The sequence below is a fragment of the Talpa europaea genome (genome assembly GCF_964194135.1).
Source record: "Talpa europaea genome assembly, chromosome: 1".
Taxonomy (NCBI): domain Eukaryota; kingdom Metazoa; phylum Chordata; class Mammalia; order Eulipotyphla; family Talpidae; genus Talpa; species Talpa europaea.
Window position 1 is genome coordinate 153295797 of NC_140073.1, and position 71680 is coordinate 153367476.

Consider the following 71680-nt stretch of genomic DNA (forward strand, 5'->3'; position numbering starts at 1 on the left):
TGTTATTTCTTTAAAAACTGCTCTTTACCCTGCCAGCAGTTAGCAGCGCTCTGGGCCTGTTCATTTCCTGCCTTCTCCGTGGTCACTCCGGAGCCTTTCCTGAATTGTAAGCTTTTCTGTGTTTTCAGCTATGTGCACACGTTAGTGTAAAATATTTAACAAACCTAGACATAAGAAACAAACATATCTCTAATGCAGAAACTTTAAACTTTTGGGAGTTTTTTGTTTGTTTCTCTTTGGTTTTACTTCCAAAAAGTTGACACCTCTGGGCGAGGATGGGTGACTCTGAGAACATGCGTGAAAGGAGTCAGAGACTCTGCATGAGTGCTTTCCATAAAGAACCATGTACTCTTCTGTAGTAAGTGTACTTTATTTTAAAATCAGTAAACCATGAAAGAATATATGGTGAGGGGTGGGAGAGAGGGCAGGGGGAGAAGCGGGGGACGCGCGAGCTTGTGGGTGGATGTGCTCGGACCCCGCTGACCAGCGCCTACTTCAGGTCCGGCTGCCAGTCACACACTGTTTCCGTTTCACGCTGCGGTCTTCCCCGTGTGTCCGCAGCATCTAGGCTGCCTGAACTCTAACTGAGGGCAGCGTCATGCCTCCTCTTTGCTCACAGAAGCGCCTTGTGCGTGCGTTCTCTTCGGCAGCGATACCTGCAGTATGACTTGAAAACTTCCCTTTGCCCTGGAACGTCACTTCTTCCTCCGCTGCAGCAGAGCTGAAAATATCTCCGTTGCATAGCACCCTGGCACTTCCTGCAAAATACCGTTCAACATTCCCACCCTCACCCAGCTTGGACTTGTAGCATCACGATTATTTGCAGAGCACTAGGCAAGATGATGTTTTCAGAGATTTAGTGTGTGAATCCACTATGTTTATAGAGAAGCCAACCTGTATTGCACCCTCCCTCGAAAAAAGGGGGCCAAAAAAGAAAAAGAGTATTGAAAAAAGTGATCCCATCCAATCAGCGAGAGAATATAACAACTCTCTTGTCATGGGAAGGATGATAAGAAGTAAATGTATGTGCCATTGCGTTTTGAGACCCTGGGGTTGGAACATTCCCCTTTGGTTAGATAAGCTGTATGGTTTTAATTAGATGCCAAAAAAAGGTTTACATGCTGACAGAAGGTGAGCTGGATAGGTGACGCTTGGGTATGGAGATTGGTCAGAACAGATCACTCGGTGCATATCGAGAAATAACACCTGTTCACTCATTGGAACATCTCAAATGTCAGAGAAAAAGCATTCAAACACTTCCTTCAAATGAAGTTTTAAGCCAAGTACAAAAGAGGTCATGTGGTGCTGTACAGTGGAGAGTCTCTGTGTTGATATAGGGGCAGGGCTGGGGTGGGGAGTGGGGCTGAGGTGTCTGAAACCCACCACTCCCTACTTTGGTGGCACTGGTGCCAGAGACAGTCACACACAGGAGTTTGGAGTCTTCCTGTATTAGAAAGTCTCATCTCAGTGAGCTGTCAGGTGCTTCTCTGAAGTGTTGTCTTCTAGGGTCTTATGGGCAGCTGGTAGTGCCTGTGAGTATAACTTGCTTCAGTTTAGTTAGTGAAAGAAATTGTGACTTCTTGCATGTCTTCAAGTCCCTTCCATTGTTTGTCTTGCTGACTTTTTTTTTTTATGATGACTTCTTAGAATAGTTGATGTCCATCTTTTATCTTTTTTTAAAAAGATTTATTTGTTTATGCATACAAGAGCTGGGGTACAGGCCAGAGATGAGGGAGGGTGAGAGGATTCACCAGAGACAGACCGGGAACAGAACAGGCAGATTGACCAAAGTACACTGCTGAGGGGAGCAGTGGGCGAGACAGGAGAGGTCTGCTGCACCATGTGGGTTGCTCCCTGGCCGACTGGAGATCGAACTCGTGCTGTCAAACTTGTGCTTCAGAGGCTGCAGATTGCTTCATAGTGCTGTGCTTAACCCCTTGCGCCACCAGGGAGGCCTGATGTCCTCCTTTTATATGATGTAATGTAGTTTGTGTATTGGAAGTGTTTTCTACTACCCACAAAAAAAAAGAATTTTGCCCCCAAAGGAAAAAAGCTAAGAACTTCCAGAAGTTTATTACCCCCAATGTTTCATCTAGTGAGTTCTTTCATAGGCGATAGGAAACGGCCATATCCACATAGAAACAGTACACACTAAAACTTGTTTAAGGGAGTCGAGGTTCTGGTGGCCAAGACTCCCTCTAAGGGTCTCTTGAGTTCTCTTGGGATCCTGTGGCTGACTGAAGGTGAGGATGGGTGTGCCAAGGAAGTGAGGCCATATTCAGTGCGACACTCTGGGGTGCTTCCCTCCTAAGTGGCATGAACCCTGGGAAAGGACCATCTGGAGAGGCCGACACAGCGGGCTTGCAGCCAGGACCGAACTTGCCTCACTGTTTGCCTTGGCTTCCTCAGCTGTAAAATAGACATATCCATTGACACGGAGGTGGAGGTGGTAATCCAGGACTCTGGGTCAAGTAGACCTGGGCTTGTTTAACCACCTGGTACCTCGAGGCAGTTTCATAACTCGCTGAGCCTCCCTGCGCAGGGGAGCACTCGTGGCCCCAGGGAAGTGCTGGGAAAGGCCCCTGGTGGCTCAGGGCTTAGCATCGCGTCTGGCAGTCCTCCAGCCCCGTGTCATCAGCACCACTGTGCTCCTCCTCCGTCGGGTGGTAGGGAGAGCAGGTGGAATAAAAGGTGTTTTGAAAAGTACAAAGTATTCTCTAATTCTAAGAAATTGCTGCTCTGATTTCTCACATAGATACATGGGTGGGTTTCCCAGTTCTTGCTGATTTTGAAAGTCACGTGCAGTGACTTTCCAAACACAGGTTTTCTTCAGAGTAGGGTGTTATAAGTATGTCTTCTGTTGGCCTCACTTTTTCTCACTTGTGCCTTGTGCTGTGTCCCCAGGTAAAGCAGGCAGAACGTAGCGAGGCGTCTGTCGCTGCCGCCATGCCGTTCCCTTTTGGGAAGTCTCACAAATCTCCAGCAGACATTGTGAAGAACCTGAAGGAGAGCATGGCCGTTCTGGAAAAACAAGACATTTCTGACAAAAAAGCAGAAAAGGTATTTTTTGGGGGCTTTATTGTATATTTTTAATCTTTTGATGAGGAGCAATTGTAAGACATATTATGAACTGATTTTAAGAAATCAATAAATTCAAGTTGGGTTTATTTGGGGCTTTAAAAACATGGTCCTAAAGGGACCTTTGCAGCTGCTTGAACACAACATCTCCTGTACTGCCATAGAATACATATTTCTGACTTTTTTCTTAGTTTTTCATTTGAGATTTTCAAGTTACATTTTGTTGCTGAAGCGGTTTCTCTGATTTGTTGAGATCGGTGTTTGTATCAGCATTCTTCCTGGGGAGACACCTCTTCTGGTTTTCTGTGTTCCCTGTACCCGTGATGAGTATTTCCCTTCCAGTCACCACAGTCCAAAATCTGCCTTGGGTCCCAAGTTTATCTCCCTCATCTTCTCCAAAACATGTCGTCATTCACCAAATAGCATGAACTCTCACTTCCTAAAGGGCTTGTGAATCGATCCTGACTTCTGTCTCTATTTGACAAAGATCCTCGTGACCTTTTTATAGACATTAGCAGTGCTTTTTCCAAAATACCACCCCTGGTTTAACCCTTCAGTGCAGACTACTCGAGTGGCACAGAGGCCTGCACAGCTGGCCTCTGCATCTCCAGGTGGATTTTTATCCCCTTCCCTTACTCTGGATGCACCAGCGCGCTCAGCCTACCTCTGGGCATGGAGTCCGCTGTACAATTTTTAATGCCTTTTTCTTGTTCTCCACTCTCCATTTCTGCCTCAGCCCCCATTCATCTTTCATAATCCACATTTCTTTTTCCTTGATGCCCAGAATACTCCCTCCCCTGTCTCACTCTTGCCACATAAACAAATCTTCACTGGCCACCTCCTTTGGAAGTGCCAGGACTGCCTCCGTCTTCAGCCCGATTCTCTTGTGTTCTGTTTTTGTCTTCCTTGCCATGAGAGACCCCTTTGTCACTTCTGGCCGGCCTGTGTAGCCCATATCATCTGACACCATGCTGTTGAGTGGATGAGCATTTGATTGGAATGAAAATTGCCACTTCATCTTTTATTTTAGCAGGTTGTTTTCTGTCTTGGGCTGAAGGTTAGCTTTCTGTCTTTTTAAGTCTAAGACTGATTTACCTGTATTCTCATGAGGGAAAGAAGTTCACACTCATGGGATTAAGATTCGTAATTACAGACTATTGAACTAGTACCCATTTCTGACATTGGAATTAATCTGCAATTAGTAAAATTTTCTATAATTCAATTTCACTGTAAATCTTGCATAAAAGTTCCAATTTATTGGATGCCTCTAATAAGAGATGTAGATAAATGTTAATACAATTAAACTTTTTTTTTCTTCTATGTCTGGCTTGACAGAAACAGCTGCATTCTCACTTGTGTCTGTGTTCTGTGTGCTAGCGTGTTATTTTGGTTGAAGTGTCTATAAAGCCTATGTGACCTCATGGAGGTGTGTACTGGACTGGAATGGCATCTAATGAGTAGAGGCCAGAGATGCTGCTAAACATGGGACAGCTCCCCAAGCAAATAATAATCTGGTACTAATGTCAGTAAGACCAAAGTTGAGAATTGCTCTAAACCTCGGCATTAATAGGCCTTCTACTATTAGGATAAACAAAGCAAAGAAGCATAATTGTTTTCTGAAAAACAGATTTCATTTCAAAAGAAGGGAAACAATTCTGAAGAGCTATCCGTGCAAATTTCTTTTTCTGAATTGATTAAAAAATATAAAAATTTCTGATTTACTTGCCAAGGTAGAAAGGGAAATAGCAAATGATGCAAATGGTAAGAGGAAACTAAGACCTGAAAACATGGAAAGATGAAAACCTAATTACTGAGTTAAAACCATGAAAAACAACTTTGACGGTGTACCTAATAATTAAAATTTGAAGGTAGCCCCATTAAAACCTCAGTGCTTGCGTGATTTGTTGCATAGCATTGTCCTGGAAAGTCTAGCTGATGCATTTAGAAATAAAATATATAACTACTGCATATACAGAGGAAAGATTTCTGTTGAGATATTCACATCTTCTCAAAACACAACAAAATCAATGCAAAAACAAATAGCTGAAAGAATACAAAATTCATAGCTTTCCTCAATACTAATCATAACTGCCTAGAAATTGTAATTTTTCAAAAAGCATTACATATATAGTAGCAACATAAAAAATTCAAGATGTGGGCCTCCCTGGTGGCTCAAGGGGTTAAGTCTCAGCACTGTGAAGCTATCTGCAGCATGATTTTGATCCCCGGGCAGGGAGCGTTATAACCTACATGGGGCAGCAGACCTCTCCTGTCTCACCTGCTGCTCCCTTCAGCAGTGTATTTCAGTCTATCTGCCTGTTCTGCTCCCCACTCTCTCTCTGGTGAATCATCTTCCCCTTCCACCCCCCCTCACCTCTGGCCTACACCCCAGTTCTTGTATGCATAAATAAATAAAATAAATCTTTTTTTAAAAATTAAGATGTCTGGGAATACTTTAATCAGTATGGAGAACGTATATGAAGAAAACTGTAAAACTGAAATAAAAATACTTGGTCTATGTTAATTGAATGGGGTATGGATAAGATGCCATTTCTTCTCCAATTAATTTTTAAGCTTGAAGCAATTCCATTCCGCTTAAGCAGGCCGTTTGTACAGATGAAGCAGGATCATTTTGTACCTTGACAAAGAGTGATTCTGAAGTTCTAGAAGAATATGTAAAATAGCTCCAAGAATATCTAAAAATTCCAAATCGGGGTGGAATTTAGGAATCTAAATCCAACTTTGTGTTGAAGCAGAACATACTTCCCACATCTACACATAGTCCTCCAGCCATGTGTAGTGGACCTCCTCTTCCTTGATTAGGCCAGAAGACTTGGTGACTCCTGTCACAGTCCCCAAATCCAGTTCATCAGCAGATCTGCCCACTTTACCAGATTTTTAACAGAAAATTAGAAACCAGAATCTAGCCACTTCTCCCCCATTTTTAAAATATCCCTGGTTTGAGCTACCAGTGTCTCTGCTCTGAATTACTGCAGTGTCCTTCTAACTGGTTTCCATTGCTTCCCAACGGCCACAGTGATTCTTTCAAAATGAATCAAAAGGCAAAAAAGGAGATTTTTACTCCCCTCAGAGTAAAAGTCAAAATCCTTACAAGAGCTGAATTAAGTTCTGCAGGCCAAATCCTGCCTGGTTCTATTTTTGTAAGATCTGTGAACTGAGAATGACGTTTACTTTTTTAAAGGGTTGACTTAAAAAGTAAGGAAGAATATGCAACTATCTGCCCTTTAATAGAAAAGTTGATCTCATTCTTGCCCATGATCTTGGTCTTCTCTTCTGGTTCTCCCCTCCATTGGCTTCCTTTCTTCAGACATTCCAGTCACTCTCCTGCCTTTAGACCCTTACATTTAGCTGTTCCCTCTTTATGGAATGTTCTTCTCCCCAGCTCTCTGCTGGCTTACTCCCTTATACTCACATCACTTTTCACCCAACGTCCTATTTGAAATACACCCCTGCCTTCTGGCATTTCTATCCCCCATCAACCCTGTCTTGTTCTGTCTCATATAGCACTTAACTTCTTTAATATATTTAGTGATGTGTTTATGATTTATTGCCCTTGTTAGAATATAAGCCTCCCAAAGATAGAGTGAAATAACTATGTGTATTTATTGAAAATGGACCACTTAACAGAGTTAACATGAAATGCTGTCACCATGTCATACTTCTGGAATCTTTGCTTTCTACTGATGAGGATAAAATAGATATCGCTGAGCATATTGTAGCAATGTACACTGAGTTTGTGACTTGGATGTGGGTGCACTAGCCAGGTATCTTCTGAATAGCAAGTGGTGGCTCACATGTGGTATCACATTCCTCTTCGGTGCTACCAGCCACTGAAATAGGGAAATAAATGACTTCTCAAGAGGTGTACCCTATTGCTCCTAGTATTCCCCATGTAGTTCTGTGCTCATTAATTATTTTCTCCTGTAGTTCAAGAGATGTGATTGGATGAATAATTATACCCAGTGAATCTGATGAGTGAATCACTGTTTGCTTCTAGGCAAGTGTCCAATGATTTGCAGGATACTGTCCTTCTAAGCTGTTTATTTTTTTAAAAATTTATTTATTTTTGCATACAAGAACTGGGGTATACACCAGAGGTGCGGGGGGGGGGGGGTGTGAGAGGATTCACCAGAGACAGAATGGGGAGCAGAACAGGCAGACTGACTGAAATACACTGCTGAGGGGAGCAGCGGGTAAGACAAGAGAGGTCTGCTGTTCCTTGTGGGTAGCTCCTCAGCTGGGGATCCAACTCTTGCTGCAGTTGCTGCAGATAGCTTCATACTGCTGAGACTTAACCCCTGCATCACCAAGGAGGCCCTGTTTGATATTTATTGTCATTGATTTATATGAGGAGAATTAGCAGACTTCATTAACAGAGTCTGTGAATGTGAGAAGTTGGGGAATAGCAAACTTGTTGAATGACTGAATCAGGCGCCAAAAGAAGGGTCATTTAATGGAATAATTGGAGGAGAGATGGAGGGGGAGGACATGACCTTAACTGTTAAAACATGGTATGAATAAAAGTATAGTTCTGTATTAGTATTTAAGAAAAGAGACTAGATGCCAACAAAGAAAATAAAACTGGATCACTAAAAATAGTTGATTAAACCAAAAGAGGGCATAAGGAGAAGAAAGGGGGATTAAAGAACAGGTCAATAGGACAAATGGGAAACAAATGGCAAGATGGTAGACTCCAGTGTGCCATGTCAGTAAGCACATTAATGGTCTGAACACCCCGATTGAAATGTGGAGATTTTCAAATTGAATGTCCTAACTATATGTGCCTATAAAAATTGTACTTTGAAGATAATGACACAATTAAGTTAAAAGTAAAAGGATGGGAGGGCCTCCCTGGTAGCGCAGGGGTTAAAGTCTTAGCGCTGTCAAAACTATCGCCAGCTACTGTGGCATGAGTTCAATCCCCAGTCAGGGAGCTGACCCACATGGCACAGCAGACCACTCCTGTCTCACCCACTGCTCCCCTCAGCAGTGGATTTCAGTTGATCCTCCTATTCTACTCCCTACTCTGTCTCTGGTGAATCCTCTCCCCCGCCACCCCTCACCTCTGCCCTACACCCCAGTTCTTGTATGCATAAATATATAAAATTAATCTTAAAAAAAAAAAGTAAAATGATGGGAAAAGATACACTGTGTTAACACTTGTCAAAAAATTGGGGCTCTCCTACTATAATAGATAGAAAATGATTTCAGAGCGAATATTATCAGAGATAAAATTATTTCATTATAAAATAGGGATCAATTAATCCAAGAGATCTAATAACAGCTTTAAGTAAAGCAAAAGCTGTAAAAAGAAATTGTTAATCCACAATTATAGTTGGAAATTTCAGTAACCCACTATTAATAACTGATAGAGCAAGTAGGCAGAAAGTCAGTCAGAATTTTCTAGACCAAAATGATACTGTCTACCAATTTGACCTGATTGACATTTAGAGTACTTTACCCAACAACAGCAGAACATTCCTACCCCTTTGAAGTACACATGGAATATTTTTAGTAAATGTAGACCATATTCTAAAAGAAAAAATTTATATATTATGTTCTGTTTAGTGACTAGAAAGGAATTAAATTGAACATCAATACCAGAGCCTTGGAAATACTCCAAGAATATTTAGAAACTAAATGTCATATTTCTAAATTATAAAGTATTTAAATACAATAAAGATGAAAATACCTGGGCCTCTGGTGGTAGAGAGGGTATGATAACATGCTTTTTTTAGAGGTGTGACCCTGTACCCCTAAAATATATACAGTGTTGTAAACCAACATTACCTCAGTAAACAGAATGAAACAGTTTATTAGAATTAGTGAGCTGTTACTGAAATACTACTTGAAATTTTTATAGCATTAAATGCATAAGGCAGGAGAATTCAGCTTCTGTTTGAAGAAACTAGAAAAAGCACAAAACACAAAGTAGCAAGAGAAAGGAAATACATACAAATCAAATCATAAATCACTGAAAGAAAAAACTATAAAATAAAAAATTAGTTCTTTAAGAAGATGAATAAAATTGATAAACTCTAGCTAAGGTTGATAAGAGAAAATTAGAGATGTAAATTATCAATATCTGGAATGAAGTTAGCATCATTATAGATTCTACAGGCACTGTAAGGAAATATTATGGAAAACTTTGTCCAAAAACTCAACAACTTAGATATCAGCAAATTCCTTGAAAGAAACTGCCCAAGCTCACTTAACATGTAAATAACCCTAACTGCCCTATACCTCTTAAAATAATTCAATTTGTAGTATTAACTCTCCTTCAGAGATCTAGGCACAAAATAGAAGGGCTTAATTTACCTTATTGCAAAATTATAAAGCTACAGTTATTACAACAGTGTGTTCAACATAAAGATAGACAAAGAGACCCATGGAACAGAATAGAAAATCTAGAAATCTATACATTTCTGGACAATTTTGACAAAGGTGCTATTGCAGATTCAGTGGAGAAGGGATAGTCATTTCAACAATTGGTGCTAAAATAATTTGATAGCCACATATGCCCACATTCCCCAAAAACTGTTGGCTCCATGCTTCATGACATATATAAAAAATGAACTAAATATAAAGCCTAAGATTATAAAGTTTCTAGAAGAAAACAGGAGAAAGTCTTTAGGATCTTGGGCTAGGCAAAAAATTCTTATACATGTCATGAACAACCTACTCTATAAAAGAAAAATTGGATAAATTGGAATTCATCAAAATTAAAATCCTCTGTTCTTTAAAAGACACTGTTTATAAATAGAGTGGAAAAAAAGCTACAGGCTGAAAGAAAATTTTGTCAAAGCGTATATCTGATAAAAGATTGCATCCAGAACATATTAAGAACTTTCAAAACAAGAATTAGCAAACTTCACCAAGTGAGACATACAGACTTCAGATAAGCATTTGAAAAAATGTAATCATTAATCATAAGGGAATTAAAGGGTCAAAGCCCAGGATGCAATACCACTGTATATCTACTTGAATGGACACAATTAAAAATGTGGACTGAACGGAATGTTGGTGATGAGGCAGAGCAAGTAGAAACGGCTGGTGGGAACATGCAATGATGTAACCACTTTGGGAGACACTTTGACAGTTTCTTAAAAAGCTAAACTCATATCTAGTTATTTTACTTCTAAGTGTCAACCTGTGAGAAAGAAATGCATCCAGATAAAGACTTTCACATAATTGTTCATAGCAGGTTTATTTGTGTAAAACAGGAAATAACTCACGCACATAGATAAACCAGTACCTCCATAGAATGGAATACTACTCGTTAAAAAAAGAATGAACTCTAGGGGCTAATATCTAAGATCTCAAATAACCAATACAACTCAACAAAAAGAAAACAACCCAACCAAAAATGGGCAGAAGAGCTAAACAGACACTTCTGCAAAGAAGATATACAGATAGTCAGTAGGCACATGAAAAAAAAGTTCGACGTTCAGCATCACTGTTCATGGTAATGTAGACTGGTCAATCCCCTATGGAGGGTCCTCAGATTAAAAATATCTACCATATGATGCAGCAATTCCACTCCTGTGTATCTACCCAAAGAATGCAAGAAGGGATGTCTGCGCTTCTATATTCATTGCAGCACTGTTTATAATAGCCAAGTAATGGAAACTAGCTATGTGCCCAGCAACAGAGAGGTGGATTAAGAAGATGTATATATACACAATGGAACACTCAGCTGTTTGAAAGAAAGATGGACTCTTGCCATTTTGACAACATGGATGAAACTGCTGAAGGGTATTATTTAAAGTGAAGTAAGTCAGGAGAAAACTGGATGATTTCATTCATGTAGACTGTAGAGAAAGAAAGGAACAGACAAAACTAAGCGAAAACAAACCCTAGAAATATGACTGCATAATTGAGACGGCTAGAGGGCAGGGTGGATGAAGGTGAGCATAATGACAGGAGGGACCCAGTGGACTATGGCAGAGGATTTTGGGTGATTTGGTGGTGGATGTGGTGTGGTGCTATATACCTGAGGAGGTATGGGCCTGTTCCCTAAATCATATACAGTAAACCAGTATTACAACAGTTGTTTTTTCATTAAGAAAGATGAATTAGGGCCTCCCATGGTGGCGCAGCTGCCCACAGCCTCTGCAGTACCGGTTCGATCCCTGGCCGCTGGCGAGGGTCCCACATGGCGCGCAGACCTTGCCTGCCGTGCCCGCTGCTCCCCTCAGCAGTGTATTTCGTCAGTCTGCCCATTCTGTTCCCCGCTCTGGCGCCGGTGAATTCTCTCACCCTCCCATGCTTCTGACTGTACCCAGTGCTTGTATAAATAAATAAATCTTTTAAAAAAATAAAAAAAAGATGAATTAAAAAATCATGAACTGCTATCCACAACAACGTGAATAAGTCTCAAAATATATTGAGTGGAAGAAGCGGGACTCTGAAGAGTATATAATGTGTGATTCCATTTATACGAAGCTCTAGAAATGAAACATTCCTAATGACAGCAAGCAAATCACTGGTTGTTGATTAAATTGTGGGGGGTTGAATTGGAGGGTTAGAGTGGGGTTGGTGAGGTGAAACGACTACGAGGGAAGTAGGAGTCTCGTGATGGAAATGTTCACTGTCTTGGTGGTTTCACGGATGTGTACACAAGCACAGACTCCTTAAGTTGGACACTTTCTGTGTGCTTTGTTGTATGTCAGTTATGACTTAATAAGAAAAGACTTTCCATTACCAACTGAGTTGGAGGTTATGTAGAAACCACATATATACACCTGGAGAATAAATCATGTAATAAAACACCCAGAGAGATTATTAAAAGCTTAGGTTACAATAATTGAAGTGCGCTGTTTAAATTTAAAGTAATTGTCATCTACTCTGGTTCGACAAGTCCACACCTGAAATGTAGGGAATTAAGGGGATGACCAGACTTGCACAGAAATTCAGAACTGCCATGGAGAAAACTGCCAGTTGAATGTACTAGCTGTGTGAGGTAGAGAAAGGCTAAAATTTGAGCAGTGTGACTTTGTAGGATGGAGCGAAGCCCTAGCTAGAGGCCTTAGCAAAGTGTTTTAGGGACTCTTCTCTGAGTAAAGGGAACATTTCAGACAGTGACAGGAGATAGGATTAAGACCTACGAGTGGAAGAAAAAAGTCGCATTTCATCTTGATATTAGGAAAAATGACAGGTGAAATCGGGATGGTCAGAGGGTGGTTAAGTTGCCTGTCTCTGCATTGGCATGGGCTAGGCAACCACATAGGCACTGCCAGAGGAATTCGAGCTCTGCAAGGTTGATGCATCCTTGTTTTGGTACAACCTTACTTGGTGAGGTAACTTAGAGACAGGCCTCCATTTCATTTTGGGGTAGAATAGATTCCTGTTAAGATTCTCATGATCCCCATGAAGAAAGCTGTTGTGTTGTAAGTTGTTGGAGGACACCCCACATAGTGAGCAGAAGGGCCTTGACCCGTAGGAAAACCTCCGAGTGACAAGACTTGGTGTTGAGAGCCTGGAAAGTGACCTGCGTGGAGTCAGGCTTCTACATCTCCACAGTCTGAGAATAACAAAATGGAGAGACCCTGCGCAGTGAGTAGAAGGGCCTTGACCCGAGTCCCTAAGGCATGTGAAAACACATGCGTCTCGGAGGAAAACCTCTGGGTGACAGGACTTGGTGTTGAGAGCCTGGAAGGGGCCTGCGTACATCTCCACAGTTTGAGAACAACAAAAATAATGAGCGAACTTCCCAGGCTCTGGCTAGGGGGCGATAAGATTATGTGTGTGAGAACTAACCACCTGGTACCCTACTGTCTGAGGTAAATGGATAATAGTAAGAAAATAGACTAATCACTCATGCATGTTATCATTATGTGGTATGCTTTGATGTTACACCTGCTGCAATTAAAATAGTATATAATGAGCACTAAGACATAAAGAATTACTGCATGCTGGACATGACAGTCCCCATGTCTGATTTCCCTCACCGTCGTGCCCCAGGTCTCGGACTCACTAGAAGTCCACAGTAAGTAACCCATTACACAGAGTCAGAGGTGGGATTTACTGTAGCTCTGCCAAACCCAGGGTAAAATTGTGTATGTTTCTGCTTTACTTCTTACATCCATGGGCATTTTCTCTTTCATTTCTTATGATATTGTAGAGAAAATAATACACATCTGAGTGTTTATTCCTTTATTTATACCTCATTGATATTTTTACTTGTTTTATGTGGTATAGTTACCATATTAAGACTTGGGTAAAATTCAGATATGTTAGCCCCTTAGGAATTGTGCCACCAGCCCTTTGAAAAAAAAATTTGTAGAAAACTACTTTCCTCCTACCTTTAGAAAAAATGATTTATCACACCATCCTTTTTTTTTTTAGGTAATTGGGGCACCTGGGATGGAGTGGGGTCGGGTGGAATTGGTTCTTTCGTGGCTAACAGTCACTCACCCCTTGCGTACAATATGAAGAAGGTACGGCCACCCTCCCTCAGCTTGTTCTTGACTCCCTTCATCGCTGTGAATGCATGTGTTCACAGAGTTGAATAGCGATATTCACTCATTTCATGAGAGGAATAAGTCTGCAACATATTTAAGAGGGGAGGGAGCAGCCTTTTCATAGCATAGCCATTCCACAGTGACTCGTGGTTACTAAACTTGTTCAGCGTAATCTTTGACACCAGAAGGTTATTAATAGGTTTTTCTTAGTCCATGATCTTTCAGTTTTGACTGCTCAGACATTTTCGGTAGCAGAGGGCATGTCTTTGTAGGATTTTAATTTAATATAGGAGTGAACATGATAGTGGAATTGGTCTCATCATCAAATATTGGCACCAACAATATTTCTCTGTGCTTTTAGATTCCATCTCACATCCTTTATCTTCAGATTCTTTGATTTAAGGACTTCCTTTTTTCAGTGAGGTCATTTAATAGATCCATTTTTGAGAGCAAACTTTTATTTAAGGCAATAAATATGGATTGGTATGCATTTAGAGGACTCTTGTTTGAGGGGATTGTTTTGTTAAAAGAGTGGGTCTAAAGAAACCCAAGAAAATATCAGACAAAAAAGGAACTATCTGGGCTCTTTGGGACATTTCTCAATAATAATTAGTTACATGTAAATTATAACAATCTCTAGCTAATGATAAAAAGAACAAGAAAATCCTGCTTAATCATTTCAAAATTAGTTCTGAATTATGCCTCCTGGTAATTGTGCACAGTAGTTGGAAGGACAGTCTTTTGGAAACAAAGACAACAAAAGTAACTACTGTCATTAACTCTTGTCAACTTTGGTGAGAGATTCTCAACTTGATTGTATCCACAGACATTTTAGTGCCCTCCTATATGTGGGCTGGTAGGCACATGGGTCACATTTTATACCTGTATTAAGTTTATAACCTAGTAAAGGAAATAGGTACATAAATAATGTGGAGAGAGACTAGAGGGTATAATGGAATTTGTGGAAACCAAGAGGATAAAGCAGTCAATACCTCTGTCAGAGGTGCAGAGGCAGCATTAGCTTTAAAGTGACATTTGAGCTGATTTGTAAGGAGTTCGGCAGGCAAAGAATGAGGGGGAATGGAATGTGCTGCAGCTGAAAGTATGGCGTGTTCAGACAACAGTGACAAGTTCAAGGTAACTTTATTAGCAGAGATAGAAGGGAATGGTAGGAGGTGATACTATAGATGTAGATTGTAGATGATTGAAAAGGATCTTATATACTAACTTTATACTGAGGAAGCTCAAGTTGTCTTGTTTTGCTTTGTTTTAAATATTTATTTTTAAACAATTACGAATTCTTAGGAAGTTGTAAAAACATCTGTAGGGAGAGCCCATATTTCTCCTACTGGGTAACATGTAACTATGGACGATATGAAGGCCAGGAAATTGACACTGATACAGTCTAAAGGCCTTATTCACATTTCACCAGTTTTTCGGGGTGTGTGTGTGTGTGTATGTATACGTACGTATGTATGTATGTACGTACATGTACGTGTGTAGTGTGTACAGTTATGTCACATGTGTAGCTGTGGCTGTGTGGCTTTTTTATCCAACACCACAATCAAGATACAGAATTGCTCCTTTTCCACAAGGCCCCCTCTTGATATTCCTTCATAGTCACCCCCTTTTCCTCTCCCTGAATCCCTAACCCTTGCTGGCAACCACTAATTTATTTTCCAAACCCATAATTTTGTTATTTCAAGAATGTTTTAAAAATAAAGTCATATAGTATGTAACCCTTTGAGATAGACTTTCTTTCACTCCATTTAGTTCCCTTGGAGTCTAGGAGAGTAATTGAATCAATAATGTCCTTTTGACTGCTGAGTAGTATTCTGAACCCCAGTGTGTTTAACCATTTACTAGTTATAGGACATCTGTGCTGTTTCTAGTTTGGGGCTATTAACAAATGAAGCTACCATGAACATTTTTGTGTGTCAGTGCTCAAGAGTGTGATACCAAGGCCAAGTGGAGAGTGCCTGTTGCATTTTATAAGAAACCCCCAAACTCTTCCAGAGTTCCTATGCCATTTTGCATTTCGGTTAGCGAGTGCATGCCCAGTTCCAGGTGTATTGGGAAGACAGACATGATGGCAGAGGATGAACTTTGTACAAAAACTCTGGTAGCAAGGAGACCGGAAGGGTAAGGAGGAGAAGCATGATTCTAGACTAGACTTCTGAGGGAGAATTGAGAGGATTTATTTGCTGGTCAGCTGCAGTTCATTCCAGGTTCACATATCCTGTGACCTGTCTTCTACCCATCAGCTATTTTCCAGGGCTTAAGTCAATAAAGTGTGCCCTACACCTGCCCATTTCTTATTTCTCTAAAGAAAGTTTTATTAGACACAGCCACAGCCGCCATCCATCTACGTGTGGACTGTGGTGGCTTTGCTGCGGCAGAACTGAGTAGTTGTGACAGAAACCGTATGACCTAAAAAACACTACTTATCTGGAGAAATTGATAGATGCTTCTAATGAGCTAGATCTTAGCAGGGATCTCATTTTGGTTAGAAATTGGAGGGGCTGGGGCAAGGAGCGAGCGAGCGAGCGTGCGTGCGCGCGTGTGTGCGTGTGTGTGTGTGTGCGTGTGTGTGTGTGTGTGTGTGTGTGTGTTTTGCTATTCATGTTCCACATCTGTGCAGAGGAGACTGGTGAAACAGCTAGGCTTCACTTTCAGGGGCTCTTTCTCCCTTTATCTGTTTTTTCACTTTTATGTTATCTTAATTTGGATATTAGGATTCTACAAAAGACTTCTATTTTGAAAAATGGTGGCAAACAGGAGGAGTTGGGAGTAAGATACGGCTCCAAAGTGCTTAAAAACCACTGATTTAAATAACATCTGACGTTTTTCAACACGTAAGATGCTGTGACATACATCTGAAGAGGTGTGAGTGACCTGTACCTCTGAATCCCCTAATCCCATGCAGTGCTGTAAAAACAATACTACCTCAATTTAACATTTGAAATAAAAAAATCTTTCTTAAGACACCATGATACCATACTGCGGCAACTGCACTTCAAACATAATTCAGTCAACTCAGAATTAATTTTCCCTGCCCCAGAATTGGCCTCCCTGACTGGCTTGAGAATGCTCCTTGTTAGCCCTGGCTCAAAACCTGAAAGTCATCAGTCTTTCTCTTCAGCAGCTGTTTGCCGAAGCCCTATTCGTTTGAAATCGCAGGGCGGGGGAAGGGTGGAGTGGGGTGGGATGTGAGGAGACTGAAAGCCGTGACTGCTCCCTCTTTGTCTCTTCATGAGCGCTCCACCCTGTAAGTGGTGTGGGCTGTGCGCGAGATGATGCTTCCTTAAGTCTAGTCGTTTTAATTGATTTCTGTGTATCTGTATGAAGCAGTGTGTTCTGACATCTGTTCATTCCAAAAATTGGAAAAATACAACAAAGGAAAAAAATGAAGCTCATCGTAATTCACTACCATATGAGATGACTGCTAGTGATTAGCCTAATGGAATATGTTCTCATTCATATTCTAGGGCTCTCGCTGTGGGGCAAGTAAGTAAATGAGCTTGGAGTCATGCTATTCTGTGGCTTAGGCTTATTTTTAAATTTAATGTTACCATCAAGCCTGTCAATCTAGGCCCACGTTATTTCCAGTTTGCCATGGTTTTCCATTTTACAGGATGCGCCATAATTTAACCAGTTCAGTGGAATACCTTTTATTTTGAACTCTTTGCCATTGTAATTAACACTACGTGAACATACATTTTTGTGTAGTTGACTCCCTGAAGGTAAATTCCTAGAAGTATAATTGGTGCTTCAGAGGGATTTACCTTTTCAGTCTTAATAATCTCCCAACTGAGCTACTTCGGGGAGGGGATTACACCTTTGAGACATTATGTGAAATTACCCTACAATAAAGTAGCACCAATTTATTTTTCTACTGTAAGTGTATCATCTAAAAGCTTCCCTCTGATAGAAGGGGGAAAAACTTTAAAATAACTGTAAGATTGTTGTTATTATAAAGTAGAATATCTTTTTGAGGCTATTTACCTATTTTAATTTGATTTTTCCACTACTAGTGTATCTATTAATAGAAGTCTTTTGCCTTTGATTGAAGAAAAGTAAATTTAATATTTTAAGCTTATTATTATTTTTTATTAAGTTTAAGTTATTATGAATAATAAAGTTAAAATATGCATTATTATGAATATTAGAATATCCTTTCAGTGTATTTACCTTTTAATTTCTGATTCAGTCATTTCTATATTTTAACCATTTTATTCTTGCTGTATTTCTTTTTAAGTGTGCCTTATATATTAAGGTTAGGCTTAACCATTAACAATTGGAGCAAGGGAGAGCAGACCCAGTCTTATCCCCACCAGATAGTCCTGTACCTTCATGTTAGTAGCCATCTTGCCACCTCTCACCTCCTCCCAGAAGGCCACTTGTGGATCTGCCAAGTAGCTGGTGTAAAAGGTGGTAAGGGCTGTGAACCCAGTGGGACACAGTCTGGAAACATTAATGGGCATATCCTTGAATCTTCTAAAATTGTATTTTTGGTCCCTACTTTGTATCTGAGCTATTGCATTTGAGGGACAGTGATGGGTACTGTGGGTTTTAAGACAAGAGATTAAATAACGAAACCTGAGTTTTTGGAAGTCTGGAATAGGCTATTTGTGTCACTGCTTGCCTTCCCAGTTGCTTGATTTTCCACTTTGTTTTTCTGGTGGGAAAGCAGACGGGGAAAAGTCTCACAGCCACAGTTCTGATCAGGGAAGTTATTGTGGACCCTTAAAAATTTGAAGTAGTTACTTGTCTCTCACCCTGGGAGGGAAATATATTTCTTACGGTGTTACTAGTGAGGCGAGGAATTAGGTATGAACTCTGAAATGTTGGTTACTGCTTAAGTAGATCCACTTAGTCATAGTTTGAAAGTATTTTTGAAGGTACTAATTAAAAGGTAAGTTATTACCAATCATTTGTATGTGGAAGTCAGTGAGACTTCATGAAACAGGGTTCGATGGCCTGGCCCCCTGGCAGGTAGGAACCCTGCTTCTCAGCTAAGCCAAGACTGAGAAGCTCTGCCCAGACCCTCCCGTGTGGCTCAGCTCTGCCAGCTGCCCCGGAGTAAGCCCCTTCTCAAAAGCTGCATGAAAATAAATGCTCCTCTCACCCAAACAAGTCAACCGTGAGGGAGGTAGTGAGGCCCAAGACACATCATTTTCCAGTCACTGAGGGGCTTGCCACGGGGAGGGGTATTCACTCCCACGCTTCTATTCATGACCGTGTGTTTATAACAGTTGCCTGCTGTTCCTACTCTGTGCCCTTGAAACTCAATATGAGGCTTAACCAGCCACACGAGTGTAGCGTCTATGTCTCAGAACACTGTGTTCACTGACCAGACGCCCCACACCGTCCAGGCACTTGACAGAGTCGTGAAGTCGGGCCATGTGAAAATCCCCGGGTGGACTAGGGGGTGTAAGAAGTGTACACACGCCCTTTCCAGAGCCCTTGGAGACATGTCAGGGAAACAAAACACATACAAGAACCTGTGGCACTGGAAGGCCAGGGCCTGAACCAAGGTCAAGAGGGAGGAGGGGCTTTCATGAATGCAAGGCCTCCAAGCAGGAGAGGACAACAGGAGCGTTGAGGCTTTCAGGTCCCCTTGAGCAGAGACAGAGATGTCCGGGGGTGAGAGAGTGAGGCTGGCTGTTTAAAATTAGTGATCTTAAGAAATGGAAAGGCTCTCAGTCTTGTGGCCCAACATCTGTACAATGCTGTTAACTTCCAGACCGTGCCTTCCATGTAGTTGTAGCTTGTCCTTTGATCTTCTTTAATCTAGAAAAATACCTCAGTCTTTCTTTGACTTGCATGACCTCCACACTGTTGAAATGTACTGCTCAGTCATTTTGTAGACTGCCCTTCATTTGGGTTTGGCCGACATTTCCTCATGAGTCAATTCAGGTAATGTCTTTTTGTCAAGAAAGTCTCATATGTGATGCTCTGCCCTTAGTGGTGCTCCTTGTCAGGAGGTACGTGAGGGCAGAATCTCCTCAGTGTTCACTTCAGTCCTGGGGTTAAGCTGGTGGCTTCACATGAGAGTACTATTGTTGCTTTTCCTTTCGTCTCTAATAAGGAGGACGTTTTTGGAAGTCCTCCAAGTGATTCTGATGTGTCTCCAAGGTTGAGACAGAGAATGGGCAGAAATAATGTCAAGATGGACTGAGGAAGTAGAGGATGTTTTTACAGGATGTCTCGTCTCCATCTAGAAATTGAAGAGCTAGACGCCGAGATATGAAGTGGAGAAAGAGAGACTAAAGTCTCTTGAGGAAAGTGAAGTAATTTTTAAGTATTTGGTGCTAGGAGTTACTGTTTTGAACTCAACCCAGTTTGAAGGGCTGTTTCTGGCCAGATGGTAGGCATTCGAGCAACGTGAACTGGGCTGTACCAGGTGTGCACTGGTTCCATTGCTTTCTATAGTGCCTATAACCCAGGATGCTGAAGTGGAGGAGGATCCAGTAAATGGCCCCCAGCACCACTGAGGAGAGTGAGAGCTGTGAGCATGGTGGAGCCATGGCAAGCAGCTTAGCAGGCCAGGAAACTGGCATCAGAGAGCCCTGCCTGGGGTTAGGCATCTGGATGAGCTCAGCAGCTGGGAAGGGTACAGGGCTGGAGGAGCTGTAAGTGGGAGCAGCTTACTCAGTAGGTGTGCGGGGACAGGCAAGGAGATGGCAGTCTCGGGGACGTGGCTGGAGAGGCGAGGCAGGGAGCTCACTGCTGCAGTGCAGCAGACCCGAGCTGGAGCTGCTGCTGGGGTGGTGCTGACGTGTGCCTGTGAAGGCAGCCAAGTGAGAGCTGAGCAGAAACCACCACAGGTATTTGTTCTGCGAGTGCATCTTCATTTGGCAGGCACATTTTGAGACATTTTGAAAAACAGAAACTGAAAGCTATTTGTGGAATTTCTGAGTAGACTGGCTACCTCGATTCACAGATAAACCCCCTTCTTCCCTTTCAAGAGACAACACTGTCACCCACATTACAGGTGCGGGGAAAGGCCAGTGGAATTCTCTCACCTGGTAACCATTATACTCATCTACCCGTGTGAACCCTCACCTTCTGGATACCACTCACCTCCTACCTTCTGAGGGACTCTCCTGTCCTGTCATGTCCCTCTCATGCAGTCAACTCCCTTCTCAGTTGATTTTGTCTATCAGTTTTAAAATATGAGTAAATATTCAACTTCTTAAACTTTTCTGATCATGTTTTGGTAATATTTGAACATACTTCTTCCTTTCTTTTTTTTAAAGCTTTTGTTTAATCAATTTGTAATTGTCCAGATCTCACAAATATTTGAAATAAGCCTAAAAATAAAAGTTGTCAATTGAAATAGGGACTTAAACTCTTATCAGGACTGCTAACACGTTATTATAAAGCTCATTAATTTCGTTTTTCTTTCACGGTCTGCTCTGATTACCTCACAGAAGTCTGGTAACTGGCCATGGGAGGCCCCACTGAAAGTCTCTACCCCACTGCTGCAATCTTACTTGTGTATCATTTGCGTCAGCTTTTCATCTAAGCCCTGTTCTAGTCTTGAGGCTTTGGGGATGCATATTTTGGGGGCACTTTTTTCAAGATGTGGTTGGGAGACCAACTTACAGACGTGCCTAATTAGCTGTCACAGCTCTTGTCTTGTAAGCCACCTGTAAGCACTGGGCTGGAGGAGAAGGAGACAGGCTTTAGTCACAAATCACAAGGAAAACACAATTATAGACAACTATAGAAACACTTCTGTAAAGAAGAATTTAAGAAATGACTTACCTCAAGGAACTTCTCTTCAGAAGTGATCACCAAGCTGAGCAATGAAGGAAGAGTGAGAGCCAGCCAGGAAAATGAGGGCAGGACTTGTGCACAAAGACATTCCAAGAATAGGAAACGGCATGTGCAAGGGCCCCGAGAGAAGAGCCATCCTAGCAGAGCACCAGCTGGAGGTGGTGGGGAGGAGGCGGGGTGCGGGTAAGGTCAGGGACTGTTGGCCAGGCCACGCTGCATGGCACAGGTGGTGGGAAGATGGGATTTTCTGCAGGCTGAGAGCAATAGCCATTGAAGCATTTTAAGGAGAGGGACTGTGTTGATTGTATTTGTGTTGTGAAAAGGTATACTTTTGATTTGGAGAATGGATTGTAGGGGATCCGGGGAAACCAGTTAAGAGGCAGTGAGTGGATTTAGGAGGCTTGCGCTGACTGAGGTATTCAGGTGGGTGAGGAAGAGGGAAGAATTGAAAATGACTCCTTGGTGTCTGACCGGTCCAATACCATCGTAGTGGTATCACTCCCTGAAGTAAGGATAGGGAAGAACACCAGGTCTTCGGCAAGATCGCGAGTCCTGTTTTCCGTGATTTCAGTTGGAGGTACCTTGAGACAGCCAAGTGGAGCTATTTCAAGCGGGCTGCTGAATGAGATAGTGAGAGAAGTGGATTCGAGATAGGGATCTGGGAGGTATCTGCATTTAGGTGTTGATTAGAGCTGTGGGTGTGGGTGAGATTACTCAGGGAGAGAGGATAGAATGAGAAGAAGGCCAGGTCCCTGTCTTGAGGAATACCTGATATTTAAATGGCCCAGTCAAGGAGAACTAGCTGTGAGACACAGGGAGACAGGCGCAAAGCAACATCACAGGGACAAGGAGTGGTTTTAAAAGAAGGGTGTGACAGACTTCAGGTCCTGCCAAGAGCTCACATGGGATGAGACTGAGTTGTGTTTTTTTTTTTGTTTTTTTTTTTGCCAGGCAGGTCATCGATGACTAAGCTGTGGGTTGGGCTGAAGAGTGACTAGGAAAGAGATGTGGGTCATAAACTCAGCAGGTGTTTAGAGAAATGTAATCATGGGAGGTGCAACTGGGCTTGGGGAGCTATGGGAGAGCTTATGCAGTTTTTGCTACTGGGAATCTTCATCCTATTTTAAAACTGGTAGGAAAAAATCAACTGAGAAGGGGGTTGACTGCATGAGAGGGACATGACAGGACAGGGGAGTCCCTCAGAAGGTAGGAGGTGAGTGGTATCCAGAAGGTGAGGGTTCACACGGGTAGATGAGTATAATGGTTACCAGGTGAGAGAATTCCACTGGCCTTTCCCCGCACCTGTAATGTGGGTGACAGTGTTGTCTCTTGAAAGGGAAGAAGGGGGTTTATCTGTGAATCGAGGTAGCTAGTCTACTCAGAAATTCCACAAATAGCTTTCAGTTTCTCTGTTTCTCAAAGAATAGCTGTATTGAGCTGTAACTCACATACCATACAAGTCACCATTGAAAGTGTACTGTTCAGTGGTTTAGTACATTCTCAGATAGGTGTACCTATAACCACAATTTTAGAAGATCTTCATCATGTTAAAGAAACCGGGGCCCATTAGCTAGCACCCTTTCCTATTCATCTTTTGCTCTCAGGAGAGTATAGAGCATGGCCTGAATTCGGGTTTAAAATTGTACAATGATTTAAAAGAAAAGTATATATTAAACTGAGGCATATGAAAGGTTGCTGAGTGTCTCAGAATTTTAATCCAGCCAGAGACAGAAAGGGGGCTGAGAGGCACCACCTAGGGTTACTGGTATAAAATCAATAGCTGATACACTTGGAAAACCTAACAAATGTCAAAGAGAATTATCTAAAAAGTAGAGATTAGTAAAATGAAATTGAAGAAGCAGAGCTTGTAATTATATAGATTATAGGAGAAAACTTAAAAATTATTTTTATCTCCTGGCCCAGAAAAAGTACATTCTGGGATACTTAAAATTTGCATATGGGTTGATGACCTCGTGTTCGAAATGTAGACACTATATTGGAGTGAGAACAGGCTGGAAAGGGCAAAGTTCCTGTTAAATTAAATTTCATCAAGTGATTTTTAGGAGGAGGATATATGAACATTTAGTAGTCAATAGAAATCAGCATAACTTAGTAAAAAGATCATACCAAATTAACTTCATTTCATTTTCTGATAGAAAATATGGAGGAAATAGTGTATTTTTTATATCAAAATGTTTAGCAAAACCACTTTTTGAATGTGATGTGAAAATAGGTGTGTGTGTGTAAGTGCCCGAGCAGCCGTGCGGGCTCTTTAGTAGATCATTGCTGGAAAGAGCAGGTGACTCAAGAGGCGTAATGATGCCTCATCATAGTTATTTCCTGTTAAGCATTTGGTCATTGTCTGAGGCCATGGGAGGCATACCTGTCAGATTTTCAAGCAGTGCTTGTGAAAGACAATAAATTTTAGTTCATGCTAAACTCTCAGAGCATCAATTATAATAGCAGAATTTCTTTGCAGTGCCTTTGCATGGCATCAGCATCTGTGATGGGCAAGTCAAAGTCCGGGGTCTTCTGCATCATTCCGTTCTGGATAGGCTTGAGACTTTCTTCCTACCTTTCTTAGGAGGAGGTGTCTGGAGGAGGCAATGTGCACAGAGTGTGGGTCTGCTAGACTTAAGCAGCCTGTTCACCTACCATTATGGTTACCTACAGTTCTGCATTCCTATACAAAGGTCAGAACTGTCCAGTCACAGTCATATGAGCCAAACCTTACAAGGTGCCTTTCATATCAATCAAGAGCAGAGAGCCTGATCACCCTGGAAGGGTGTGCATCACGAGGTATGACCGGGAATGCCCAGGGAGCTGAGGACGGATGCACAAACTTACTCCCGACTCACACATCATGAGGTATGACCGGGTACACCCGGGGGGCCGAGGACCAATGTACGACAAGGGACCCCAGAAGCTGACCAGTGGAACGCCTTGTTGATAAGATTAGGACCATAGCCAAGGGTGTGGGGTCCAGTTTCGATGACAACACTTGGTCATCGAGCTGATAACATGGTCAGCAGACTCATTGTCCCCCAAGCCCTAGATGACATTCCTGAGTGTCACCATCCTTTCTCCTTGTCCTCCTAACACACGTAGCTGATGCTCTATGATTGTTCTATCAATAAAAACAGCCAGGATCTTGCCCTCCGCCTCATCCTGCCTTGTGCAGCCTGCTTCACGACACCCATGTCTTCGTCATTGTGGTGTTGCACGACACAACAAGAGAGGAAGGTTAGGATACTGCCCAATCTGCAGTGTGGGCCCAGGACTGGCAGGCAACTTAGTGAAGCACTGATTGTCTTACAGATTCTCTAATAACTGTCTGATTCTGAGATCTGCTAATGCTGAATTACTCGATGCTGGAAATACTTAAGATGAAGCAGTGTAGTCATTTGGTCCGATAAGAAGGTTGCAGAAGAAAGGACCACAGACTAGATGGTTCCTTAGGTAAAATTAAATACGGATGTTCTTTGAGTCTATGGTGAAGTGTATTTCTGATCTTAACTGCTTTTGTTATAAAGCTTTTATATATATATATATATATATTCACATAGCTTTAATATTCTTTTGATACTTGAGTCTCCTTTTCAGTGTTTTAGCTATAACTGTGTGGTTTTTTTTTTTTTCCCCAACCCTCTAAATGCTAGCTTTAGGACCTACAGTATGTAACTTGAACTCATGGCAGTCTCATCGGGAAATTTTATGCTGCTTCACATATGAGAACCTAATGACGTTAGACTCCATACACCCCTTTGGGCTGTTATTGCTGTGTTTTTATTCTGAATATGTCATAGCCTCAGAATACAGTTATTTTCAACAGCCTGTTGTTTTTAGACATTAAAAAAATAATGTTAGGGCCTCCCTGGTGGCGCAGAGGTTGAGCGCTGGGTTGCGAAGCTGCCCGCGGCCTCTGCGGCGCCGGTTCGATCCCCGGCTGCTCCCCGGCCACCAGAGGAGGGTCCCACATGGCGTGCAGACCTCTCCTGCCGCCCGCTGCTCCCCTCAGCAGTGTCCTTCGGTCCTTCTGCCTGCTCTGCCTCCCGCTCTGGCTCTGGTGACTTCTCTCACCCTCCCGCGTTTCTGACTGTACCCAGTGCATGTATAAACAAACAAACAAATAAATAAATAAATAAATAAAAACATGCCTCTATTAAAAAAAATAAAATAAAAAAAATGTTAAAAAAACACTATTTACCCACACTACTAGCTAGCTCTAGTGCTCTTCATTCCTCTGTGTACGGATTTTCATCTTGAATCATTTTCCTTCTGTCCATAGGACTTCCTGAACCACTTTCCTGTAGTGCAGGATGCAATCGTCTAGATTTTCTGTGTCTCGAAAATTTTATTTCACCTTAATTTTTGAATATTTTTTTGCTTAGTGCGGAATTCTAAGATATCCTTTTTCCCCTAGAACTTTCATAATGTTCCTCTGCTATCTTTTGATTTGCCTCATTTCTGTCAAGAAAACTGTTATTTTTTGATTCTTTGTAATTTTTTTTTCTCCTTAGATTGCTTTTTAGAATTTTCTCTTCACTAAATTTCAGCAATTGGATTATTCCGTGCCTTGGTGTATTTTTCTTCCTGTCACTTATGTTTAGGATTTTTAAAAAATTCTTGTTTCCATGGGATTATAGATTTCATCGTGTTTGGGAATTTTTCTGTCATGTCTTAAAATATTTTCTCTTGCCCCCCCACTGCCTCCCCTTTGAGGACTGTGGTTACTCGTAGTGGACTGTTGGCCTGTAACTCAACGGTGTGGCCTCCCTGTCACCCCTCCCACTGCCCCACCTTGGTCCATCAAGGAATTTTTATTGCTGTCTTCCCGCTTACTAGTTTCTGCTGCAGTACCTCGTTGCTCTCAATCCCATCTGTTGTAATTTTTGTCTTAGATACTGTAGTTTTGATTTCTAAGTGATTGATTTGAGTCTTTTGAAAATGTCTTTTGCATCGCTACTAACATGCTTATTTTTCCCCTAAATACATTAAATACAATTATAGTAACTTTCCATGTTCCTAAGTATTATTTATGCCAGCTGTGTGGTTTGCAGGGCTGTTTCTGTGAATGGTTTTTCTCATTATTGGTGTGTTTTCCAACATACCAATGTGTCTTGATCCTCTCTACACTTGCTTTCAATTTTGTGTGGGGGACCAGAGCAGAGTTTTATCTAGGTCTAATTTTGTCTAGTAACTGAGGCAAAGCCCTTGGAGTGCTCTGCCCTGTGACCTGCTCCTGAGCCTTCTGAGCACTCCCTGTTCTGTTCCCTGGCCTTGGGTGGCGCCTTGCGTGCATGAGCTTATCAGCACTCAGCTGAGGAAGTGAGTCCCTGCAGACCTCTAGTGCCCACTTCTCTCTGATGCCCTGCCCTGTGGATTCTAGTCTCCTTGGCCTCTGCAGGTCCCAAGTTCTGTCTCATCATCACAGAAACCACCTGTGCACCTGGTTCTCTCCTCCCGTGATGTCACCTGGGCATGCTTCCTTGGCAACAAGCCAGGGCAGTTGTGCGTGTCACGGCAGTCCTTTTCCTTCTCTCACATCACTGCCCTGTGCTGTTTAAAATTCATTGTTTGATGTTTTCTCCTGTTCTTTTAGTCTCTTTCATGTGGAATGGTAAATTGAGCCCTGTTCCTTCATCTTGGCCAGAAGTGACTTTTTATTTATTGCTAACATTTTAGCTTGCATTCATTTCCTGCTGTCACTCCCTTACCCCTCTGTGCCTTTTCTCTGACACCCTGTGCATCTCCCTCCCTCTCACCTGGCCATTCCTATCCCCTAAGTCTTCTTTCCCCCAGTGCTGGAGTCAGCATCTCTCTGCCCTCAGAGTCAGTGCAGGTGCCTCTTCTAGGATGTCTCCCTTCCCTTTCAGGAGGCATTGAACCTTCTCTCCCTGTTCTCTTTCTTCCCTGCATATTATTTTCAGTGTTCCAGTGGACAGTTTCCCCATTGAACATGCATGTTGGTTCCCACATATGCACACGTGTTAATGTTAAGCTCCTGACGGCGGGAATGGGGTTTGCCCACCTTTGCATCTTGTATGTGAGTCGGTGGGTATGAAATATAAAGATAAGGTATTTAACAAATGTGGGTATGTTTATATGTGTGTTAAACTTGTTTTTATTCTCTCCCCCAAAATCAGGCTACAGAAGAAGTCTCCAAAAATCTGGTTGCCATGAAGGAAATTCTGTATGGCACAAATGAAAAAGAGCCACAGACAGAGGCGGTCGCACAGCTTGCTCAAGAACTGTATAATAGTGGGCTCCTTAGCACGCTGGTCGCTGATTTACAGCTCATCGACTTTGAGGTAAAAAATCAGCTTCTTACTTTTCAAAAACTGGACCCTCTTCGTGGTCTCTTTCCATGTGTTCTCTCCTTTGAAGCATGTTAAGACTCCTGCTGGCTCCTGGCTCAGGTTACTGACCTTAGCCAGCCCGTCTGCCTGTGCCATCGGCGGAGACAGGGTGGGAACTGGGGGGGGGGGGGGGGGCTCAGGCTTAGGTGTTTCCTCACTTACATGAAGCTGCTTAATTTTAATAAACAGCTGCTGGTTTTGTTTTTTTTTTTAATCTTTTCTTTTTAAAGATTTATTTATTTATACAAGAACTGGGGTACAGGTCAGAGGCACAGGAGGGTGAGAGGGTTCACCAGAGAGAGCGGGGAGCAGAACAGGCAGACAGACCAAAGACACTGCTGAGGGGAGCAGCAGGCGAGGCAGGAGAGGTCTGCCACACCACGTGGGTTTCTCCCTGGCCGGCAGGGATCGAACTCATGCTGCAGAGGCTGCAGACAGCTTCACAGCGCAGCCACCGGAAAGGCCCAGCAGCTGCTATTTTTCACATAGGTCGCTGGTCCTTGGCTTTTAAGGCATAAACAATCTAGAGAAGACCATACAGGGTTAGATTTTAGCAGTATATGAGCTCTTAGAGAACATGCACTTATGTCTTTTTTCTTTTTTTTCTTTCAAACCTATTAAGAGCTCACTGCAGCAGAGATCATTTGTGTTCTGTTTGCTTGGCACTGCTTTCGAATTTTTAAATTAGGATAACATTTAAGTAGCAGGAGATTTCATACACAGTTTTGACATCTTGGAAAATCTGACTCTGGCCATGTAGGCTGGTAGCCTCAGCTAGAGCAGAGCAGCCACTCTCAGCTGCAAGATGCTCATACTTGACCGTGCTGCAGACGGTGCCATTTGCTCTTCTGTCTCAGGGTTTGCTTTGCCCATCTGCATCTCCCACCCAGCCCATTAGAGATTGTTGCCAAGCTTATACGGACAAATTTTTCAGTCTTGATATTTAGTGGATTCATCAGTGAGAATAATGGACCATGAGCCAGTCTGACCAGACTTGTCTGAGAAGCCTGTGTGTGGGTGAAGGGCTCTTCCCTGGCTGAGGGCCGTCTCTTCTCTGTGTGCTTGGATGTCTGTGCAGGTACTTGAAAACCTGGGGGAGAAAATGATGGACATAAAGCCAGCTTCAATTTTGGAGAAGGATGGGATGATACAGCTCACAGATTACTTGAATATAATACTGTTATTCTCTTTCCAATCTGTAGAGCAGATTAGAACTACGATATTTCCCTTTATTATAGCTGGCTTCACGAATATTTGATAGTGTATCAAATTCCAACAACAGTTTTTATTTCCTCTGCAAAGTTGGTGATGCATGGGAACATCCAGTTCCTTTTTCCACCTATCCCACTCTCAACCCGGACACTAAATTTAATATTTGGGACTTCAAAGACACAGCATTTAAAAGAAGGGCGTGCCCTGGAGACTGGTTATCACAGACTGTTACTGCTCCTGGCCTAGTGTGGGCCCCGAGGGTCTCCACCCCAGCAAGTTAGCAACTCCCTTCCTCATCTCCAGGCTTGGCAGCCTTGAAACAAGTGACCGTACTGAAATATCTCTTGGAGTCCAGTTCTCCATTTGTTTTTTTTGTGTGTTTGTAGTTTTCTGATTATTAAGTCTTCAGCAATGTCCATCTGCTTTGCTGAGTAAAGTACAGGGGTAGAGAAGTTCTCGTCCAAGCTCCTGCTTTATGTGAAACTTGAGCCTTCATTATTAATCTGTGTGAAGTCTTCCCAAGGTAGACCTCGCTTAATGGGGGGATGTGTTTACTTGCCGTTCAAGTTCAGCTTCTTACACAATTCCTTCTTTTTTATTGTACTGGCAGAGTATAGTTTCTCCTCCCACCACTATAAAGGAAAATATATGTATTGTTTATAACAGGAGCATCCTATTTGAAGCTGCTTCTTTCTTGGGGGTGGGGAGATCAGATTCCTGAACACTGCAAGCCTAGAGCAAGGTTTCATTCTTTGCATGTGTGAGTCAGCATGATTTTGAGAGTCAGACATGGTTAAAATTAATGTAGTATGATTTCACTTTGTTCATGTTAAAGATAGTATCACATTAAAGCAACGAGATTTGGAATTATAGATGAACTAAAGTAATTGTAGATGAACTACAGGAAGAATGTCTGAACATTTTTAAGTCAACTATTTAGTTATAAATATCAGATGCCTTGATTTAAGTTTATTTGGGAGGGTGGGTGGACATTTTTATATAATAATTCAGGTAAATGTATTAATAATGTATTTCTAATAGGGCAAGAAAGACGTGGCTCAAATTTTCAACAATATTCTCAGAAGACAAATTGGTACAAGAACTCCTACTGTGGAATACATCTGCACCCAACAGAATATTTTGTTCATGTTATTGAAAGGGTACGTATAATGTGATAACATTCACCTGCTCAGTTGAAAACAAGGGAAGATGGTCTGGGGCAAGACCACAATGGTAAATGCAGCAGTCGGGTCAGCTTAGTTTCCACAGGCCTTGAGCACTCCTCCTGCGTGAAGCCAGCCTGCGACCCAAACTGAGTTTGAAAATGCCCATGGATGTAAAGCTAGGTGGATTGGGAGCCTTTAAGTTAACAAATCACCTGCGGCACCCTCTGAAGAAACAACACAGACATAGTACTAGAAAGAAAAAAATTACTTCAAGTACTTCATCTGTGGTCTCATTTCTCTTCTCTAAGAATTTAATTACTGGTTGTCCCCTCAAAGACACCTTCTCTGGACATAGATGCAGTGTGAGGCAGCACGTGCTGCCTAGCAAAAGGAGCCGGATGCTGCGTTGCCGAACTCGGCCCAGTAAAGAAAGTGTATGTTTGCAAGGTAGAAACCTTTACTTTTTGCCTGCGTGTCCACTCACTTAACCCTCTGAATTTGGATATGCTCAGTGCATCCTCCTGGAATTACTGTTGAACTAAGCAGGCATTTATGTGTGACAAACAAAACCAACAAAACGCTAAAAATAAAACTTTGAAAATAAAGTCCTTCTCTCTTGTCACTGAGCCTCCCTGGTTGGCAAAGCACCTCCCATTGTCTGAGCCCAGAGCTGTGTGCCAGCTCTGGCTCCGGGTGCGTCTGTCTGTCCCCGCGTTGCTAGTGTTCCCTTCAATCGGCAGGCAGGCGTTTTACTGGCATGACTGTGGGTGTGAATCAGCTTGCTCTTCTGCCTTTATAGCTTGCCTCACTCTGATTCATATCTCTGTGGTTTAACACTTCCCTCAAGTTCAGACTTGTTTAGACAAAGCCTGAGTCAGTGCGTGTGCTGGATGCCAGCATTTTATTTCCTTCTTTCTATTACTATGTGTTGTTTCTTCAGATGTTGCCATACAGAACTTTGGCATCTGATTTTTGTTGTATCAACTTGGAGTTGCATGTGTAAACATGTAGTGAGTATGCTGAAATTTTGGTGTCTTAGAGCAGTTTCCAGATGCCCCTGTGTACTTTTAAAGCCACTATTTCCTTTTCTGTAGAAAGCAATGGTTATTAATCCTTAAGTTAGTTAAAACCTGATTAACATTTTCATTTAGCGGAGCCAAATGAGAAGAACCTCATTAAATGCTGTGTCAAGTAAGACTTGGAGATACAATTTAAGGAAAGTTTAAAATTGTCATCTGAGCTGACCAGAGAAGAATCTTCAGCTAGGGAGGAGAGGTGGAGAAGCAAGGAGAATATACAACATAGAACTGCAAGGAATAATGTAGCAGATTTTTTCCTACCCCTCACCCAGGCTCGGTACCAGCGTCTGTCATCCTCGCCTTCTCTTGAGCCTCCTCACCTGTCGCACCACCGCAACGAGCCGCTCTGGTGCTTGATACATAACACGATTTTGTTTTGTTTTTTAACATAATCACATTATGGCTTAGAAAGCTACCATTTCCTAATGCCTCGTCAGTGTTCATGTTCCCTTGATTTTCATCACAAAACGGTTATTTTTCAGTTTACTTAACTGAATTTAGTCCCCAGACTGAATTTCGTTGATATGTCTCTTAGGTCTCTTCTAACTTATGATAATTCCTACCCTCTTTTTGCAGTGTGCCATTTGTTACCTGGGTCATTTATTCTGAAGAAGAACCACATGTCTTGGATCTGCATCCCTGGGGTTTTATGCTCAGGGTTATGTAGCCGCCGTTTGTTTCACTAGGTTATTGGGTCCAGAGAGTTGATTAGATTCTGATTCAGCAGAGCGAGAATTCTCCATGGATGGTGCTGGGTGCTTCCTGCTGGGCGGTGCTGGCTTCCCACGTCTGGTTCTGTTCAGATTAGTCAGTGGGTCCAGGTGTAAACTGTTTATCATAAAATAGTTTTTCATTGACCTTTTTCTTGGCCTTCTAATTTTAGTATCCATAGAGGATCAAAGCTTAGTCTCAAAATGGTGATTTACTGTTACTCCTTTTCTATGCGTTGGGTTTTTCCCCCATTATCAATGACTGAGTTAACCCAAATACATACAGTCTGTATTGGAGAGACAAGATAAACGCTTGATTGTTTTTCACTTTACCATTGTCTAGTATAATCAGCTGGTGCCCTCACCATACCTTTACATGAGCAATACATATGTCATTGTTTTTGTTTTTTAACTTATTTATTGCTGTTGAAATACCATTGTTCCATATCCTTGCCAGGGTTTTGCCAGCCTAGGCTCTCCTCCTCATGCTGGCCGCCATCCCCCTCCCACCACCAAGTACCTCTAGTCCTCCCTCAGAGCCCATTGCGCTCTCCCTTCAACCCCACATTCTCTTTCCTCTCCCCCACCCCAAGGCCACAATCTGCGGTCAGCTTTCAAGAGTTACTTTGAAGGTTTTACTTTGACCCTTTGTTTGGTTTTTCTATGTTCCATATATAAGTAACACCATCAGTATTTATCTTTCTCTGACTTGTTACTTTTTCCAGCGTCATTATGAACTCAAGTCTTGGGGTTCCTTAAAATATATCTGATGTGTCTCAATTCATTGTAGTCTTTATATCCAAATTCTTATGTCTACACTGGCTACCTTGGGCATGGGGAGCTCATTCAGGTTGGCTCCTGTGTCTTTGCGGCAAGACCCTCACCTGTCTTGGGTGGCATCCTTGCTTTAAGACACACGAGGTCCCTTGCTCATTTTGTCCCGATTCCTGCTGCAGACTTGGAAACAACAATTTCTTCTAGGAGCCCTACCTTTTGTGAACTACCTACCTTCTAAGATTTTTGTACTTTTGTTGCTTAATTAGTTTAGCTTATTTTTACAAACACAATGTGTTTATCTGTTCAGGCCATAAGTGCTTGGATGTTAGACATTTGGGGGAGTTTTGCTGCCAATAATAGTATTCATCAGAAATAACATTGTTTCTAGACTCCATCTGGAGGCCATAGGTTTTTCACTGATGATTTAAATGTTAAGGTGCTCTCTGCTCTAGTGCTAACAGGTCAAACAGCATAACTGTTTGCCTTGTACTACAGCACTGATTTGTGGCTTAATCCTTTAAGACAAGCTCAACAAGACAAACCACCATTAAAACCTGCCTAGCTTGTACCAAACCATCCTGCCCTGCCTTTCAAGCCTCCTGCTTATTAAAGATCAGTGAAGATGAATTATATGATCAGCTGTTTTGTGAGCAGACATTTTAATCACCAAAGAGCCAATCCGCATTCTAGCTGCCACATCAGAAGTGACACGGGAATGTAGTTCTAATGTTGACGAGGATCTGGGACGAGCTAGTGGGGTGACAGGGTAATGCTAGTAACAGTGATGGGGCAGGGTGTCAGGGACAGGATGTGGGTTCGGGTCAATAAGGCAGAGGTCGCGTCCATCCCCTGTTGCTAAAGGAGAGGGGACTTACGAATGAAATTCCAGGTGATGTGGAATGTGCACACACACGAGGAAAGAATAGTAGTTTCGTGGGAAGGCATGAGCACTGATTGGCAGCAGCGAGGAGTATGGAGCTGGTCAGAACGGCTTCGGGCTTTGTCTTGTTCTTTCCCCACCACCACCCCTTATCCCTTGGGTCTTTCCTATCCATGTCCATCCCGCCCCCCCCCCCCATTTCCCACCTGCCGCCCCCACAAAAGCCTCACTTCAGTTAATGGTGTTCATTGGTTTTTATAAGCATCTTGCTTTTTTTGTCAGTTTATCTGCTGTATAAATGTCTCGTGTTTGTCTTTGTCATCCTGACTTGCTTCACTGCACATAATTCCCTCAAACTCCTTTCATCTTGCTGTATAAGGCAGCGTTTTGTCTGTCTTTTGGCTGAGTGGTATTCCACTGTATGGGTAGACCTCATCCCGTCCTCTGCTGTTGGCACTCAGGTTGCGCCCATCCCCTGGCTGTTGTAGATAATGCTGCCATAAACCCTGCAGAGCCTGTGATTTTTTGACTTTATGGTTGTAGTCTTTGATCGATGCCAAAAATTGAATGGCTGAGTCATATGGTATTCCATTTTTACTTTCTTAAGGTAAATCCAGGTGGCCTTCCATAATGGCCACACCCATTTACATTTCCACCAGCAATGTGACAGGCTTATTTCTCCGTGTCATCTCCAGCACTTCTTGTGGGGGCCTTTTTACTGTATACTGTTCTCTCAGGTATGAGACTTTTATGACAGAGTGGGAGATGCATTGTATTAATTAAAGTTTATCTGATGAGCACGAAGAGATCATCTTAAACTCCTAAGCCAGAGGGGCCGTTGATACTCTTGTGTACTGGGTAGATTGGTTAAGACTGAGCATGAACAAAGGTGCTGACTAGAGGCACCTGCGGTTCTCCAGGAGCAGAGTCACAGCGGTGGGGACGGTAAGCAGAGGAGACCAGGCCACCCCCACGAAGCATTACAAAGAACTGATGACACTGAAGAAGGGAAGTCGGGACTAGATGAAGAGAGGGAAGGTTGAGGTCTGCTGTCGAACAGTACCTTCAAATGGCATGTTGTTATTTAAATTAGTTTAAATCAAATCACTTTTTAATTCAGCCCTTCAGTCCCATTAGCCAACATTCAGGCGCTCAGTAACCACACGTGCGAGTAGCCGCCGCCAAGCGCCGCCCAGACTTAGGCCCTTTCCCCGGGACAGGAGCTCCGTTAGACCCGCTCAGGCCGAGGTCTCGGACAGCAGTGATGCTGGATTACAGAAACAAGGAAGATGAGGAGGGAGCTTTTTTGTGGAGGGAGATGAGATTTGATTTTTGACAGGTTGTGTGTATGGTAGCTTCTGGCTAAGTTTACTCAGAGGCAGCAGAAAGTGCCTAACTCTCCTTCCCGAGTAGCCCTGGGCCCGTCTGGAAGGCTGCTGGGCGTGTGTGAGCATCACCCGGGGCCAGAGGCCGGGAAGGAGAACTGGGAGAGTTGTTTGTTTTCTTTCTTTAAGGAGCGAGATGCTGTAGGCACTTGCCTTTGCTGGTAGAATGTTGGGAAACTCTAGAGGAGAGTGGGAGTGGAGAAGGCGTTGAGCTGGAGCAGACAGCTTGAGAGGAAGTGGAGGACGAGAGCCTGTGCTGGAGCAGGAAGGTGGAGTCCAGTCCCAGAAGCTGCGTGCATAGCAGGAGGGAGAAGCCTACACCACTGAGGTGTGGGGGGAGGCTGCTAGAGCCCCAGTGACCACTGAGAGAGGCTCCAGGTTCTTGTGAAATTCCTAAGACCTGGCTTTCAACTTTGTGGGGCTTGCGTGTTGCCAAGAAGCTGAAAGCACTGTTTGGGAAATTGAACGGAAGCAACACAGTATACATGTTCTGTGTGGAAGTCTGTGCTGATAACTGTGAATTTGGGAAGCCTTTTTGCTTCCTGTTGTTTTTTGATTTCACTTTCAGTTTTTCTGAAGTCTTGACAGTGCCACAGGTAAAACGAATCCCTTTTGACCCTAACCATCCTTCCCAGCTATTAAATAATGACCTTGCATTTGCGTGATCACACCCAGGGCTGTTAGTCTTCTCTGGGTTGAAGCACATGCTCTTCTCTGAGCGACACCTCAGTCACCGCCTACAGTTGCTTGGGCCCATCCGAAACTTATTAAAATTTTGAAGAGCTTAGTGTTAGAGTGTTGTTGTTGTTGTTGTTGTTGTTTTAATATTTTCAGCTGCTTAATTTCTTTTTTTTTTTTTAAGATTTATTTATTTATTATTTATTTATACAAGCACTGGGTATAGTCAGAAGCACGGGAGGGTGAGAGGATTCACCAGAGCCAGAGCGGGGAGCAGAGCAGGCAGAAGGACTGAAGTACACTGCTGAGGGGAGCAGCGGGCGGCAGGAAGCCATGTGGGACCCTCCTCCGGTGGCCGGGGAGCAGCTGGGGATCGAACCGGTGCTGCAGAGGCTGCGGGCAGCTTCGCAACCCAGTGCTCAACCACTGCGCCAACGGGGAGGCCCCAGTGTTAGAGTTTTAAAAGAATAATCATGTACGTTTTTCTTTTTGCAGGTATGAATCTCCAGAAATAGCTCTAAATTGTGGGATAATGTTAAGAGAGTGCATCAGACATGAACCACTTGCAAAAATCATTTTGTGGTCAGAACAGTTCTATGACTTCTTCAGATATGTCGAAATGTCAACATTTGACATAGCTTCAGATGCATTTGCCACGTTCAAGGTAACAAACTAGAACTCTAAACATACCCACAGGTCAAATTAGAAGATGTGCGCTTCCTAGTCTCTGCCCTCTAAGTTTATGCACGACTGCCCTCTAGTGGGAAGAGAGGAGATGTGTTTTATAAGTGTGTTGTGGGGGGTGGATCTAGATATTCGCAGTAGAGCCACAGCTTTTAAAAGGATGAAAAATGCAGATTGTGAAGGCTGTCTGAAAGGTGGAGGTCCTATATGGTCCCAAGTGCACATTTTTGTTAAATTACCCATCAAGGCACAGTATCTACATGTACAGTATCTCTAAAACCAGGTTGTTCTCCTGTGTAGTAACTGCTGCAACAGTTTCTTTGGTTAAGCACCAGATGAAGTGGTTGGCTGCTTTTCAGGGCCATGGTCAATTTTATAATATACAATCTTTTAAATACTAGAACCACGTGCAGGTCAGATTTCCACATTGCAGACAGGCGTGAAGAACAAGGGTCCTGCCTTTCCCGTCTCGTCACGCCAGAACTGGAGTATTACATGCGGGGCCTGGGGGGTCACCTGCACTATTCACATCATTACCCTCCCTCGCCACTTACCTTAAGTACACCTGTTGCGTATTTCTATAAAGTAAATACACGTGACACTGTAGAACTTGCACCTTTTTGAGTCGCAAGGTTCTCTGCTGCTGAAGTGTACACATGCAGCTGTCTGTCTCCTTTCCCGCAGGAGAGCAGCCTCTGCGCCGCCTCCCTCATGCAGTGTCGGGCCACATGAGTGAACATTTGGTCTTTCAGTGTAAACAGAACTTCATAAACTAACCTGGAGATGTCCTTTCTCACAGTGAGAAGCAGCCACGTTTCTAGTGGGGGTTCAGCTTTATGGTTACAAGAATTCCTCACACTTCGGTCTCTGAGTAAAATATGTGTCTCAGAGCGAATGAACAGCCTTAAAATAGAATGAGACTGGCCTTTAGGGTTTTGTGTTGAGTGAGGAGGAGACAATACTGTGAGAGGTGCCCGTGGAGTTACTTTCCTGAAACCATTAGAGAAGGTATCAGAAGCCTCGGCTTAAGACCTCAGGTAGTTATTTGCCAGTTTACAAAAACCCAAGTGAAATAACTTGAGATTCTAGCCCAGACTGCTCAATCCGGGGTCTTAGGAAACAGCACACCTGGGGCTGGGGCTCGTGATCCCTTCGTGTGCAGTGAAGGGGCCTGGGTCCCATGCAGGAGAGCAGACCCATGAATAGGGGAGGGACAGCAGCACTGTGTGTCAGGAGAGAGCAAGCCGCAAGCTGGGTGCAGCCCTGGGAGCAGGGGGTGAGGGAGGAAAAGGAGGTGCAGCCAGAGCACCCAACGTGGATGCCATGCTCCTGGACATGTCTGATGGTCTTCGTTGCCCTTGCTGATCAGGCCATCTCGCTTAGCATGGCTTCTTGAAGTTAATTGTCACCAAGAGGAAAGGGTGGGGTTGGAATCTCTCTGGGTAAAGCGCCCTGTCAGGTCGTGGTAGGCAGAGAGGGAGAGGTTAGGCAGAGCCAACAGGGAGTCCCCCTAAAGAAGGGACCCTCATAAACAGCACAGGACTCTGAAGGATCAGCTGTGAGAAAGCATCAAGAAGCCAACTCAGTTCTGTGTACGAGCTGCTCCTTGTCACACAGAAAGAGGAGAGCTAGTTACAGAGCCTCTGAACAGAGGGCTCCCCAAGAAACAAAATAAAGTGGAGCTGCAAACCAAGACCACATACACAACCCCAGTCAGAGCCAGAAGGACCGGCAGCTGTGCTGCCGGGAGCAGGGAGGGCTGCCCCCGCTCCCCCCACTCTCCTGGGGTCCTTTTTGCAGAGAATATTCTTACAGTAGGGAGGAGGCTAGGTGTGTGGTTCGTGCTCTCCTTGGAGAGGCGATTGCAACCAGAGCTACCTCCCCAGAAAATGCCCTCTGTACAGGAAGCTGAAGCCAGCACGACGCTCCCATAACCCTGGACAGGTCTGGGCACTACAAGGAGAGAAAGGCTGTCTGCTCTAGACATCCAAAGCAGGCACCGAGGTGGGCAAGCAGCTGGCCAAATGTCGGTTAGTTTTTGCTGTTTTGGTTTTGGTTTTAGGAATTAAGGCGATAGGGCAGGCGGGATCCAAAGGCCAACAAATTTATCTCCAATTTCCCAGAGTAAAAGAAGGTAGATTCTCCAGAAAGGCTGGTGGATCTTGGAGCTTGATATTATAGCTATGTAAGGTTGTAGAAAATATTTCCAAAGAGAGAGGTGATATCTGAGCATTTTAAAAAGGAAGCATATACCCACAGATTGAGAGTATTACCAGTTGTAGGTGCCAATGGATCGGGGACTGGGCACGTGCTACTGGAGCAGTGCCCAGTCTAGCGAGTCAGGTCGCAGCATCCCCCAGTGCGTGTAGTAGGCGGCAGCTGTTAGGCTTGTTCATGATGGCAGCGAGGAGCGGCCTTGTGTGGATAATCACACAGACCTGTTCTAATGGCCACAATGAAGAGATTGATGCCAGATGGGGTTTTGGTGCAGTGATTCACAACAGATACCACACCATCTCCATAAGGTGCTGGAACACAGATTGCCGTCACCCTGAGAGCGTTCTAGCGGGTCTCCTTCTGGGCGCTGTCCCCGCTGGATCCAGTTAAATGGATGACTTAAGAAAAGAATGCTCAGGCCTACTTATCTGATGTGTCAGTGATAGCCACGAAGGGCAAGGCAGCAGACAGCAACAGGCTTTATAAAGATCCAGAGGCCAGAATGAAACCAAATGAAATAAAATGCAGATACCCAAGGTCTGTCCCTAGTGGCCCCGACTCTATAAATAGGGGCTGTGGGAATAAGGTATAACAGTAATAGTACTAATAGTTACTAAGTGTCAGTGACTCAGATAACCCTTTGACAGTAGTAGTATTACCTCCTTTATAAATAAGGGAACTAAAACCTAGAGATGTCAAGTGAAGTCAGACAGAAAATGGGGAAGCCAGAATTTGAACTACTCTGAGAAAACAAAATTCTGAACTCATCCAGTAAAAAACTAAACAGTATGACACCCCCAAGCCTTGTGGACATGTCCTGTGACCTCAGGAGCTGTGGATGGCCTGGCCTCACCGTGCGCTCGCCAGGTAGCAGTGTGTGCATGTGTTCCCTTCCGGGCGCTGCACTGTGAGAGGTGCGTAGACGTAGATGGTGAGGGACTCAGCCTGTCTTTCGAGAAGTGGTTAAAGGAGCTGGACGTATTCAGCAGGAACTCGAGAAGACTCAGTAGGGACTTGCCATGAATGCATTCCTTGCGTTCAAAGTGGGTCCTGTCGAATGTGGATTAAACCTATTTCTGTTGACTGCCAGTTTCTGGAAGTAATCTGGGCATAGGTTTTTACTTGAGCATAGGAAGAACTTTCTAACTCACTCTTGGGGCTCCAGCGGTGAGAGCCACACAGCTGGAAGAACTGAATTTCTTGTCCTTGGCCATGGTCAAGCATCAGGCTAGAAACTGGACGATGACTTGCCGGGGCCCTGGTGAGCAGCTCCCCTTCTGGGAGTCCAGGCCTATCTTTGGGGCCCAAACTTACCTAACGTTTAGGAAATTTTTCAAGGTCAGCACACCCCAAAATTTGGCTGTTGACTGTTGGACTTTCAGGCGATTACCCGTCCCCACATTGCACTGGGGCTTTGAGTGGACTGGAATTTAGACAGGCGGGAAATCAGAAGTCCTGCCCTTCTCCCCCCACTGCCTGGTGTCCCGGCCATGCTGCTGGCCCTGCAACCCTGCTCTTGCCAGCCAGCTCCAACTGTGCCCTTGCCCCTTCATCTCTTGGTTTCTGCCCCCTCCCTAGTTTGAGCTCTCCAAAGCGCTTGGTTCTAGCCCCGGTTCTCATGTCTCTATAGATGGGGGCTCAGCCCAAGTCCCCACCTCTTTTACAAATTAGCGTTAGCTTTTTCTCAGTGCTGTGCTTAGTCATTAACTGCAACTTTTCTACTAATGTCAGCTCTTCTGTGCAACCCTGGCAGGGCCTTCTTAGCAAAGGGCTTATGTCCTGCCCTGTGCCCAGCCTGTTTCAGCAGGTTTCTCCAGCCTCTCCAAGGCCATCGAGATCTGCTTCCTCCTTGGCAGCGGTTTGCTGAGTTTCCTGGTCTCTTTAAACCAGGTAATAACGAAGACTCTCCCCTAGGTGGGGAGATGTTGGAGGTCCCCCATTTTGTGTATGGCCCAACTCTGAGCCTTTCGCTCTTGAGACGCGCCCTCTAGGGTAAATGGTCGCCCTTCTCAAACCTTCCGCACAAGTCTGCCACACAGTGTGTTGAAAAGCTTTGCTTCTCAAGCAGACTTTTACTCCACCTGTCCCTGAGCCCAGGGACGCACAGTGGGGAGCTGTGGTCTCAGAGACGCTGCTCCTTTGGGGTTCTCTCGGGTGAGGACAAAGCAGTGAGCACTGGCTTCCTCCTTTCCTGCACTTCCTCATGTGGGTCTCCAGGTCATTTCAGCCACAGAAAAGGTAGAATTGGCAGCCAGTCTCCGTGGGTCCTGAAATGAGTCCCTTGATTTGCTCATTCAGTTCCTTCGTGTGTCTTAGTGCCTGCTTGGCTTCCAGCTCTGTTCTTGTCCTTGAAGAGCCTGCCCGGGGGCAACCACATAAGTGTGGTAGTTAGAAGGTGGGGTGTGCTTTTCAACAGCCGTGCTTGACAGGCCCCTTAACGTCCCTTGCTCCTCTCTCCCGGCGTCTGAACCCTGGGCCGTACGCTAACATCATCAATCTCGGCAGCTGCCACCTCCTTCCCCAAGTGTCCTTCCCCTGGTGGAAGCGCCAGAGAGCCTCTTCCCAGGTTCCCCAGGGGACTCAGCTGACGCCTCTCTGATCCTGCTGTTCAATTCCCAAGGGTCTTTCCCCTACCCAGCAGTTTGAACACCTGTCAATCTTTGGGGTGCAGTTCGAAGCCTCTGAAAGCATACTTTGAAAATTACACGATGTGATGTCTTCCCAGACACACTCCCTGATCCTGTTGGCTCATTCACTCACTTATTAAATGTTAGGTTCTTGTTTTGTGCCGGCTCCGAATGGGGGTTGGAGAGCCGAAGCTTGGTAGGAATAGCTTCGGCCCTTATATATTTATAGAATTTATAGTCCAGCATCAATGAACCTCTCTTTTTTTTTTTTTTTTTTTTTTTTTTTTAATAGAGGCATGTTCCATTTATTTATTTGTCTGCTTGTTTGTTTGTTTTTTGTTTATACATGCACTGGGTACAGTCAGAAGCGCGGGAGGGTGAGAGAATTCACCAGAGCCAGAGCGGGGAGCAGAGTAGGCAGAAGGACCGAAGTACACTGCTGAGGGGAGCAGCGGGCGGCAGGAGAGGTCTGCGCACCATGTGGGACCCTCCTCCGGTGGCCGGGGAGCAGCCGGGGATCGAACCGGCGCCGCAGAGGCCGCGGGCAGCTTCGCAACCCAGCGCTCAACCGCTGCGCCACCGGGGAGGCCCAATGAACCTCTCTTTTAAGGGAACTTAGTCAGGTGAGCCCAAGGAGTCCTGCCCTGGCCCCGAGCAGGCTCTCGTGCTGGCAGCCTGGTAGGGGAGTCCCCGTGCCGGTGATGCTCGAGGGGCGCCTGTGGGAAGCCCCAGGAGATCCGAATGGGTGTTAGGAGAGTTCTTGCTGATTCTCGCAGGGACCCAGATCGCCACAAGGAACCAGCGTGGGTCGCTTCCCACGTCTGTGGGCCTCGGGAGGTTCCTTCGAGTTCCCAGGACCAGTTTTGCACTTGGACATATTCTAGGAAACATTAGTTCACTGCACCCTAGGTAAACTTTCAAACAAACAGCAAAGAAAATAAGATCTGGAGAGCTGGCTTGGAGGCTGAGTTGTTTGCACTAACCTCTGTAGTAGGCAGCTCTAGGGAATTTTATTCATAAATTTGCCAGATATTGACTGGCCGTTCCTGCTGTGACATGTTCCGATTCGCACTCCCGCCTTGTGAGACCAAGATGAGTCCGGTGCTGACTCCCGGGTCCTTGGAAGAGGACCACGTCTGTTTGTCTGGTGACTCCAGCAGCTAAAACTTACCTGGCACATAGTAGGTGTTTTCTGAATGATTCTTGTTTCCAGGGAATCCTTAGGGTGCAGCTTAAGCTCTACTGATGCCACATTTTTGTAGCATTATTCTGGTGCTTAGCCAGCATTTATAATATGGTGGGGCTTTTTAAAAAGTTTCTGCCTTTGAAAAAAGGTCACACCATTAATGAACCTGAATGTAATTGAATTTAGGGGACAGCGCATGGACTCTCCAGTACTTCGAATAACAGTTTCTTCTTTCTTCACCAGCAGTGTAGTTGACATTTTACCACAACTGTTACTTTCGTTTCACTTGACATCTTTATTCCCTTTCTTGGAATTTATATTTCCATTGCCTTCGTGTTTGTGTTTCAGTTCTTCCTTCTAAGAGCTAGAGACCTGTGACTAATCAGAATCATTAAAATCACAATTTCAGATTATTAATGATTTTATTGCTCTCATAGAGAATCAGTGTTTTTGATACAGTTCCTACTCATAATTTTTAAGTAGAGCAATTTTTAGCAACAGTTTTTATCAGGTAAAATATCTTGGGAAGCTTTGGATTCTTTTTTCTAAAAGAACTTGAATGCAAAACAGTTGTAAAAATTGTATTTTCTTTTTCTAGGATTTACTTACAAGACATAAATTGCTCAGTGCAGAATTTTTGGAACAACATTATGATAGAGTAAGTATATGAAGTACTGTTTTAAAATAGCAAATTGTGTGAGTTTTGTTATTGGAAATGAAAGATTTAAACTGGATCCTATACCAGAATATTTATTGTTCATAAGTAATGTGTTTAAATGTACTTTAATTCTCTACTGAAACATAGTCTAGACTGTTACTTGGTCAGAAACAAAAAGGTAGTCTTTTGCTTGGCACATTGCCCTTCTCACCTTTTCTGGCTTTAGAAGGTGGGAATAAAGCTCCCAGCTCCCTGCTGCTGGCTAATAAGGTACAGAGAAGATGCGGGAGGATTCTCACGTGCTCAGGTTTTCCTCCACCCCTGCTGCTCACCAGGGAAGGAGGCGGTGTTGGTGGGTGCTGGTGGGAGGAGCGGAGCGAGCAGCCTTAGGCAGCAGCTCCAGCCCCTGCCCCCAGCCGCCTGTGTGCAGTCCTGCCTGCTGGCCTCTGGGCCTCACTGTAAATGGCAACACTGGACTAGGCCAGCGAGAGGTCCCTTCCAGGCTTCTGGAAACAAGTGCTTAGTCTGTCCACGCCTCCGGTGCCCTGCCTGAAGGTTGGTCCCTGGTCCTCCCAGTGGCCTGGGTTGCAGTCCCCCTGCACTGCCCTGCTCTCCACCGCCCAGTGCTCCTGTAACTTCCTCATTGTCCAAGGCCTGATAGATGCTCCTAGAGAAGCCATGTTAATAACAGCCCACTTAGAATCCCTAGATGTGGCTTAGGCAACTTCCACTACTAGTCACTTGGCTTCTTGCAATCCTAGGTATTAATACCCTGTTGCTTACTTTGCTGTCAGACTAACTTGTAAGGTTCTTGGAGGTAAAGCCTGTGCTTCTAAATGTTCTGTCCTTTCTGCCTGCATTTCTTGTCCATCCCCAATAACATCACCACGAAGTGCTGAGCGCACAGTCAGTCCTTCAGAAACAGCCTCATGTGACTTGAACATTGCTGGTCATTTATGTTTATTTCTGCCCTTGTGTGTTTGGGTACAGATGTGTTTCTGCATGTCTGTAGGTATAAAAGGTCAGCACTGTCTTGTCGGTGCCTTGTGATCAGAGTCAGAAGTGAGAGCTTTGGCCCAGGTGCCTGGAGTCTGGATTCAAGTCCCCCCGCCCTGGGCCACCAGGCCCTGGCCGCAGCTGTTCACCCGGTGCCTTCAGCCCTAAAGGAGCCTCGGGTGGCCCCAGCTGCCGTGCCAGGTGCCAGACACGGCGCCTGCCTCCCCACCCCCCAGCAGCACCTCATACATGTCAGCTCTTAGATCCTATTGCTGTGTGGTCCCAAAGATTCCCCCCTACCCCAGCACACAAGTATCTTAATTTCAAGCTTGTCAGAGATACAAGCTCACTAATTTCCAAGACATTTACTACTGCAGTGACATATGTTTAATTTTGTAATTAAATATTTTTCCTTCCTGTTATTAATGGATGACGTCAGCAGGATTTAAAAAAAAATTATGTGAGGCATCTAACAAAAACGTATACAGTCAGTCAGTTGATGGAGGGGAGGTGTGGGTAATTTAAATTAAACGAGGGGTCAGGCTGTTACCCAAAAGCGTGCATTCTAAAATCTTAGCTGCTTTGGCTTGGAGCTTCCGAATAACCAAAGCATCAAGGGAAACACAAGCAGTGACGAGATCACAGTGTCTGTAAAGCGAAGCATTTGTGCCCGTCACTCAGAAGAAACGTTTTTTTCAGCGCTGGGAGCTGAAATGGATCTCCCCTTGGCATTCGTAGAAGGGGGTGAAATGCAGTGTCAGGAATGTGATTCCTGGGAACAAACCTGAGGGCGCCTAGCAGCACTTTGTTCCGGCCCAGGAATGAAAGCTGATGATGGAAGGCGTGCGCCGACCCTGTGGGCTTCAAGCCCTTCCCTGGAGAAGGGTTTCTAGCCACCAAGCTTAGCCTGAAAAGGAGCTTGAAGAAGAAATTCAGCAGAAAGGCTAAATTTGCACTGTCAAGAATTGAAGTTTACATAGTCTCTTCTGACTCAAGGTGGATCTCATTGTTTTGATCGTCATCTTAAGGCCAAGGTAGGCTTAAGGCCTTGTCCAAGAAGAGCAAAGTCTAACTTTTTTCACACTCGATAGACAGCTTCCGCCTCTGCGGAGGTGAGCATAAGAAGTAATGTGCAGACAGTTGCCACCAGAAAACCTCTCCTCCAGGGCCTCCCCTGTGCCACACTGGGTTGAGCGCAGCGCTATGAAGCTGTCTGCAGCCTCTGCAGCACGGGTTCGATTCCCTGCCGGCCAGGGAGCTACCCACATGGCGGGGCAGACCTCTCCTGTCTCTTCCGCTCCTCCCCTCAGCAGTGTCTTCGGTCCATCTGCCTGTTCTGCTCCCCACTCTGTCTCTGGTGAATCCTCTCACCCTCCCGCGCCTCTGGCCTGTACCCCACTTCTTATATAAATAAAAATAAATCTTTTTTTTAAAAAAAAAGAAAGAAAAAAGAAAAAGCCTCTCCTCCCAGGGACCAGACAGGGATCCAGGACCCAAGACCCACAGCCCTGCTGTCTGTTGTACTGTGGAAGCAGCGGGAAATGATGCACCAATGAATTTCTTTGCAGTACACGAGTGAGCAAAGAAACAAAACTCTAAATCTATATGTCTGCAGGCTAACTGGTCTCCTGCCCTCATGCTTTGAATGTGTAGCCCTGGCCCCTGTACATCCCTCCTCCCTGCCTCAATCTGCTGCTTATCCTCACCGTTGAGGACACGGCTCCTGTCAGGGACGCCATGTGTAACTCTAGTGGACACTTGTCACCTCTCAATCTGCAAGCACTTGCATTCGCCAGGCCTGCGCCCATACTGTGCTCCTCCCTTTCTCTCCCCGCCAAAAATATTTTCCCTGTTTTTAGAAGAAATGACCCAAATTTGAGCCCCAGCCCTGTATTCTCTAGGGCACCGGCCTGTCCGGCGCAGGCCTGCGTATCCTCTCCTGTGCTTAGTCATGTTCTCTTCTTGCTTGGGACATTGAGAGAACAGGTAACTTTTATCTTTGAACCAGCAGAGTTGTGAAAATTAGTAATTTTCTAATCTTAGCACCAAGAAATGAGAGCTGACCCAGCAGTGGGGGAAAGTTGTGGCTCCTGCACAGGGAGCTTGCGGTGACAGAACAGGAGCGAAGTGGAGCTCCGCACGGGCTTGAATGAAGCTGGAAGGGGGTGGGTCCCAGGAGCCCTCCTCACAGATGGCGCCAGTAGGTGCCCCCCAGGGCTCTCGGACCCAGTCAGGAAGGCCGTGACACAGTGGCACTAACAAGCAGGCCCTGCCTTTGCGGTGTGAGAACTTGTGCTCAAGCTTTATCAACAGTGTCTGCCGACTTTTAAAAAGAAATCACGCTGATACATGTTTTCTTGTCTTTTAGTTCTTCAGTGAATATGAGAAGTTACTTCATTCAGAAAACTACGTGACAAAAAGACAGTCCCTCAAGGTATATGGATTGTTTATCTTGTGTAGTTTATTTCTCTTTGCCCTGTTTTTTATTTGGGGAAAGGGAGATGTGCTGGTCTGTGTCTCAGACTTGGGGGTGCGGGGTGCATTCGTCACGGTCAGGGTTTATATGGGGAGGGCTGGGAAGTGGCCGGTGCATGGTGCCTGCCCCCTTCTTGTGAGTCAGGAATGCACAGAATTTTGAAGAGGACTTTATCTCTTGGCAATGCAGAGTTTTAGATTTTGAAGTTTATTTTTAAAACCCAGGGTCATATCCACTAGATGCAGGCGCTGTGGGTGGTGTCTCCCCAGTGCTGCCCAGCAGGCACAGGCTTAGGGGGCTGCCCCAAAAACAGGATGTGACCGATTCCATTTCAAACTTAAATTGATCCATTTAAGAGTCTATCATGGCTTGGCAAACTACAGCCCATGGCGAAAACCAGCTCACTGTCTAGTTTTGTAAATAAAGTTTTATTGGCACGTGGACCCCTACGTGGATGGTGTCTGGCTGTGCCTGTCTGGTAAGACCGGCCCTCTCACCTTCGGGTGGTCTGTGCCTCGGGCAGCTGTGGATGGAATGTTCACTCCGCTTTACTGCTGATTGCTTGTCTCCAAAAGCATGTGAGTCACCGGAGGTCCCAGGGGCAATCTTCCCTGTGATCCTCAAAGCGAGGCTTCCTCTGCCAGGGACCTCGGGATGTCTGAAGGCCAGAGGAGCGCTCCTCCCGCATGGCAGCCAGGCATGAGCAGCTGGTGACGCCATTGTCTCCCCAGGCCAAGGAGGCCAGACAGGCTTGCTGTGGGTGGTAGCTTCTGGAGGGAAGCCTCTTCGTGGGAGGAAGGGAGATTTTTTTCTTGCAAATCAGTAAACTGTGACCAAAATCTGGATTCTTGGGCTGCGTAGATACAGAGCAAGGCTTTCACAACCTTCCTGCTCCTTCAGAAGCACCAGCATGAAAAGGCAGGTGGACCGGCCATGTCACCATCCCTGCCATGCCGAGGCAGGGCTCCCTCGGAGCTCCCGCAGTTCGTGATGCCCCCTGAACACTCGGAGCAGTTTGAGCACCAGGGATCCTTTAATTGGGTTTTAATTTGTATTTCCCTTTTCTGTGCTCACACTGCCGCTGGTCCCTGCATTTATGTCACTGGCATTTGCGTTCCCCGGGCAGTTTTTATTTTTATGTTCAAAGACATTTAAAGACTCACAGTCATCCTTAGAGCGCTGTGCTGAAATGAGCTCTTTTTAGTTTTTCTTTGGTTTTTGTGATGGAAAATGAACCGCCAGAAAGCGACAGGCCTTCCCGGCCCTTACGCACGTCTGCAGGAGAGGACGTGCTCGTCGAGGCTCACCCTGAACTGGGGAGTCTGTGGTTCAGATGGATGGGCTTTTGGAGTCCTGTCAAGTCTTTACAAATTCTAATAAACCCCAAATCCTGAGAATAGGTTTGTTTTCCTCCAAGTCACGTTATTCTTGACTTAACATGACGACGTGTCTCTATCTGGAGACTCGAGGACTTGGAACCAGCAGGGAGCAGCAGAGGCAGCGAGCTTAGCCCTCTCCTTCTGCTCTCGTGTCCCCCCCACCGCCACCCCCCCGCAGCCTCAGCCTAACATCTTTGCCTGTGTTCACGTTTCTCTCTCACTCCATGCCCATGAGGGGTATGCAGGTCCTCTTAGCCACTCCCATTACAAGGCGATGAAACTGGGGCGCAGGGACAGCAGGAATGGGCTGCAGGTCACCCAGCTCACAAGGAGCGAGCAGAGAGCCAGGGTGCAAGCCCCAGGCAGGCCAGTGCCGGGCCAGCTCCCCACTGCAGGCCACTCCACCTGCACGCTTGGCTGACTAGATGTCAGCATCATGACAGCACAAAGCTGTGACTCCGGTTTCAGGAAGAGCTGAACTTAGAACCAACAGCAGCAGTTTTTAAGTTTCGGGCTGGTTGGGTGTTAACGACTACGGAACTCCGCTCCCCGGGAGGCACAGGTTTGCTGGATATTGTTTTAGCTTTATCGATGGCATTCGTGACGGTGAGGGGGTCCCTGAGAAAAACTGAGAGGACCTTCATGATACTTTGATTAAGGAGGAACAGAAAAGTCTTCATTTTTATTAATCTTTCTGAATCAGCTAAGATAAAATAACTTCGGCCTCTGCAGACGTGAGTGTATGGGAAACGCTGGACCTAAATAAAACACTTGTCCTGTGACGTTCGGACAAGTAAAATTATTTTTTAAGTAAGTCAAGGTTTGCGGCTCGTTAACAGGAGTTGCCAGGGACTCACCTTCCGCACACGGGCTTTGGCGGGCTGTCTAGTGAGTGCAGATGCGCCTGAGCGAACAGGCCCTGGCCACCTCATCCCGCCTCCCCCCCACCCTGTGCCCCATGTCGCACGCCCTGCAGGGTTAAACCCCCAAGACGAGGCTGGTGTCCCGGCGTCCACAGCGCCTGCCCGTGTGATGAGTATGTGTGAATTGCTTCTTAGCCTTCGATTTTTCTTAAAATCCTAATGATGATGTAAGCGTCGTCGTTTCATTGTCTCCTCAGCTTCTTGGCGAACTGCTATTAGACAGACACAACTTCACAATTATGACTAAATACATCAGTAAACCCGAGAACCTCAAGTTGATGATGAACCTTCTACGGGACAAAAGTCGTAACATCCAGTTTGAGGCCTTTCACGTGTTTAAGGTAGAGTCCCCGCCCTGGGCCCGCCCTCCACGCACTGCCCCGCGCCTGCCTCAGATCCCTGACGTGTGGGCCTCATGCTGGTTACCTGAGTCACCAGCCGGAGGCTCTGGGCATCAGGGCCCCCCTCCCCGGTTCACACAGAGCGAAAGGGGATCCGTCCTTGCGCTGCCCGTGGAGGTTTTTATTCTAAAATCAGAGTCTGTATTTCTACCAGCCACTGGGAGTGTCGGCTCTCTTTGTGCTAAAACATGCCATTTTTTGCCAAATTGTAAAATAGGTCTCGTAAAGCAGAGCCTCTGAGCTGCTGACCCCCTCGCACTGGTCTGCGTGCCCCCGGGCTGTGGGCCGAGGAGCGCAGATGTCCCTTTGTGTCCTGTTCTTTCCCTGGACTGACGGTGCTCTCTCCCCACGCAGGTGTTTGTAGCCAACCCCAACAAGACGCAGCCCATCCTGGACATCCTCCTCAAGAACCAGGCCAAGCTCATAGAGTTTCTCAGCAAGTTCCAGAATGACAGGACCGAGGACGAACAGTTTAACGATGAGAAGACCTATTTAGTTAAACAGATCAGGGATTTGAAGAGACCAGCTCAGCAAGAAGCCTAATTTCCAATAAACACCTAAAATATTAAATCCAAATTCAGCATTTGCTGTTAGCTATTCCGCATCAGCACTCTTACGATTCATGAGGAACATTACTGCTAATCTGCTGTTAAGTGAACGGTTTTTCCTTTTACCTATTTTGTTTCTTAGTCCGAGTTGGAGAACGTAGCTGCTGCTTCCTTGCACACTAGAGCACACGTGGACTTTTCTTGATCTTTGTGTCATTTCAGAAATCCAAGACTCCTTTGCTGTGGGAGTTCGGAAGGCGGCTGGTTCCCGAAGGCAAAGGTCTGGGTGGTGGTGGGGCGAGGGGAGGGGGCGCCGGCCTCTCCCGCCTAGAGATCTGAGCGTGGCTTCCTGGCCAGGTTGCCCACTTCGCAGAGCAAGACTCGGGGGGGCTCTAGTGGAAATCAGAGGGGAACTGTGTCAAAGATGAGAGCTTTGGGCAGGTAAAGTTGACATAAGAATAAATGATGTTGAGACTTAGCAACTTCTCGAAAGTAGGATGCTTCACAAGGTCATAGAGGAAATGTATATATGCTTTTCACGGCTTTCTAGAATTTTTTGACTTTTGATTTTCTTGAGACTTGTAAACCTGGATATGTTGAAGGGTATTTGTTAATTTTACTTTTTGAAGGTATTTTAAAAGAGTAGCTCTAGGAATGACACCTTGCATTTCATTTCAACAATGCTTACAGGTTTCTTTTGTACATAATTCTTAGAATGCTCATTTCTTTTAAATGATTTAATTTGTACAGCAGAGGAATGTTATTGTATTGTAACTATTACCTAATATTGAGTTTTTGCAAAAAATGAATGCTCATATGTAATTGAAATACTTCAGATCACATGAAAATGCTGATTGAACATTTAAGTACCACAGCATTAAAAGAAAAAAGTAAACCAATCTTTGTATCCAGTTACCGAGTAGGGTGCCACCCGGGCCATCAGGCAGACCAGGCTCTGTCAGCTGTACTCTCCTGCGTGACGTCGGCCTTACGTCCCATGAGTCACGGGTTCGCCAGATCTATGAATGATACAGATTATGCTGAGTTAATGCTGATTCGGGGCGGGGGGTGGGGGTACCTGTGTAGAGCACCTTTTCTTTCTTAGAGTAAGTAATCCCGTACCGTAGTCGTGGCCATGACTAGCTGAGACTTGGCTTCTCTGAGGGGAAGAGTCCTTCGCAGTCTGAGGTGTCCTCTGGGGAAATGTATTTTTTTTAATGTCCTGTTCCTTAATGCTGCAAATTATCAGTATTTATAAAGTAACTGATTTGGCACCTCTTTTTTTGTTACTGGGCCCACGGCTGAACAGCGTCTTCTAGAACATGTCCATGTGAAGTTATTAGAATGGCCTCTGTTCATCGTAGTGATACAAAGATCACAACTAACAACTTACAAATCAGAGTTTGCCAGTTCGAATTCAGCATGGCTGCAGCTGATTAAGAAATTTATAGAATTATTCTTTGCTAGCCTCTCTTACTAATTGAATTATTTATCAGCCAGTAAACGAAACCCCCCAAAGGGTGTTGCAGCAGGTTTCAAAACCTCCTAGGAACACCCGTTAGGAAAACTAGCACCAGAAAATATAGATATATTTTATTCTATTTAATTAAAATGGCAGCCTGCATCACAGTGGTTTTCCTGAGACTGCCTCTACCAAAATCGGTGTCAAATAATACATGTCTTTCTATTGGAAACTGGGAGTGCCACCTAAGCACCACCTGTGTGAGGAGGCCGGCCCGCCCCCCGGGGTGCGGGGTCGTAGTCGGGTGTCTGCGTGGCTGGGCGTCTGGGCTTAATGTCAAAATGCAGCCACACCAGGGGAGGCCAGTCTCCTCCACAAGCTGGTTCTTAGAACTTGAAACCAGAAAGCACCTCCCTGGGTGGAGCCACAGCCCTCTGGCATGTGGCTCCTGTTTTCTTGGTTTTTTGTTCTTGTTCATTTGTTTTAAACAAAAATGTGATTGAGAGTTGACAGTTGCATCTGAGGTTATGATCATTTAATATATATTACCAAAACTGTTGTACTAGACGTGGTTTCTCTTTGTGTTATAAAGGTTTAATTTTACATAAGTCAGTTACTGGATGTGATTTTTAACCCTTAAGCAGGTGGAGATGTATACAATTGTTAACAATGCCATAAAAGCATTTCCTTTCTCCTAAGGAAAAGTTAATTTCTTATCAGAATATCTGGCTGGCCCTGTAATTTAAATTAAAATAAAATTTTGGAGAAATAGCTTCATCCTTCCTCGTGGTGTCTTGCATGTGTCACTCCCAGCCCGGGGGAGACCCACCCCCTGGCCCCGGGACAGTGAACACTCTCAAGGTTTTCTTTCTGGTATCAGACGTGTGGTTTTCACTTACAGAGCTCACGGCTGCCTTTCCCACGTGTAATCGATTTCCCTTCTCGCAGCATCAGTGCTTAGACCCCACTGAGGGAGCAGGCCCTGTCTGGGGTTCTGTGACGCTGATGTTCACACTCCGGGGAGGGCACCTGGCAGGCATGTTTATGAATTACTGGAGCTGAGTGGATGTTCGTGTGGGGCGGCACCTGCAGGAGTCGTCTCCCTGCTGCCTGGCCACACACGCACAACCCCACCCTCCATTTCTATTGTGACCCTTGGGGCGGGGGCATTCTCCACTGGGGGGGGAAGAACCACTTCACCAAATAGTATCACTTGTGTGTCCTGGTTGCATCACTTGTGTGTCCTGGTTCTCAAATGGGTTCCCAGAGATCAGAACTCTTCATCCTGAGGGTGAACACCACTCATCACTGATTCTACTTCCTTCTACCCCCCAAAATAGCCGAAACTTTGAATCTCCAGCCTCTGAGGGCTATTAGGGCGCTCTTACCCTGCCCATCCATTTACAAGGCCTCTATAGAGATGGCTCTGGCAGCTCTTTGAGGGCCGCAGCACTCATAGTCTGGTACATTCTGGATGCCAGAGCCATCCCCCATCGTCCTACAGGTTTGGAGCATCCTGCAGGAAAAGCTGCCAAAGACCCACCAGCGGGACCCCCCCGCCCCTCCCCCCTGCGGTTCCGGGCCTTGTTCCCCAGCCATTCTAGTCCCTCCCACCCGTCCAGGTACCCCCTCTGGCCATCGGGTGCCCAGAGGCCTGGAGCGCAGGCCAAGACTCCCCACTACCGCTCAGTCTTCTGCCAGCCTCCCCAAAGCCAGCCCACCCAGGCCTCCCTCCAGCAGAGCCCATACCTCCAGCTCCAGGGGACGGGGCCACACGTGCCTGGACCCCCGGCCTGGGTTTCTGCCAGCGGCTGTGTCCTCTGCGCTTTGTGAGTTGCAGTTCTTAGCACTTTGGGAAGACAGATGCAGATGTGAGGGAAAGACTGATGTTTGCAGCATTCTCTACGGGTGGGCACGTTTACAGACGAGTTTCAGCTCTCAGGGCCGGCTCCTGGGTCGCCCGCCCACCCCTAAGCGCTCCGGGCTCTGTGGGCAGGACACGGGCTGCTCCTGTTCCCACTGGCCGGTTCTTCCTTTACATGGAGATTGAGTCACAGGCGCAGTGGGCAGAGGCCCGGGGCTGGCCCGGGGCAGCTTCCCGCTGCTGCTCCCCTGCAGGTCCGGCTCCACCCTCTGGTGACAGCCCCTCTTCTAGCCCTGCAGCGCCTCAAGGCCCAAATCTGTGTCCTGCCGCCTTAGGCCTTGCTCCTTTGGGGTGAGTGGGGTGGGGTCAGGCTCGGTGCCAACCCCCACCACACTGAGAGGACCTAGTAGTGCCCCCAACCCCGCACCCTCTTAATGTCCCCGTGTTAATGTCCCCCCAGTTACTGTCCCCGCATCTCAGCGGGTGCCTCTCAGCAGAACTGTGCCCCCAAGTCACTGTGTTAGTAGTTAATATGGGATCCTGCCCTCCCCCCAAAATGATGAGCATTTGACCCCTCGCCCAGGGCCTGGTTCTGGGGTAACCCAGAGCAAGATGAGTCCATTTGGGCCCTGGCAGCCCAGACGCAGGAGCCACCCCGCGGGAGGCCCCCGCCGGGCCCGCAGCCTCCAGCGGCCCCGCAGTTCGGGGAGCAGCCGCGGGGGGGCAGCAGCGCTCCGGCCGCCGCGGGCCCTGGCGCAGGTTCGCGACCCGCCGCCCCGGCCCCAGCGCTGCCGGCGGCCGCAGAACCGGGCGGAGCCGGGCCGGGGAGGGCGCGCGCGGCTCGGTGCCTTAAAGCAACTTTCCAGCATCGCTTCCAGCTCTCCGATCTGCAGGAGAACATCGCGCAAGCCCAGGCCGCCCGGGGCCGACGCCCGGCTTCTGCTGCCGACTCCGAAGTGCCGGCCCTCCGCGCCCCGGGAATGCCCCGCGCGGCGCAGCGTCTCCGCGCCCGGCCCCGCCCGCGCTCGCCCCGCGGCCCGGAGCCCACGGGCTGGGCGGGGCCCGGCCTCCCGCCTGGGGTGACAGCTGCAGGAGGAGCTCGGGCGCCCCCTCGCCGGGGCTGCGTCTGCCTCACCGTGAGGCTGAGGTTCTGGGTGTGGGGCGGGGGACCCCGCAGACGCGGGCCCGGGGCGCCCGGGGGGTGGGGCCGGCGCCCCAATCCCCGGGGAGCCCCCGCTCCGGCCCGCGCCGGCTGCGGTTTCTCCTCGGAGCTGCTCGTTCCTCTTCAACCCGGCTCTGCGCTCGCGGGGCGCGGCCTGGGCCGCGGGGGGCTGCGCGGGTTTCTGCAGGGAGCCGTGTCGCTTTTCCCCCTCGCGTGCCTGCCCCCTGGAAACTTCCCATTTTCTGTGCCCTTGAAGTGTTTCCTAACAAAATGGTGGGAACAAAATAAGTGATCCCCCAAAATGGGTGGGTGGGGGCGGACAGACAGACGCCCCAGGAGCTGTTGGATACAGGCAATCGGCCACCCAGCGCGGGTTTGCGGTGAGAGGGGCTGATGGGGACCCAGCGCCTGCTCCCGGAGCGTTGCTTTCCTCCGCGCGCCGCTGGGGTGGGGGAGCAGGAGCACCCCAGAGGCGCTGGGTCCTCATGAGGGCCCCCCAAGCTCAGGGCCCCGGTTCCTCAAGCCAACAGCTCGGGAATCATCTCTTCCCTCATCTCCCGCCTCTCCCCACCCCCACCCGCACCCCCACCCTGGCAGCGGACCCCCTGCACCTGCCTCCAAACCCTAGAGTCTGCAGGCGGCCTGGGGGTGTCGGGAACAGGCCTGACCTCGCATCCCAGGAAAGCCCTTTTCCCATTTTAGAAAACAAGTTCCCTGGGGTGCTGATGCGAGGGAGCAGGTAGCGGTTGGATTTAAAAGTTGCGGCAACCGGTAGGTAATTTCTTTCCAACCTTCTTACTCATCACACAATCCCTCAGTCTCCCTGGGTGCCCCTGCGGCGCGACCCCAGGCTCTCGGGGTTCCTGGTCACTGCCGGCCAGCCCCGTGATGAGTGGCCGAGGCGCGATCGAGCGCTGGACAGGGGTGACCTTCCTCCACCCTCGCGGCCTCTGTTAGCCTGAGTGCGCCGCGGGGAGACAAGCAGAGGGGGGGCGAGGCTCCCCAAGCCGCGCAGCAGGAGGCAGCGCAGAAGTGGGGCCCGGGCTCCCACCAGCTGCGTGTGTGAACCTCAGCAGGGGGGGCTGCTCCCCCTCCTCGCAGGGTGGAACCCGGAGCGGCCGCGGCCTCCCCTGGGCGTCCTGTAAAGCGCTGCGGGGCCTGCGGGCCGGGCCGGCTGAGCGCCCGCCTTCCTGACCAGCCCCCCGAGGGAGCGGCGGCCTGGAGACCGCTCTGGAGGGGCCCTCGGGGTCGGGGACATCAGCTGCCGGTGTGAGAGCCCCCGAAGACCCTCCCGCCCCTGAGCAGGTACAGAAACAGCCGAGGCGGCGCTGGCCTGCAGCGCGAGTGGGAGCAGCACCGCGAGTGTCGGGGTCTCAGGGATGAGGGTGGCTGTGGGTGGGGCGCAGCTGGGGTGCCAGGACGGGGCGAGCTCAGAGGGCCTCTCCACGGCCACGGCCACGGCCAGCGGAGAGGCCAGGACTGGGCTGCGGCGTGGGCCGCCTTGGGGCGCAGAGGGCTGAGAAGGCCTGGGCCCGCCCGCAGAGGTGGCAGCCTGAGGTGCTGAGCCTCCAGAAGAGAGCAGAGGGCCGAGCGGGGCTCCCCATTTCTTGTCCATCCCTCCCTGGGGTGCCGTAGTTCATTAGTTTACGCGTCTGTCCCCCTTAGTCCATGTGCTTCTCAAGACAGGGAGCCAAGCTCTGTCCTCAGCCCTGTCTCGGGGGCACCTGCACAGTTTGGGACTCTCCATGCCGCCCCCGCCCCCCGTCTCCCTTCCCGCAGGGCCGCATTGCCAGAAAGTTTATGCAATTCCACAGAATTCCAGCAGGTGGCAGGAGCATCCCGGGGCGCCCTCAGGACTGCCTGCCTGGGGGGAGTGAATGAGCCTCTGAGCCCAGGGGTCTGACTCCAGCAGGAGGGAGGCGGCCGCGGGTGCTGCGCTGGGACTCTGAGCTTGCAGGAGATTTGCAGGGCCCGGCGCAGCGTGACACAGCCCTCCCCCCCGCCGCCCCTAGTACTACCCTAACTCTGGCAGGCAGGATAGCTGGGCGTCCACCCCACAAGCGGGCCTGGAGAGTGCCACCTTGTGCCCTGTGGCTGCTCCGGGGGTCTGGGCACACGGGCGGATGTTTTTTGGGGTGATTGAATCTGGGGTGGATTGAATTTGCCCTTGTGAAGTGCTTGGTCCCCACTCAGTCACTAACAGCTGGCCAGCAGTAACCAGGCACCCTGAAAGCGTGGGGCCCTGTTGGCTGGGGCACTAAGGAAGACTTAGCGGGATTTTGTTAGATGAATAATGTTAGGAGGCCTGACCCGGTGGCAGCCATTTCTGTGTCCTCAGGAAGGTAACAAAAAGGAAAACAAACACACAAAATTAAAATGACATGTTTCTAGGAAGCTGGAAAAAGTGCCGGACATGGGAAGACTTGATGAGCCTACGTGATGACCATGCTTGAGGCAGAAACATGGACCTGGTCTTCCTGGATTCCTCATGGGCTGGGAGGGCGCAGCACAGGGAACCCCACGGCTGAGGGGGGTGTACAGGAGGCACATCTGTGAGAGCAGAATGCTGGCTGAAGGTGGTGTCCCAGGTAGGGTGTGAACGTCTGGGCTCCTGTTCCCACCCAGTTCACCGTGACTCATAGCTCCTTGGCCAGACCCTTGAGTGAGTCTGCTAGAAGCAGAATGGGGGGTGGGGGAACAGATCCTTACAGAGGTTCTCTCTGATCTGCCCACCCCGGAGACCTTAACTCTTCTGGCCCATGAGCACAGAAGCTAATGGCCCCGGAGGTGCAAGGGTTACAGAGTCACAGCAACATCCCATCAGGGCGCAGGCCTGGACCCTCTCAGGAAAGTCCGTGCCGTGAGAACACACCCTTGTTTGATCAGGCTATGGCCCCATGTTCCTGTCTCATGTGCCCAAACACCACCTCTGAGGAAATGGTCCCTGAGGCCCTGGCAGGGGGGGTTTCACCAGGCCCCTGTGGGTGTGGGCAGTGGGAACGGACACCCAGGAAGGGGCTTCTCCCTGATGCCTGCCCTGACGTCCCAGTCAGCTCGTGCTTCTATAACAAATCACCCCAAACTAGAGGGTTTCCCAACAGAAGCTCCAGAAGCAGACGGCCGAGGGCCAGGGACCCATCTCTTCCTAATACCATCACACTGGGAGTGGGACTTAGTCGTATGAATTTGGGGGAAACACAAGCATTTGGTCCACAACACCAGGCCCACAGTTGTAAAGGACAAAGTTTTAATAATCATCTCACTGAAAGGATCTGCCAGTTTAAATATCACTGAATTCTGAAAACATGTAAGACAAATGTCAAGTTTGCACTGGAGCTTAAGTGAAGTGAAATCGAGGATGTGTGTTTCCTCTCTGCCTCATCTCATCTCTTAGACTTCCCGTGAGGACCAGTGTTTATGAGGGCCAAGAGGCCTGGACACAGTCTGTCCTCAATAAGTGCTTGTTTAGAAAAATCGTTAGGTTCACATTTTTAGCAGCGTCCTTCAGAATACTGCCCTGTCTTGGTTCATTACCCTACGCAACGGGTAAAAGCTAAAGCACTTCCCTGACATTTGCTGAAATGCCTGGCCCACCTGAGGTCACTGGGTGTGGTGAGCACCACCACCGAGTCCTGGCTGCCTGCCAGGCTCAGGGCCGAGGGCATATGTGGTTCAGCTCATCAAATCCTCACAACAACTCTCTGAGTCAGGACTGAAAACAGTAAATGCAGTGCTGAGAGCATTTATTCTCAAGCCACTACACCTGAGTGAAAACTCCCTCTTGACCCTTTGCTTCCAGCCAGGATTTAGGAGGTCACAAAGAAGGTAACAAAAAGGAAAACAAACAAACAAAATTAAAATGACGTGTTTCTATGAAGTTAGCAAAAAGTGCCGGACATGGAAAGACTTCACGAGCCTATGAGGACAAAAACTTTCCTAGGTGAGCGGGACGTGAGGCAGCTTCCGTAACCTGGAGGTAGTGCTGGCCCGGGTAAGAGCAGTCCTGAAACTGCAATGACAAGGGGAGATCAGTCATGGCTTGAAAAACACAGTGGCTTCATTGGACAGATTGGAAATGTGGAAAGAGTTCCAAACACAAGAACAGACCGTTGGGCCAGAAATTTCCTCCTCTGAGTTCTGCCAAGAAACAGAAATAGGGTAGAGCAGGGTAACAGCACAATCCCAAATACTCTTGTGGTGATGGGCTCTGGGGCTATGTAGAGTTATTCCAAAGACACAGAGTTTAATCCAATGGTAAACAAACCAAAAATATCTGAAATTAGAGCCAACTGACTCTCATGTCAAATAAGATAAAGAAGCAGGCTCAGGAGACTGAGGTTGAGTTAAATTTATTCTCTCATGGAGAATAAAATTCTATTAAATTCAGTTTAATTAAAACTGCAGCCCAGTCAAAGCTCATTCTGTTCTTGAGGAATCTGAGGAATCACCCACACACCAGATGGAGGAAAGGGCTCACACTCAACGTGATTGTGTGTCTATCTATCTATCTATCTATCTATCAGCCTTACTCTGCACATCCAAGAGAGTAGCAAACCCCAAGAAGAGCCACACAAAGAGACCCACATAGTGGGGCTTTAACTATGTTGAAACCTTGAACACACCAAGAGCAAAACAACTCAACCATTAGGGGATGACAATAAAATTAATGCCTGACTTCTCTCATCTCATTGATGGAAGCCAGAAGGCAGTGGAAAGACCCACAGTCCTGACCACTTAGGGACTTAGGCAATGACAGACCACATGTATGACTGTCGTCGCAAGAGGCTATATACCATAGGTGTGTGGGCAGCTAACCATTTAGGTTATGTAAATACATTATTGTGTAAATACATGCTGTGACATTCTTGCCTAATGATGTATTGCTCAGAATCTATCCTTGTTGTTAAGTAGTGCAGGATGGTATTCAGAGTGCTACAGAAAAAGCTGTCAATCAAGAATCCTATATCCAGCAACACAATCCTTCAAAACTGAAGGTGACATGAAACCATTCTCAGATACATGAAGACTGACAGACTTTACTGCAAGCAGAACTGCATTATGAGAAATACTAGAGCAAATCCTCAGGGTGAAAGGAGATGACACCAGATGCTAACTTAAATCCTCAGGAAAAAGGAAAGCGTGCAGAAATGGGATATATAGGGTTTATATATCAGGAAAATACTTTTGTCTCTTATTTATTCTCTTAACTCCTAAAAGACTTGAGTTTGTATAAAGCAATAACAATGATACTGTAATGTGTTTATAATAGAGACAGACAGATTTTCTATCTATCTATCTATGTAATAGCACAAAGAAAAGGGGAAAGGAATTGAGCTATATTGGGGAAGATTTTCTGTTTTATCAGAACTGAGTGATTACCAATCTGAAGTAAATTGTGGTAAGCTAGAGCACATATTATAATGAATGAAGCTACCACTGAGGGGGGAAAACACTTAAAATGTCATTTAAAAATCAACAAGAGATTAAAATGGCATACAAAAATATTTATTAAGCATAAGACAGTAATGAATAACAGGGGAACAGAGACAGGACACAGAAAGGAAGAATAAAATGGCAACTATAAATCCAAAGCATATTAATTATTACATTAAATGTGAGTGGTCTGAACACTCCCAAAGAGCTGATAATGTCTAGTGGGCAAAAAAGCAAGATCTACTGGATTCTGCCTATAGGAGCCACACTCCAGATTCAAAACCACAAATAGGTTGGAAGTGAAAGGAAGGAGAAAGATAAATCATGCAAACCTCCTGCCATAAGTTTACCAGCAATTCTACTCCAAGAAATCCCCCCGCCCAGCGAAAACATGTTATACATGTGGATATTCAGAGCAGTGTTATTCATAATAATGAAAACCCTGGAAACTTCCATGTCCAAAAACTAAGAAATATATAAACACAATGTGACAGACTCATCTAATAGGATACAGTTCAAAAGAGAGAATGACTGACCTATTCTACACCATGGACAAACCTGAAAACCATTATGCAAGTGGAAAGAATTCGGACATCAGAGACTACACATTTTATGACATCACTTAATAGGAAATGTTCCAAATTTATGAGATAGAAAGCAGGGGAGTAGTTGTTAAGGGGTGAGGTTGGGAGCAAGGAGGACTTGCAGAGGGGCATGAAGGAACAATTTAAGGTGGTTGGAATGTTCTAACCCTGGACTGTGAACACTGGACTGCTCAGCTCTATCTATTTACTAAAAATCATTGAATTGAAAAAAAGCAGTATTTTAACCAAAAAAAGGTATTTGACAGAATATTTTGCTTCTACCCATTTAAAGTTTGGCAACGCTTCAGTATAAAAATTCAGTTTCTATTTTTTTTCCTAAACAAAATCCAGTGATAGATAAATAATCGAGAATGCATGTTTGCAACCACAAAGTAATGGCAAGGTGTCATTATAATGTACAAATAAATAAAATTTTAATTTCTATCATACCAAAATTTTTAAATGAAGTGCAAATAAAGACATTTCCAGATAATACTGCTGAGAGAATTCTGAACCTGTAGACTCATTGTCCAGATATGATAGAAGAAGCTCCTTAGGCTAAAGAGAAATGATAGCAGATGAGACTTAGATCTAATAGAAAGGAATAGAGAGTGCCAGAAATGCAAATATAGAAGTAAACTACTTTATTTCCTAATTTCTTTAAAAGGCAGTTGGCTCTTTAAAGCAAAAATAATATATCGTGAAATTATAATATATGTAGAAGCAAGATACATGGCACCAATATCAAAGGCAAGAGAGGAGTAATTACACTGTTGTAAGATTCTTGGGTTATTCAGAATGGGTGTGATATTAATCAAGCATAGATGTGATAATAATACATGCTTTGTTTAATGCCTGAAGCAATCATATTTTTTAAAAAATCAAGTAAAAGGAAATGAAGGTGTAGAGCTGTAGAATCTTTTTTTTCTTTTTTGAAGATTTATTTATGTATGCATACAAGAGCTGGGGCATAGGCCAGAGGTGCGGGGGTTGAGAGGATTCCCCAGAGGCAGAGCGGGGAGCAGAACCAGAGGATTGACTGAAATTTATTACTTTTAACTTCTGAGAAAGGCATATGAGCAGTGGGCGAGACAGGAGAGGTCTGCTGCGCCATGTGGGTATCTCCCTGGCCAGGGATCAAACTCGTGCTACGTTGCCTAGCAATAGCTTCATAGTGCCAAGACTTAACCCCTTATGACACCAGGGAGGCCCGTGTAGAATCTTTAGAGGAGATAAAATAGATTATCACCAAACAACTCATTAACTCAAAAGAAGACAGAAAAGAGAAACCACGAACAGAGAACAGAGAGGAGAGTAGAAAGCAAGTAGCAAGATAGACGCCTGAACCACACACTGCTCGTTACCAGACCACACACGATTAAGAATTGTCAGACTACACAGAAAGCAACCCAGCTCGATGCTGTTTACAGTAGGCACACTTTAAATACAAAGATACAGAGAAGGGCTTCCCCGGTGGTGCAGCAGGTTGAGCACAGCACTGAGAAGCTGTCCGCAGCCTCTGCAGCGCCAGTTTGATTCCCAGCCAGCCAAGGAGCAACCCACATGGTGCGGCAGACCTCTCCTGTCTCCCCGCTGCTCCCCTCAGCAGTGTATTTCAGTCAGTCTGCCTGTTCTGTTCCCCGCTCTGTCTCTGGTGAATCCTCTTACCCCCTGCACCTCTGGCCTGCACCCCCGCTCTTGTATGCATAAATAAATAAATCCTTTTAAAAAAAAATTGAAAAACGAAGTGTAGCAGAAAAAACGGGCCCAGTCCTGCCAAGGTGAAGTGTCCACACCAGCAGGAGCCCCATGAGACTGCGGTTCCCCCACATCACCCCATTGCTTACTGACGGGTGAGGTGATGTGAGCTCTACAAACAAAAGAGGAAATGGGTCCAAGTCACCAAATTGTATACAGATTTCTGTACACCAGCTACACCTCTCCAGAGCCAGAAGAGGAAGAGAAAGAGGCAGGAGGAGGAGAAAGAATAGCAGGGGAAAGAAGAAGAGCAGGAGGAGCAGGAGGAATCGGACGGCTGCCCCCGCTCTGTCCCTCCGCCTCGGCTCTTCCCGACCTGATGTATAAATTCAGTATCATCCTGATCTGATCAAACGCCAGCACATTGCTCTGTGGACATCCATGAACTGATGCTAAAGGTTTCAGGAAGAGGGAAAAGACCCCAAAGTGCCAGCGTATTATTGAAGGAGAAGAAAGCTGGGGAAGTGACACCACGCGCCCTCAACGCTTGCTATAAAGCTAGCCCGGCAGCGTGACACTTAGAGAAAGGAAAGACAAGCAGAGAACACAGCAGAACAGAGAGCCCCGAAATAGACCCACAAAATACAGTCAAGTGGTCTTTGACCAGGGAGCAAAGGGAATACAACGGGGTCTCTTTTCTACAATGGCGCTGGAACAACTGAACAGCCTCATGCAAAGAAGAAAAATGAATCTAAACACGGACCTTTCTGCCTTCTATTAACTCAAAAAGCGTCACAGAATGTAAAATGCAAAGCTGTAACATAGAAGAAAACTGGCCTGGCCTTGGGTATAGAGATGGCTTTCTAGACACACCATTACAACCATGAAGAAATGCCTGCTAATCTGGACTTCATTACAATGAACACTTCTGCTCTACAAAAGACACTATCAAGATATTAAAAAGATAAACCACAGACTGGGAGAGGATAATTGCAGAAGACAAGCCTGGTAAAGTAACATTATCCAAATATACACAGAATTCTTAAACTCAGCAACGAGAAAACCAAGAACCTAATTAAAAATGGGCTAAAGACTTGGGCCTCCCTGGTGGTGCGAGGGGTTAAGACACAACCTATGATGCTATTCACAGCCATTGTGGCATGAGTTCAATCCCCAGCCAGGGAGATACCCACATGGTGCGGCAGACCTCTCCTGACTCGCCCCATGCTCCCCTCAGCAGTGTACTTCAGTCAATCTGCCTGTTCTGTTCGCCACTCTGTCTCTGGTGAGTCCTTTCACGCCCCCACAACTTTGGCCTGTACCCCAGTTCTTGTATGCATAAATAAATCTTTAAAAAAAAACATGGGCTAAAGACCTTATCAGACTCCTCACCAAAGGAGATAGGCAGATGGCAAAGAAGCATATGAAAAGACGCTTCACATCAGATGTCAAGTGAAAATTAGAGTAATGTGGTTCCATGACATACCGGTGGGAGTGGATAGGATTTTGAGAACTGTCTGGGCAGTGGAAATACTCTGCACGCTGCTCTAACAGTGCTTATGTCATCGTGGTGCATGAAATGTCCACCACCGAGAGCAAACTTAATGCAAACCCTGGGCTTGGGATGATAACAATGTGCCAAGGTAGGCTCACCAGTTCTAGGAGATGTACCACTCTGGAGGGGGGTGTTGATGAAGGGGGAGGCTGTGCATGTGTAGGGGGTGGATCTGTGGGAAATTTCTCTCAATTTTGTTGTGACCTTAGAACTTCTCTAAAAATACAACGTGCTACAAAGAGAAAAACAACAACTGGAGACATTCATACAGAACTGGAAACCACCAACCCTTCACTTGGGCTTAAAATAGAACTTTTAGAAAGGACAGATGAAAGAGAAATGTAAACATACAGAAGAAGCTAAGCTGACGCCAGCATTACAAGAAACATTCTGTTTTTAGAAGATGCATCAAAACATACCCGACATCAAGTAGTAGCTGCAACCAAAAATAGCCTTCCAGGTACAGCCGCAGACAGATATACCAATAGAAAGGAGAGGGCCTCCCTGGTGACGCAAGGGGTTAAGTACACCGCTGTGAAGCTATCCGCAGCCTCTGCAGCCCGAGTTCGAGTTTGATCACCTGCAGCCAGGGAGCTACCCACATGGCACAGCAGACCTCTCCTGTTTTGCCCGCTGCTCCCCTCAGCAGTGCAGTTCAGTCAGTCTGCCTGTTCTGTTCCCCACTCTGCTTCTGGTGAATCCTCTCACTTCCCCCACACACACTTCTGGCCTCTACCCCAGTTCTTATGTGCATAAATAAATAAATCTTAAAAAAAAACTGTGACTTCCTACCAGAGGAATAAAAAGGACTTTTGAAGAAACTGATAGACGTCACTTGACGCAAAAAATGTTTTAAGACACTTTCAAAGAAGTTAGAAGTATCCTAAATTAGGTGAAGAAGATGAAATAACTGGTGCTCTTATATTTAAAGGCTTCACACTGAGAAAACTTCGCTGAAGTTAGAGAAACACAGAGTCAATAGCTTCAGCAGAAATATCAAGTCCTTCCTGAATTACAGCAGAAAAATAAGTGAATATTCAACAAACATCCCATCTAGAGAGAACTTGCCCTTTTAACGTTCCAGGAGAATCTTTCTAAAGCAGATGGCAGGATTGGGCATGCTGGGCAACTTTAGGACCAAGCCAAAATTGTGTCAGAAAATTTCCAGAGACTCATGGGCTATTACTGAAGCCAGTTTATTTCCCAAGAGAGAAAAGGTTCATAACAATGGGCTGTGAGCTCTGCTGACTGAAAAAATCTTAATAAGAAAGGACCATTATTACATGAAACAAAAAATATTGGGGGGAGAATTTCATTATTTTGGAGAGTGTCCTACCACCCATCTCTCCCAAACGGACAGCCAGCTGAAGGGCCAATAGAGAGAGGATTGTCAGATAAGATACAGGAGGCCCCGTTACAGTGACAAATATTCCCTATCAGGTGGCCAGGGTCAGCACCAGCAGAGGTAAGTCGTGGTCATAATACGTATCTTGGATGAATTGGCTTTTTCACCTGTGTGATTTTTCTATCCCCAAACTCATAACCCCCGTCTACTCATGAGAAAAACATCAGCTCAACCCCTTTAGAGGAACATTCTACAAACTATCTCAAAACTGTCACCGTCATGAAAAACAAGGAAAGTTTGAAAAATTATCATGGTCACAGGAACTTAAAGAAATGTGAAGACAAAATGTCCTGTGGCATTAAAACTGTTCTAGTAGGGGTAACCCTCCTAAGCCCATTTTAACGTTTTTTTACAGTAAGTCATTTATTTCAACCACTATATTTTGATCCTTTTAAATATCTTTCTAAAGACAGCATTAATCCAGATGTATTCGTGTGCTGGGGCTGCTATCACAAGTGTCAGGGACTGGCTTGCTTAAATACAGGAATTTATTTTTTTGGAGCCTAGAATTCCAAGATGAAGGTGTTGGCGGTGTTGTCTTCTTCTGAGTCCTCTTTGCTTAGCTTGTAGATTGTCATCTTTTTTCTGTCTTCACATGGATTTTTCCTGAGCACCTCTCTGTGTCCTAATCTCTTCTTCTTAAAAGAATATGATCCTGGGCCTCCCTGGTGGTGCAGGGGTTAAGACGCAAACAATGAAGCAATCCGCAGCCACTGCAGCACGAGTTCAATTCCCGGCCCGCCAGGGAGAAACCCATATGGCGGGACAGACCTCTCCTGTCTCGCCTGCTGCTCCCCTCAGCAGTGTACTTCGGTCTGTCTGCCTGTTCTGTTCCCTGCTCTGTCTCTGGTGAATCCTCTCACCCCCACCCCCACATCTCTGGCCTGTACCCCAATTCTTGTATAAAAATCAATAAATCTTTAAAAAAAAAAAAAAGAATATGATCCTATTGGATTAGGGCCCTATGGCCACTTTTTAACATAATTATCTTTTCTTTCTTTTTTTATATATTTTTTATATCCTTCTTCATTTTTGCACAATTTGGTGGTGGTGCCCGGGTGACTGGGTGGTGGGAAATTCATGGGGACTATAACTGAGATGCAAATTGAATGTATTATCGTTTTAAAGATCCTATCTGCAAATACAGTCTCAGGCTGATGTGCTGGGAGGGTAGGACTCAGTGTATGAGTGACAGCACAGTTCAGTCCACAACACTGTGTGTTGGTAATCCCTAAGGGTTTTGTTTTTCTTTTTTTTGTAGTAACAAGAATTACAGCAGAAAAAAAATTTCCTTACACACAGCCCAAAAGACAGCTCCAGGTCTAAAGGGAAATGCCTCCCACACTCAGGCCAAAGCTGCCAACATCCTCATTCCCTGCACAAGAACACGTGGCAGACTCTGCTGCTCGCTGTGCACAAAAAGGAACTTACCCTGTGGCTGAACAGGCATATGAAACCGCGTCATCCACTCGCAGGATGAAAGGACAGAGGAGGCGACAAGGGCGCACGTATTGCACCTTTTCCCTGACGGAATATCCACTTCTGTAAAAAATACAGACTCAGGATTTGACGAGAGTGGGTCGCCTCTAGCCTCTAGTGCGCCCGTGTCACCTGCTCTCTCCTCCCTCAGCTCTCGGCTTCCATGGCACGGCCTGAGAGAAGCCCACCCTCGCCCTCCTGGCAGCTGGAAACCCTGTGACGGGCACGCAGCTCGCTGCCCGGTGGGTGGGGGCTGAGGCCATGACACCAGGGCTTGGAAAAGAAAACAGCTTTGTTGGGACTGATCAGCAAGGAGGCAGGTGGTGAACTCAAACTTGCCTCCGCGACTGAGGAAGGGTGTAGGAGGGGACGTGGGTTTGGGGATTTGGGCTGAGAATAAAGAAGTTAAATTTTATTGACTGAAGAGTGAGGTAGGGGCAAAAAAATATGGCCTTGGCAGAAGTTACCCACGAGTTCCAGGGCAGTTCAGACGTGGAGGGGTATGAAGAGCTTTTTCCTCAGACAACTGGGGTTTGGGGTTTCTGTTGGGGGGCCCCTCAGCTCCGGGTGGCCCGGTTCTCGGGGTCGCAGCCTCTGAGCTCCTGCTGCCTCTGCGCTCGGGCCGTGCCACCCGGATAAGCCGCGTCTGGGATGCAGGCCTCGGGGAGACAGCCAGGTTCGGTTCTGTTTCTGGGTTTTGGTTTCCGTGTGTGTGCTTGCGGGTCTGGGAGCAGTTCCCCCAAGAGGCCTGGGTCTTCACCCCACTTCCGAGCACTGAACACCCCAGGAAACAGTCAGTTGCTGACGTGCTTATTTGCCTCCTTCGCCTGGACCCGGCGCTGCACGCGCCCAGCAGGGCCCTCGTCTGCGGATCCACCTTCGAATTCCCGAAACTGACCCATGAACCCCCCCAGGTGCCAGGGTGAACCCACAAACAGCTGCCACGTTTCTAAGAATCAACATGGCTGAAGCATGACTTTTGCATATTTATCTTCCCAGCTGCATTGTGCTGGATCTAAAATGCTCAAAACCTTTCGCCTCCTCCCCGGGGCGACCCCAGCAGGGACGGGAACCCCGGGCGGCGCCGCCCCGGGGGACCAACAGCAGCAGGGGCGCGGCCCGCAGGGGCCCCCAGGGGGCGCCGTGGAGCCCCGGCCCCCCTCTTCCCGCCCTCCCCAAAGGGGCGGCTCCGGGGAGGGCGGGCGAGCAGCGGTGGCCCTCGCTGCCAGGGCAGGAGGGGGCTCCCCCTTTGCCCGCCGCTGCTTCCGGGTTCTTGGTCCCCCAAAGTGCCTCTTGCTCTCTCCGTGTACCCGGGGCCCCAGGAGGAGGGTCCCGCGCGCCAGGGTGTCCCCAGAAGCAAGCGCGGCTGCACGAGCGCGCCCCGCGCAGCAGCGGCTCCGGACGCGCAACTCCCGGGAACCGCCGTGGCGCGCGGAGAGGCGCAGGGCCGGCCCGGGGGGCAGCCACGACCCCCAGGGGGGGTCCCCGCGCCTCAAAGTAGCGCAAATCCAACAAGTCCCCAGAGGCTTTTGCCAACAGGTAGAAAATCACTCCAAAGTGGGTCTGGAGGGCCTCCCCGGTGGCGCAGCGGTGGAGCGCTGGGTTGCGAAGCTGCCCGCGGCCTCTGCGGCGCCGGTTCGATCCCCGGCTGCTCCCCGGCCTCCGGAGGAGGGTCCCGCATGGCGCACAGACCTCTCCTGCCGCCCGCTGCTCCCCTCAGCAGTGTCCTTCGGTCCTTCTGTCTGCTCTGCTCCCCGCTCTGGCTCTGGTGAATTCTCTCACCCTCCCGCGCTTCTGACTGTACCCAGTGCTTGTATAAACAAACAAACAAACAAATAAATAAATAAATCATACGTGCCTCTTTAAAAAAATAAATTAAAAAAAAATGGGTCTTGAGACGCCTACACGTTGTCTACACCGACCCGCGGGAGACGCTGGTGGTGAGTTTACAGAGGGAGAAGTCACAGCGGAATTTTCTTTTTTAAAGATTTGTTTATTTATGCACACAGGAGCCGGGTGCAGGCCAGAGGGCCGGGTGAGAGGATCCACAGAGACAGAGTGGGGGGCAGAGCAGGCAGATCCACTGAAACACACTGCTGAGGGAGCAGCGGGGAGGCAGGAGAGGTCTGCCGTTCCCTGTGGGTAGCTCCCTGGCGGCCGGGGATCGAACTCGTGCTGCAGAGGCTGCGGACAGCTGCATGGTGCGGTGCTTAACCCCTTGGGCCACCAGCGAGGCCCCCATAGAGGCATTTTTGAGGGACAATAGAAAGGCAGGCCTGGAACCGGAGAAATCCCAGGGGCTCCCTGGAGCTGTTTGTTGATGCATCACCGAGTCTTCTCCGGTTTTCACAAATACTCACTGGAAGGAGAGCGCGGGGAGGGCCCAGCGGGGCGGGCGCAGTGGGGCCCGGAGGACTGGCTTTGGCGGTGGGGTAACCCCCGGCTTTGGGGGCTGCGTCGGGCGCGGGTGTGGACGGAGGCGGGCAGGGCCGGGCGGCGGGTCGAGGAGCGCCCCCCGACGGCGGCGGACGGAACAGACAGCGGCCGGGGCGGCCGGGCCGAGGCGCGCGGGGGCGGCCCTGGGGGGGCCCTGGGGGGGCCGGGCAGCCTTCGGGGGCACAGTCCGGGTCCTGGCTGGTCGATTCGCCGCGGGGCGAGGAGTCCAAGTGAGGCGCCGCGGGTGACTTCAGCGTCTGGCCTCGGCGGCCGGGCGGAGCTGTCCTTGCGGAAAGGTCGAGGCCGGGGACGCGCGGGACCGGGCGGGCCAGCCTGGAGTCGCGGCTCTTCGGCAGGGCCTGGGGTCGATACGTGTCAGCGTGACCTGCCAGCTGCGGGCCATTAGAGCAGCTGATGCACTCGCAGCCGTTTATCTTGGGAACAGGACCAGCCAGGGAGGGAGGAAGCGCGCGGTGTGCAAGAAGCATCAAGGCTGCTTGGCTGGCGAAAGCAAACGCTTGGGAGAGCCAGTGTTCTTCCATCCTCAGAACAGGGTCGGGGCCTCCCTGGTGGCGCAGGGGGTTGAGCGCCGCACTATGAAGCAACCCGCAGCCTCTGCAGCACGAGTTCGATTCCTGGCCAGGGAGCAGCCCACATGGCGCAGCAGACCTCGCCTGTCTCGCCTGCTGCTCCCCTCGGCAGTGTACTTCATTCAGTCTGCATGTTCTGTTCCCGCTCTGTCTCTGGTGAATCCTCTCGCCCCCCGCCCCCCGCGCCTCTGGCCTGTACCCCAGCTCTTGTATGCATAAATAAATATTTTTTAAAAATAAAATATGGTACGAAAAAATAAAATAAAATATGGTACAAGAAAGTGTGGATCCTCATTAATATGTAATCTATATTGTGTCCTCATTAATATGTAAGCTTCTATATCTGTATATCATTAATATGTAATCTGTATTTGATGCCATGGAAAAGATGTTCAAAACGTTTTGTTAAACAAAAAAGCAGATTAGAAAACTGCATTATACCATTTTTCACGAAATAAACTAGTGAGTGTCTGTAGGTGTATAGGGTAAACCCAGAGGCATAGACACCCGTTGTGCACTGATGCTGAGAGCAACAGTTAGCCTAGAGCAGTGTAATTATGGACAAGGCTCATGTGGGGGTGAGATTATGCCCCCCAAATTCATCTGATGAAGCCCTAACACCCAGGACCTCAGAATGGGGCCTCATTTGGAAATAGTCTGCAGACATAATTAGTGAAGACAAAGTCATTAGGGTGCAGGCCCTAAACCAATATAACAGATGTCCTTATAAAAAAGGGAAATTTGGACACACACACAGAACAGTACATGACGATGAAGGCAGAGGTGGGGGTGATGCACCCACAAGCCAAGGAACACCAAAGGTGACCAGTAAACCAGCAGAAGGAAGGGGAGAAGCAGGGAACAGATTCTTCCTCACAACTTCCAAAGGGACCAGCCATGTTGACACCTTGACCTGGGACTTGTAGCCTCCAGAACTGAGGCCAAAAAGCCTGTTGATCAGGTTACTGGGTTTGGAGACTTTGTAATGGCAGCCCCAGCTGACAAATACAGCTGACTTCTTTGTTGTCTGGAATTTCTGCTATATACATGTATTTCCGTTATCCTCAGAGAAACAAAATTATTTCCATGTAAACAAAATTTTTAGCTAAAAATTAACTCTCTGGTATAAGTTGGTCTGGTAAAAAATAATTTGCTTCAAAATGTATTTCAAATTTGTATATCCCATTCATATTTTTATTTTCTGAGAAGTATTTTGAGATATGCAGACAAAACAGTAGGACTTTGTTTTAAATCATTTAAAGGGGACCCACTCCATCCCTCAGTGGGGAAGCTGTAGGAAGGCGGCAGCAGAGCCCCTGAGTTTGAAGGTGAAGTCCTTATGGGGAGGATCTTATGGGGAGGACCAAGGATGTCCACAGCAGCATTGTTTACAATAGTGAGGAACAATGGACAACCAAACAGTCAGTCACAGCGTGATCTGAGTTATAATAACTCCAAGTCCTATATTGTTTATTATCCCATTTAAATCTAATTGTATTATTTAATCATTATTCCTGTGAAATAGGTATTTCCCCCAACTTGGAGACAGAGATGTACATAGTAAGAAAAAATGTCCACCTTCGCCAGGAAAAGAACAGAACAAACATGAAGAAAAGAGGTGGACACTAACTTTTGTAATTAGAATACAGAAAAAACTAGCTCTTTGAAAAAGCTACATATTGAGCATGTATCGGAATGAAAAGATTGACAAAATATTAAAATATGTTCTTACTTACCTCATTAAAAGGCAGCGATTTCACTAAATGTTGGTAAGAGCAGGGCACGGCCATTTCTCCCTTAGAGGACTGATGATAAGTTTAAAAAAAAATACTTCTGGAGAGGAATTAGGCCAGGTTTATGAAAAGCCTGTGAGATGGGGACAAAGATACACGAATATGACAATTTCTTTTATTTTTTAAGTGGTGATTAACTATTTAAGAGCATGGGGGAAAATTTTCTTTTGCGGCGACATTGGCTGGCTATACTGTCTGTGACGTAGGGGTGCAGGTTCACACCTCCTCAGATGTACGTGACCACAGCACGTCCCTTAGCCTAGACAACTGGACCCCCGTCCCCCTTTGCTTCTACCCAGCTCCCCCGCCTCTAGTAGCCTCAGTTCATCAGTCATTGAATATGAGAAGTTTTAGTCAGGCCAGATACATCGGTTGTGTATTGCTGCTGTCACATGTTATCTTGAATAGAACAGCGACACGATCCACGTCTCCAGGTGCAGAAGTCAGCTCCATCAGCGGGCTCTGCAGTTCGCTCTGCTCCTGATCCCCTAAGGTCAAATCAAGGAGGTGGCCAGCAAGGGTTCCTCATCT

The 71680-nt window shown here is 46.5% G+C and overlaps 1 protein-coding gene across 3 annotated transcripts; it reads left to right on the forward strand.

The window, feature by feature from the left end:
* Positions 1–2946: 2946 nt before the first annotated feature.
* CAB39 (calcium binding protein 39) lies at positions 2947–49713 on the forward strand (the record flags this gene model as incomplete). 3 transcript variants are annotated; one of them, XM_084253142.1, is made up of 8 exons in its annotated part: positions 2947–3060; positions 27494–27658; positions 29960–30078; positions 36089–36257; positions 42906–42965; positions 46330–46395; positions 48937–49080; positions 49495–49713. In XM_084253142.1, 8 exons carry the CDS (start codon positions 2947–2949, stop codon positions 49681–49683), a joined length of 1026 nt encoding a protein of 341 aa, XP_084109268.1. In that variant the 3' UTR covers positions 49684–49713. The 3 variants fall into 3 exon arrangements, with proteins under 3 accessions (XP_084109268.1, XP_084109269.1, XP_084109270.1); XM_084253143.1 differs by lacking the exons at positions 42906–42965; positions 46330–46395; XM_084253144.1 differs by lacking the exons at positions 29960–30078; positions 36089–36257.
* Positions 49714–71680: the final 21967 nt, after the last annotated feature.